The following is a 69,230-nucleotide window of genomic DNA, read 5'->3' on the forward strand; positions in this document are numbered from 1 at the left end:
ATTATTATCTTCTTCCCAATCTATATCCCCGAGCTCATCAACATTGATCTCGTCGCCGACCATACTCATCCCCGACTGCTGTTCAAACTCAACGTACAGCTCTATCATCGGCACGTGAGATCGGGTTTGTTGATAAATATACAACATCTGCTGCATACTGGCATTGTCAGTGATGGGCATTATTTGAAACTGTATTAACCCACCAAATACTTGCACAGGACTTCTGTATAAAAGATTGCCCACCCTTTTCAAAATGTGGCTTTGAATGTTATTACAAAGATCATTTTGCAACTCGACAAAACTCATAGTACATGGAATGACAAATGACAACGGACATTCACAAACAAAAGTCACTCTTTCATGTGTGTTTCTTATAACCTCACCATTATAATATACTTGCAAGTTTGCAACACCTTCCATAACTTCAGCCTTAACAAACTCTATTTTTTTGACACAGTTATCTGCCAAAAAAATACCCCACTAAGGACTTTATGCAAGAAAGAGCAAGAGGAGAAGTGAAGATGAACATGAATAAAATCGGACTTCGTATTTATAGGCAAACTTGTGGATTTAAATATTATTTTGTGTACAAAACGCAACTTGCGTTTTGGGGCTTCCGAGAAAAATTTTTTGACATTAACAAAACGTAAGTTACGTTTTGTGGCTTCAAAAAATTTTTCTTTTTCTGACTTGTTAAAACGCACCTTGCGTTTAGTCTTAAACTGAAATTAAAAAAAATAAAAAACCCAAAACGTAAGCTACGTTTGGTGTATTTCAAAAAAATAAAAAAATAAACAAACACAAAACGTAAATTGCGTTTTGTCTCTGACCCATAGCAGTGCAATATTAGGTGTTCCTTCCATTTCATGGTGTATCACTTTAGCTATTTCCATAAGCAAAAAAAATAGCCAATTAAATCTATATGATATTATAACCAAGTTGGGTTGGTCTAGTAGTTAGCTCACTAGTCCGCTTAAGTAAATGTCGGGGTTCGAATCCTGCCTTGTGCATGCAGCAACCCATTGGCCAGCGGCAAACCCTTAAATGGAGCTTAGAACCGCGACGGATTAGTCCTTAACCTGTCGGGCTGATAGATATCGTGGGAAACCGAAAAAAATCTATATGATATTATAATGGAATTTGTCGCATAAGATCAGCTTGAAAGTGAGAATCAGTGGCGCAATCAAGATATTGGCTAAGTTTGCTTATTGCAAAGCAAATATCGGATTTGGTATTGGTGAGATAAATTAAGTTACGTATTAGTCTTCGATATGGTATGAGATCAGTTAAGGAAGTTCCTGAAGATGTGACCAAATTCTTTAAGCAAGTACAAAATGTATTTGCGTTGGTAAAGGGAAATTTCAGCATTGCTTCTTGTAACACCACTAACTATTAAACTACTCTTCCACCTTATCTCATGACAACAATAAATAAGTCTCGTAGCCCACAAATTCAGCCCAATAGAATACATAAATTCAATTACAATTTTAGTCTTTATTATCTTATCTTATCTTTTCTTTATCTTATCTTTAGCTGTTTTTATCTTATATTTATTTGCTTTTATCTTTCGTAGGCAATGCTCTATATATATTTAGTTTTACATTCACAATACAATTCAATCAATCAACAATCAATTAAAGTTCTTTTTTTCTACAATACAATTCAATCAATCAACAATCAATTAAAGTTCTTTTTTTCTTTTCTTATTCTTTCACAAGTTTATCATGGTATCAGAGCCTTGGTATCCTCCTTGAAGAGGATATAAGCTATCATCTTTCCGGTGAAAAATCACCCTACTTCTTTTTCAACCTCCTCCCACAATGAATAATCAATCTTCTAATTTAGCTCAGAATTCAACCAATCTCTATTACATCCATCCTACTAAAAATCCAACATCAGTCTTGGTTATCCCTGTTCTAACAGGAAACAACTATCATTCATGGAATAGTCATTATGGCCTGTTTGCGCATTCTTCCGGCAGTTCCATCTGCGCCTTCTTTCGGCAGTTCCGTCTGTATTCTGTTTTAACAGTCATGTCTACATTCTGTTTTAGTAATTTAATCTGCATTCTATTTTAGCAGTTCTATCTGCACTCTTATTGCGCTATATGCGCCATCTGAAAACCACTCTTATTGCGCCATACGCGCCCTCTAAAGATCAATCTTATTGTGCTCTATGCGCTTATTTTTCCATTTTGAAAAAACTACCATTTGTACCCATGAACTTTGCGAACGCTGACAAAAGTACCCATAGAAGAAGAAAAGTGACTTTGTACCATAAAAGGCTGGATCCATCTGTCGATAGTACCCGAACGTCATTAAAATGTTAGCTCCGTCAACTTAAAGGCCAACATGGCACGTTAAGTGCTTACCTGGCTTTTGATTTTTAATTTTTATTTTTTTTAAGAACCTTCCAGGTGAATATAGAAGAGAGAGAGAAACGTTAAAGGCACTTCGCGCCATTCCATCTTCTTCCTCACCACCTTTCTGCATGCCCTAGCAGAAAGAGAGAGACGTGAACCACGTACTGAACCCTACGCCACCAACCAACCCGCCCAACCGCCTCCGTCCGCCCGAAACGACTACCGGCGACCAGCATCGCCCAATCCTTCTTCCCTTTTCTTCTTCATTTTCCCATTTCTTCCCTCTTTTGCGTGAAGTCATCCTGTCTCTGCGCGAACAGCCGCCCCTACTACGCATCTTCCAGTCCGGCGAGCAACCAACGACGACGAACTTTTGTGCCGCTGCGACCACCACTCCTCCGCCTTGCCCACTTTCTTCGTCCTTCCCTCTCGTCAACGCATGTTCCATTCCCTTCCCCTACTTCCCTGTCTTTCTTTTCTTTATTTTTATTGCTTTTTCATTATGTTTTAGTGATTTGGTTAGGTTAAGTTAGATGATTTATGTGTTTTGGATTGAATGTGTTTACTGTGGCTGAATTTTCTGGGTTGTTTGATGCCTACATCGAACTAAACATGCTGTCTGAATTTGCTGCACACCACATGCTCGATATATCGCCTGAATGGAGTCTTTGATTTAAACCTTATGTCTGATTAGCACAGGGCTTAAGTTTTGTTTTTATTAGGCATTTTAATTCACAAATATTCAATTTTCTAAACTTCTTGATGATGATTGTGATTAAACTTTGGTTATGCGCTAGTTGAATGTCCTTGTTAAACACCAAATTGGTGAATTTGTTTGGTTAATTTGTGCTTTTAGCTTTTAATCATATTTTTGGTGAAATTTGTAGCAGTGCATACCATGTTTTGTTTAGTGAATTGTTGAGTTTCTTACTCATGTGTTCTTGAACATAAATGAGCATATACAATAGTAGGTGTATTGATATGGACTGTTCATTTTTTGATATTTTATTCATGTCTTAATGTTGAAAAAAAATCAAGTGTTGGGTAATATTATAAACTGATTATGTTTATTGATGGTTCATTCATTTTTTTATGATTCATTCATTTGGGTGTTGGGTAATATTAGAAGATATGAATTTTTTTTGTTATTGACAGAAATGGCTACAATGACGCATATCACGTTAGTAATACACCATAGAGGTAGACTTGAAAGGGGGTCGAATGGCAAGTTGTGTTATGCAGAAGGTGAGATTACTGAAATGGAGAGAGTTAACGTGGATACTCTGAATGCCTTCTTCATTAGTGACCTACTAAAAGATATTGGGTATTCAATCATCTCTGATTTCTACTGGCGACAGCTTGGAATGGAAATTGAGGGTGGTTTGAGGCTTCTGCGACTTGACATGGATGTTGTTAAGATGTATGAAGCTGTTGTGGAGAATGGACATAAGATTGAGTTATACACAGAGCACCCCATTAGCCAAGCAGATGTTATAGGTATGAATGAAGAAGCTGGTGTAGAAGCACCTCGTGAGGTTAATGTTACTTCATCAAGGAGGAGGAGAAAAGTTTTTGTTAGGAGGACTCCAACTCCAAAGAAGGCAAAAGGTCCTAGAAGAATTCTTCAACTGAAAGGGGTACAAACTGAAGCCCAAATTACAGAGGAGACCCATGGTACAGAAAATGCCCAATCTGATACCAACCCAAATCCATCAGTTCTAGCTACACCAAACACAGTTCCTGTATCTGAAGAATTTGCTACACCAAACACAGTTCCAGTAACATCTATTCCTCTTGATCATGAAAACTTGGGAGACATATCTGTCCAGTTTAACATTGACAACAATGCCCAGCCAAAGTCATCAACATACACAGAGCCACCCTCTACCTCTGATGATCCACAAGACGAATTGCTTACCTAATATGTTCCTTTACCACAGAATCAATCCTCCTCCCAATCCATGCCTAAACCACATCTAACCCCCCCCCAACCAACACCCCTTCTACCAATCCATCAGCCACAGTAAATGCTCCAGAAACACAGAATAACAACACAGAGGAGGGTACTGGAGGTAGTAGGAGAAAACAGATAAGGAGATCTACTAAGAGACCCCTTCCAACTGGACAAACATTTATCCCTAATACAGATCCGAATCATCCTCCATCAGTATTTATTCCGGTGGATGGGAGAGAATATTCAGATGATGAACCTGGTGTTCATTACTATGAGTCAGAGGGCCTCCATAGCATTGGAAGTGATGAAGATGACCAGGGAAGGTCATCACCACAGGGCAATGCCGATGCACCTGTTAAGGAGGTGAGGCTGGAGCTTGAAATGGAGTTTGAGACTCTGCAAGAGTTCAAGAAAGCTGTAAGAAAGTTCAATATTAACCTTAGAAGAAATATTTTTTTCCTTAGGATTTATTCAACAAGATGCAAAGCTATTTGCTATAATGAAAACTGCCCGTGGCAAATTTACTGTGCCAAGAGGTCATATCCGGTGAGTTATCAAGTCAAAACCTTTGTGAATGAGCATACTTCCCAACGAAACTTGCATTGTAAATCTGCCAATAAAAAATAGATAGTTGATGAGTTGGAAGACAAAATAAAGAATCAACCTGATATGACAGTAAAGGATGCTGAGAACTACTTCAAAACTAAGTTTGATCTTCTTGTAAACGAAAGAAAAATTTATAGGTCAATGGCAACAGCAAGAGAAAGGATTGAGGGTTCCGAGGCTGCACAATATCTTAGGCTTCGTGACTACTCCAATGAGATACTGAAAACAAATCTAGGAAGTACAGTAAGGATACACACGTCTCCTATGCCTGGGTTGGAGAGTTTCTTATTTAAGAGAATTTATGCTTGTCTGAACGCATGCAAGAGAGGATTCGTTGAGGGTTGTCGACCTTTTATAGGACTAGGTGGCATATTTCTAAAAGGATACTATGGAGGCCAGTTACTTACTGCTATTGGAGCCGATGCAAATAATCATATCTTCCCAATAGCATATGCAATTGTTGAGTCAGAGAACAAGGACAATTGGAAATGGTTCTTGGAGCTCCTACAAGATGATGTCGGTGACCATGCAGCAAATGGCTTTAACCTGATGTCGGACATGCAAAAGGTAAATATATTGTATTTATTCGAAATTATTTTAAATTGAGTAATTGATTAAAGCTTAGTCAAGTTAATTGGTTGTTGTTATTCGCTAAACTCAGTCATATAACTCTATTTTAATTGATCTGATTTCAGTTTAGTTAGTTCAATTGATGGCATTTAATAGTCTTTGCCTGATTTGTATACATTTTAATTGATCTGATTTCAGTTTAGTTGGTTCAATTGATTGCACTTAGTAGTCTTTGTTTGATTTGTATACATTTTAATTGATCTGATTTCAGTTTAGTTGGTTCAATTGATGGCATTTAGTAGTCTTTGTCTGATTTGTATATATTTTAATTGATTGATTTCAGTACCAAATTTTAGTCTAAATCTCACTTAGTAAAGGGTTTTTTTTATATGTATTCAGTACTCTTACTCATTCATTTATTCCATGGATAGGGACTAATTCCAGCAGTAAAGGATATCATGCCAGGTGTACATCACAGATTTTGCGCCATATCAGTGGACAGTTGAACCTGTCCCAAGCCAGGAATACTGGGAGAAGGGAAATCACTATCCATTGTTGCCTCCTGTGTACAGGAAACCTATTGGGAGACCTACTAAAAAGATAGACAGTCGTAGAGATAGTCCTAGAGAGAATCCTGGTCCCCATAGAGCAAAGAGGAGATATGGCCCCATTAAATGTAAATATTATCTGAAGGTATAACTTAACATTCAATGTCTCCTTCGTTTACTTGTGCATATTGATTATCTTATAAAAAAAATTAAAATTGCAATTATTGCTACTGTGATCTCAGACTGGTCATAACAGCAGAGGATGTGACAAGAAGAAAGAAGCTATGGCTAGCGGAGGAGCTGCAGTAGGTAGTGGTAGTCAGCATCAGGGTGCAGCAGCAACAACTGAAGGTATGGCTGTTGATGATCTTGATGAGGATGCTGCCAGATAGCAAGAGATGTATTGGGAAGAGACTTTGGAGATAGCAGATGCTGAAGCATTAGCTTCAGATTCACCCAATGTAAGTTATTTATATGCACTCTCTTCTTTTACTTATTGGCATGAAGATAAATTTATCTTGCATTAAACATTTGACTTAATGCAATTACCCATTTATAGGTGAATGTTGATGATCTAAACTGTGTGAATCCTTCTGAAGAATCTATGGCAGTAAGACCTCCACCTTCTAACTCCTCAACTGCATATGTGCCACCTCGACCTATCATGAATCCAACCATGTCCAAGAGACCAATTAGGAGGAGAAACATTAAGAGGCCAACACCGTCACAACCTTCTCCCCTCAGAACTGCCCTACCACAACCTACTCCCATAATGCCTACCACACCACAACCTTCTGTTGTTAGGCCTACATCACCAACTAACCAACCTCTTCCAAAAGTTACCAGACAAACAATGCACGGTGCAAGTCGAGGGACGACTACAAGATTTATGCGATTCATGCCAACTCCACCATCCACAATTCAAACAGCAGCCATATGGCCAGCACCTGGGTTCTGTCCACCACCAGAAGCATCTTCAAGTAGCAACAACAACGGGGTTTCTAGTGGCATCAGCAACTCCACACCCAACAAATAGGAGTTTTTAGTGTGACTTTGTTTTTTGATCAAGGACTTAATGTAATGAGAGCTCTATCAACTTTGATACTATGATTTTTTTGTAACTTATGCCTAGAGCTTATATTTCACAACCTGATGCTTTCATGTTCATGAATTGTATTGGTACTATTAGGTACATTTGATTTGCTACTGCTACATCAGACTCACACACTTGTTTTGAGGCTCTTGTTGCTAAATGCTTGTGTTAACATTATGTCAAGGTTTATTATACCTTATGGAATGAATATTTAGTTGCATTTCCAAGTTACAACTTCACTATTTAGTATACAATACCAGGTTTTCGCCTAGATTTGTCAAATCACAACATTTATATGTCCTTTTTTGTCAAAATTGTGTTAACTCCAATATCACAGATATCAAATACATTAACAATCATGGACATTAATGTCATAACACAACTTGACTTTTTTCACAACAACTGAATATATTAACAGAGTTTTGAAGTTCATCATCATTAAAACCAAACAGCTTTGAAGTTCATCATCATTGAAACCAAATAGCTGCACAAAAAGACCCCAGGACAACATACACCATACGCACAGTTACATATTGGTTAACTGGAGTAGATTCAGGCCTACACAAATCAATAAACTCAAAAAAATTGTTATAATCCATGACCTAATAGTTCTAATTTCACCCTGGAGCTTCTCTATCTTTAACAAGATCTTCACACTATTCTCTTGAATCTCTCTTCTTTGCCTAGTAACATTGACCTCATGATTACCACAGGAGCTATCTTGATTTTTTCTAACAAGGGCTCTTGCCAGTCCCTCCCATCCTCCGCTAATCTCATCCACCCATACAAAATACTTGCAATACATCGTCTGTAGCGTGAAAGGGAGGAATAAGGAATCGTTCACAAATAAGTTAATCTGAACAGAACCACAAAAACAAAAAGACTTATCTTCCATAGAAGACACCTTACGAATCATCTTCCAGGATTTGTTAAGGTTCCAAATTGTAGCAACACCACACCCTGTCCACAAAAGCATCTCCCAGACAAAGTCTTCTCTTCACCCCTCTTGGAAGACGAAGTCCCTTCTTCGCTGATGCTTCCATTCGAACCTCTGCTTCTCCTATACATTCTAGGGTTTTCAAATTGAAATTGAGGAAACAGTTGACGATAAATTAGGGAATTGAGTGATGTTATAACTGTAACAACATGCTTGGACACATCTGACTGCTGATTCAAAGCCAGGTAAGCACTTAACGTGCCATGTTGGCTTTTAAGTTAACAGAGCTAGCGTTTTAATGACGTTCGGGTACTATCGACAGACGGATCCAGCCTTTCATGGTTAAAAAGTCACTTTTCTTCTTATATGGGTACTTTTGTCAGCGTTCGCAAAGTTCATGGGTACAAATGGTAGTTTTTCCTTTCATTTTTTTGAAGATCGCTGCACAAGCATATAATCTCCTTTTATATTTTTGCCGCCGGCAGCTCAAGCTCTGCCGCACGCATTTTTTGAAGATCGCTGCTCAAGTACAGCTTCTCCTTTTATATTTTTTGCCACCGGCAGCTCAAGCTCTGTCGCACGCATCTTCCTCCGCGTCACCACGTCAGACGCTCAACAATTTCATCGGAACTTATCTAAGATGTGGATTATTGACATCTTCCATCCACCAGCTTGCGGGGTCGTATTAAACTACTCTTCCACCTTAGCTCATGACAACAATAAAGAAGTCTCGTGACCCACAAATTCAGCCCAACAGAATACATAAATTCAATTACAATTTTAGTCTTTATTATCTTATCTTATCTTTTCTCTATCTTATTTATAGTTGTTCTTATCTTATTTTTATTTGCTCAATTAAAGTTCTTCTTTTCTTTTCTTATTCTTTCACAATTTTGGAAAAGTCTAGGGGGTCAGCAACTTTTGTGTTTTCTGACCAGTACCTAACCATCAAAACAAAAGTGAGTGATCTCTCACTATTAGATGTAATCTCACATCATTAAAAATACTATTGATAGTCAATTGATGGTTACAAAACACCAAAATTGCTGCTCCCTAACATTCCTCCACAATTTTATCATGGTAATTGAATTAATGTATTTTGTTGGATTGAATTTGTGGGCCACGAGACTTCTTTATTGTTGTCATGAGCTAAGGTGGAAGAATAGTTTAATACTAACAACCACTAACAAATTAAAAATGAAAAAATCAACCAATGGTGGAATATTTAGTATCCAAATCATTTGTCATCAACCTGGTGTGCATAAATGTTTGGTAGCAGGTGTAATGTAAGTGGAAGGTAAGCAATTTACTGTCCATATTATCCCAGTCAATTAATATGTGCATACATCTACTCCTAAATTGCTTCATGACATTCTGAGAAAAACAAAACAACAAAGAAAAATGAAGGCAAATATACAAGGTAACCAATAATGTTTATGCATGACATATTCCAATCACATAAATTGAAGTTCTTTCAATATGCCAAACACTTTCCAGTTTCTACATTTCCATGTGACTTCAATTTCAATACAAGAATCATGTCAAAACCCAAAAGATAGAATAAAGCATTTTATTTCAGAGCCTGTGGGGCTTAAGGACAATCCATAAACAATCTTTGGACCTTGTGAGCCCAACTTTTCTTTAATTTATTTTTGATATTATTCAATAATAGTATTCGAAGTCCAGCATACTAAGTTGTCGCTTTGGCCGAGTGGTTAAGGCGTGTGCCTGCTAAGTACATGGGGTTTCCCCGCGAGAGTTCGAATCTCTCAGGCGACGATCATTTTGTTTTGCTTTTTCAACTCTCGCATTATGCATTTTCTTTATAATAATGTCTTTTTATACACTGATAATGATAATAATAGACTCTTAAACACAATAAAAGATTCTGCATGCACGTGTATTAACTATTAACCATCATGGGATACACATATACAGTTACACATACAGAACTGGCAACTCACTATGACATATCAATATAATGTTATGTTCCCTGGACGCGTCTCTTATTATAATTTAACTGTTAGAGAGACAACAAAAATTATTTAAATTTATTTTTGGTTTTTTTTTTGTTATTATATTTTTTTGATAATTTAATTACCTTATTACAACTTACAAATATGGCAGAAACTCACCTGCAGTCGACTGCAGGTGAAGTTGCTTCTGGATGGCTGACACGTGTTACTATATGGTTTAAAAAAAATCGGTTTATTTTATATAAATGGTTTATTTTAGAAAATCGGTTTGAATTGGACCAAGCCGTTACTTTTATTCCCTTTTTCTTCGTTTCGCACGTAAAATTCGTTCTTTTTCAATCCCTTTTTCAGAACTAATATGAAACTTTTAATTAGGTATGTTCCTTTTATTTATATTTCTTAATCAAATTTATTATTTCAAATGTATTTCTTAATTTATGTTTTTATTCATTTCTCTGTGAATGATGAAAATTATTTAATAAATACGTACATATTTATGTCATCACACCATTTTGATGTTCAGGATCATAAATGCCAAGATAATTCATGACAATTTCATGTGATGGAAGACAAAAATGTAATTATAGTATAACGTAGACTAGTTGATAGCATGAGCATTGTTGAAATTTTGGCATGATCTCTTTCATATTTGTTATATGTCTCTTTAGTTGGTGATGTTATAGTTTATTGTGATGATATGATGGTAGTTTAATGGTATGAGTTAGGTCCTTTTTATTTGGTTGAATTTTTTCTATGACTATCCTATTCTTGATGTCCTATTCTTGATGGCAATGTCAAAATAAATATTTTCATTAGTTATTCTTTTTTTCTCTATTTTTTAATCAATTTTATTTTGAAAAAATTTATTAAAATTTTTTGTTGTAGACAAAATTAATAATATTATGTTCAATTATTTAAGGAGACCAAATTAATATTTTGATTAGATATTTTGTTTTATTGAAAATAAATTCTAATTAATAAGTAAAAACACAAAAACGTGGATGACAGTGAAATCATAATTTCTAGACAAGTAAATTATAGTCTTATTATCTTAAAAAAATAATTTATTTATAGAATAATATTGAAAAATCAACAATAATTTGCATGAAAATAGTTTATTAGTAAAATAAAAGTTAATTGATTGATTACCATAAAATTTAATTTAACGATAAATTTGCAATTGAACATATTTTTACAGCTTAATTTAAAATCTGTTTACAGCTTAATTTAAAAGCAACTGAAAATGTAAGTTACGGGAAATAAAACAAAACTCATCAAAAAAATAGAAACAGAGACACGAAAAAAAGGACAGATGATATCATTTATGTCATTCCTATAAAAAAATCGTGAATTTTATTTCTTTTTCAGAATACTAAATTTTACTTTTTCAAATAATTTGTATACATATATTTGACAAAAATTAAATAAAAAAATTTCAGATAAATTTAAAGAAAAATTGGTCAATATGAATGAAGGAAAAGAACATATTAAATTCATCTGTTAGGAATTTAGGAATAACACGCAGAAAAAATTTAAATTATTTTAAAAGTAGTTATTTGATCTATTCAAACCGGTTTTTTTAAATAAACCATTTGTATAAAATAAATCGATTCTTTTAAACCATACAGTAACACGTCTCAACGATCCAGAAGCAACTTCACCTGCAGTCGACTGCAGGTGAGTTTCCACCTACAAATATTCCATTAGTTTCTCATACTTTCTCATTAATTAATATCATGAATAATTTACCTTCACTAACTCCTCCTTAATTAGTAATTACTCTGCAGAATAGTAGTCTATGTAATGTTCTTTTTTAAATGAGACAAAATGACAAGTTTTAATTAAATATATATTCATAGTTAAAAATCATCCATTTTTAATATTAAATATCCAATCGAGAAGGCTTCAAACATTCAGTGAACTAAAATACAATTTCTTAAGTTGAATGTTTAAAAGAAAATACCAGTTCAAAGAACTTGTGGCAACTTACTAACTTATACTGTAATAATTGGACCGAAAAAATGTCAATGAATAAGGAAATAAAAGTAGATGACGTATGGAAGTTTTTTCCTAGTGAAATTTGACTCCTTAAAATTGACTCAGTTATTGGAAATTATTAGCTAGATTATTTATGATGTTCACGAATCATATATACTCTCTCCTATTCATTCTTTAATATAATTTCAACTTACACCAGCTGAAAGTGCTATAGTATTTTTAATAAGTTCCTAAGGATATACATACACAAGCAGGGCAGAACTAGAGTAATTCTTAAGAGGGGACCAACATAAAATTAAGGAGAGATTAATATAAAAATTAATGACTTTTATACATTAAAATTTTTTATTTAGGGTCATTGCCCCTTCTCTAATACTTGTCTTCGTCCCTGTACACAAGTTTATCAAATCTTCTTTTTACTAATACGTTAGAACTTAAAGGTAACTAATTTGATAATTAATTTTTAATGTGTATATAATATTTTTGTTATTTATATTGTATAAGCCTAAATTTAACACATTATATCTAAATATATTTAAAAAATTGTTACACTAAATCTGTAAATCAAGTAATAATAGTTAACAAAATTTTTTCTATTAGATATTAGAAGAGACAACATAAGAGTGGGAAGAACTTATTGTGATTGAAGAGACAAACAGCATAAGAGTGATGCCACGTGGAAGAAGGCAAGCAGAGCAATTAAGCAAACGGCCGTTGATGAAATCCAACCGTTTATCACAATGACAGTGAAAGGAAGAGTGAGTAGCATGAACACATCAAACAATTAAACATTATTAATCCATACTATAATGTTGTTGCCGGCTTTTACTTTTAGGCGGGCTCCATTCTCCAACGTCTCTCTCTTATTTCAGATCCGTCATCAACGCCCTCACTCCCTTTCTTTTATTTAATGGGTTTAATTAACGGCAGAAATTTAAGTATAGTTAATTTTATGTAAATTTGATAGATAAAAATTATTAAATAAATTAATAAATTTGATTTATTATTTTTATATAAAATTAACTGTATTAAATTTTTATTTTATTTAATATAAAATAATATAAAATTAAATTTTTAATTTATTTGTTGTACGGTTATTAAAATAAATTATTTAAAATTTTTTATTATTAACAATCTTAACTTACACCTTTAGGATAAGATTAGCTAACTCTTATTTAATTTTTCTTTCTATATCACCCAACGTTTTTTGTATTAATCATAAGAAATATACAAGTAAACCCTTCGTAAAACTAAAATCAACCACACTACGCCAGACACTATGGAGTTAATTAATTGTATAAACTAATAGTGTCTACCATAACCATATTACATTATTCGAGTGTTGGATTAGATCATTGGTTAGTTAATTAAACAATAAATATAATAAGGATTGGTCCAATTGAGACGAAAATGTTAATTAAAAGCATAACGCAAGATCGATCAATCAATTATTTAACATGAACGCGTCTTTGAACAACCAAGTCCTAACATATATATAGCAATAATAATGATATTGATTATTAATTAATAATTAACCATCCAAATACGCGTTTAAAGTTAAAGTAGTACGATGCCTTCAAAGTCACACAGCTTAAAAGCTTCACCAACCGCACTGCAATGAAACCAAACCAAACCAAGAAAAAGAAAAAGAAAACATAGTAAAAACCATACAAGAGAGTATCTAGCTACTTGTTACTTGACTTGAAACCTTTTTTCTTAACCTTTCAAACTTTTTTTCCTTATTTAGTTTCCTTCACAGCATAGCAAAACAGAAAGAAAAACAAAGCAATAAGAACCAGAGATATATAATGCCAGCTATTTTGCTTCTATACAACATTCTAAATTCATTCCTTATTTCTCTCATTCCAAAGAAGCTAAGACCCTTCTTTCCCTTCTCTTGGTTCCCCCACCAAACAAACAACACTTCTTCTTCTTCTTCTTCCTCCTCTTCATCACCAAGAAGGGCCAGCAGGGCCATTATCATCACCAAGACAAGAATAATGGACCCAAATGAGCTCAGGAGAGTCTTCCAGATGTTCGACCGGAATGGAGACGGGAGAATCTCCAGGAGCGAGTTGACAGTCTCCCTGGAGAATCTCGGGATCTTCATTCCGGACAAGGAACTAGCTCAGATGATCGACAAGATTGATGCCAATGGGGATGGATTCGTGGATGTCGAAGAGTTTGGGGAGCTGTACGAATCTATAATGGTGGAACGTGGTGACGAGGAGGAAGACATGAAGGAAGCTTTCAACGTGTTTGACCAGAATGGAGATGGGTTCATCAGCGTGGAGGAGCTGAGGGCGGTCTTGTCTTCCTTGGGGCTTAAGCAAGGTAGAACCGATGAAGATTGCAAGAAGATGATAATGAAGGTGGACGCTGATGGTGATGGCATGGTTAACTACGGAGAATTCAAGCAAATGATGAAGGGTGGTGGATTCAGTGCTCTCAGTTAATCATCTTTCATCAACATTATTGCACGTATACAAATATGTGAGAGTCATACAAAAGGAAGAAACAAAAAAGGGGTGGCGGTTTTTGATCGGTTTAAGGTTAATGTATGCTATGATTCCCACGTTGTAAATAAGTTAAGTGTTCGTGGATTATCATAGGAGGATGCAGATCATCACCACCACCAACATGAACTTGTTGAAGCTTCTTGTTGCTGTTGTTTTGTTGTTGGTGTTTCTTCTTTTTTGTTCTTTTTTTGCCAATCCCAGAATGTTGGGTGGTTAGCACTTAGAACTTGACATGGCCACATTGATGGACATACTAATGATTTCTTACTTTCTTTTTTTCTAAGGAGGGAAAGGGAACGGTGGGCTACTGCTATTGTGACAGTGTGTTTTCTTTCTTTATTTTTAGGGGCAGAAGGCCTGATTCTGTTTTAACTTGTAATACTCTTGTTTGGTGATTTCAGTTGAATTTGCTCATATTCCTACCCTGTTCCATTTATTTCTTTGCGTTTCTTAATCATTTATATAAGTGCCCCGCATATGTCAGTGAAAAGAAAAAGAGATTGATGCGATTGCGGGGTTACTTGGCTACGTTACCTAATTCAACAGCAAAAAATAACAATGGAATATTAGCACAACAATTTGCTATGTGAACCATGTTTTGTTATGAATATTGAAATTCCTGGATTTGGCCAGAGACTAGAGTCCCATGTGACTGTTCTTAGTTTTATGGGCTACTGTTCTAATTTCTAAAACTTTTCAGCATGAATAATAACAAGATAATTAAACCATGGTCAAGTAGTTAGCTTACTTGTTAGTGTCTTAGATTTTGAAAATCCTGCCATATGAATGCAACAACCTATTGGTCAGTGACCAACTTTTCAATAAAGTTCAGATCTAAGGCAAACTTAGCTTGTTAGGTTGGAAGATATCGTAAGAACAAAAAAATAAATAAATAAATAAATAAAAAATAAAAAATAACAAGATAATTGAAACAAGTGGCTACTGTTCTGATATGCTGCTTGAAGTTCAAATTGAATGTTACACAACCCCAAGCTAAATACCGTCTAGAATCTAAATGTTAACAGCATTATGTTAGAAACCTTCAAATGGCAAATAGGCTTACAAGCTTAACCTGCGTGTATGAGTATTGATGAACATGCTATAAATGACACAAATTATCAGATATCTGAATCTGTTTTTTCCTCCTCAATCTCTCTTATACTTCGGACTATATCTGCAACTTTTTCAGACATGTGTTCTGTGTGCTTTTCCAAATAGTTCAGGATATTATTTAACTGTTCTTCATATGCAGCGCAGCGTCGTTTGTATTTTTGCCTTTCGTTATACAACTCAAGCGACAGTTCACGGATCCTCTTATCTTTCTCATCCTGTGACAGATACATTGAATCCATCAATAAAAGTTTGAGATAGTAAAACAAAGCAGGCATGAGACTGTGACTTGTTTCCTACAAGGCAGGAACACAGATATCTACGGAGAGACATGCATACCTCACTCACCAAGTGCTTCCCAGATCCTCGCCATGGAACTTTACTAGGACTCATTAGCTTATGAGTATGCTCCTTAACAAATTTTGTGACAACCCACTTCCCTCCATCCCGCAAAGCCAACCTTATCATGGCCTGACAACCTTCTCGGGTGGCTGGTGGAGGAGGAAGCACTCTGTCTTTTCTGTGCACATACTTTTTTGCACGAAAGCCTTCTTTTGAGCAGACAAAATCTTGACCAATAACCTGGTTATTTACTCGTGAACGACGATTATGGTGTATTCGTACTGTAAATCCTATCCGCCTACCGTAGGCAATGTATAGTTCTCTGGCCTCTTCTCTTGAATTGAACTCCATGCCTATGAATGGTTCTAAAGCTTCTCCATCTGCTGAAATATCTGCTACAGATTGTTCAATAAACTTATCCTCTTCACCTGCACAAAGTTCCATATCTTTGGGGAATCCATCTTCCACTTTACCAAGTCTTCTGCTAATTTCTACTTGTATATCAAGGTCACTATCATCTGAATCAAATCCCTGGCCAGATTGGTGATCCATCACCCTCCTGTGGTAGAAATGATTGAGTTATCCTTCACAGTTCAGAACACATAAGGAAAATTTGATACATTGATAAAAGCAGTAATTATAAACAACTCAAACATGTGGCAATAAGCAGGAATTATAAATAATTCTTCCATTTCCAGTGAGTAATACATAGGCTGGACAGGGATATCAGCCATCATAGGAGTCCAACATTATTGGCTGAAAAAGGAAACAATGCATAAAAATGAGATAAAGTATCATTGTAGTACCAACTAAGATCACAATAATGCTGAACCAAGTAGCATGACTACCCCAAAACGAGAGCACACTAGCAGGTAAAATCAAAGCTCCAAAAACCTAGACAATAAAATAATTGAGAAGATGAAGCAACATGATACAGTGGCAACGAAATTTAAGAATATACTATTATTATTATTGATTGAACTTCAGACTTTTAAGCAATAGTTTAATTTTTGAAAAAAAGTTAGAAGAAGAAGAAGAAGAAAGAGAATGGTTAAGCTTAAGAACTATGCATCTGCACTTCAAATTCCAAAACCTAAGCAAAAGCAATGATGATCAACCCTGCAACAACAAAAATTGCAAGTAAACTCAATGTAATCCTCATCTAGTTATATCATATTGCATTACAAATTCAAAGTGAATGATTAACTCACCCACACGATGATGAAAATCGAGAAGTTGAATCGCGTCGGGTTTATAAGCTTTCGGATTCCCCCTTCTTTCTTTAGCTGAAATTCGAAACGAGGGTTCGTTCCTCCGACAGGAACACCTTTCACTTTGTTGTACGGACACACCCCCGGTGGGGCAAAGCTACGGTGCGATGCACTGCACTGCAGGTCCTTACGGTCAAACTTGTCTTTTCACTAAAATGTCCCAGTCAATTTGACCAATAGTTATTGGGCTTAAATTGGGCCGGCCCAATAAAGTTACCCAAAAAAATGCTAAGACATAATAAAGGAAATAGCATTATAGGAGGATCCATACGTGAGTGTGAGATGGCGAGTGCGTACGGTAACAACCACCGCCACCTGCTGCAGCTGGTGCTGTCGTGCCGGAACATCACGGCGCAGGTGAAAAACACCTCCACCTCTTCCATCATAGCCATGGCTTCTTCTTCCGAGCAGGAATTCGTGGCTCGTTACCGCGCGAACCTCAACCGCTACCCGAGATCGCATCGTTTCTGGGACGGCAAGGTGGCTTCCCGCGTTGGCGAGAAGCTAGGGCTCCGCCTCCGAGAAATCGGCGTCACTGGCGTCCAAATCGATCCCTGTGAGGAGTACTCACGCCCCGTTCATTATCGGATCATGGTTTCTCCTTTGTTCGATTCAATCAAACGCGCCGGCGTCGAGGTCTCCGGCGTTGACCAATTCAGCCAGGTGCCTCCTCCTCCTCCTTCCTCCTGCGTGGACCGGTGAGTTTCAATTTTCGAGCGTGATGATTGAGGAATTAATATTTTTTTCTTGTTCCCCAATATTTCTTCGAATTGAATTAAAATCTGAGTCCAAGTTGTTGTTGTTGTTATTATCATTTCAAATTGATTCCGAAAACATGCCTTGTGTTTAGTGAAAATAAAAGTTGTGCCCGTTCAAGTGGCGATATTTTTTTTTGGAACTATATGTTTATTATAGCTTCGTTGTAAAAGAGTTGATGAGTATTTAAACAGCATTGCATTTCAATTTTCAATGGTAACTTAATTTAAACAGTTCTCACAATTTTACCATGCAAGGGTGTTATTAATTACTAATTTGCAATGCTAATATGCCAAATTAGTTCGATTACATGTATAGTCTCCTTGCTAAATCATAGCAGTGGCGATTACGATCGGTTTGCTAGCCATGTTCTTATATCTTCTGTTATTGCGATGCATACAAGTATAATGCAATGGCAGCAATGCAATCATTAAAGTGAGTAACATGCCAATATAGTCTCACAAAATGTTTGACAATCTGGCTAAAAGAAAGAAAAACAGTGTGAACAATCTTTGACAAAATGTTCCATAATCTAGCTAATAACTTTTTTTTTTTTGAGCATTTTATCAAATATGAGGTTTTCTTCAATAATTAAAATTTCAACTTTAAATCTTTCACAAGAGTATATACACAGAATAATAGTAATCAGGCAGTAGAGGATAATACAGGTAAGTGTAGTGCAGTTACATAGAGTTCAAGTCACACGCATTCTGTTTTCCTAATTCTGTTATTCTGTTATAACAGAATCACTAGGCAGATTAGTTAGTTGCTTTCTTCTTCTTTATATAGCTAAATGTATACAATGACCTTCACTGTGTTAGTTCAATACACATACACATTAGTACATTACGGTTACTATTCTCTATAATACAAACCCTATTAATAAAGGAGTTTATGCAATTTACCTCCATGTTCAGTGTATCATTGAGCATTGGGGCTTAATTTGCCAATAACTTAACTAATCTGTGATTCTGCACGTGGGAACCAGAACCACTGCCTCCGATGTCGGTCATCCAAACATGTTCTAATAAAGTCATTAATCAGTATCCACCTCCTAACTCCCATCTAATTATATCTAAACAACTACCTAAGTGTTTTCATGATTAGTAATCACTCGTCCATTATCAATCACCCATCAATCTTATCATTATGGTATCACTTCGTCAACTCGAATTGATAACCAAATCGCTATTATTATTTCTTAAGAAGGGTCACCACCTAATAATTGTCACGAATAATATTACATGACTAATAAAATTTTTTATTTTCTGTTAATATTTAGTCAATTTTAAATACTAAAAATTAAATTTTAAATTAATTCTAAATTTTAAATATTAAATTTTAATGGTATAAAAATAAGGTGTTAACTCAATAATTAATATTGATAAAATGTGTTGGCCTCTTAACATTTTTTACCACCAATTGAGTATTTATTCATAGTATCATTGAAATATGAGATATCCAATCAAGTTTTTTTTTTTAAATTGTACTAAAAAATATTATTATTTATATTTTATAGAAAAATAAAAACATTTTTATTAGACACATTTACAAAGATACTTCCATTAAACACAATTATAAATAAGAGTTGGCAGATATTGGCAGAAATGTTGTTGGTAACGTAGCGGGATTATATATGTATATATCATCTTCATATAAAATATTCGTCTCTATATGAGTGTGTTTATTGGAGGCGCAATATCTCCTTTCAACTAGGTTTTTTTCTATTACTATTATTATTTTAAATGGTTGGTGATTCAATTTTGTTGGCAATTAACAGGTAGGGTTACCAAGTAATATAACAATGTCTAGTTGTCTATTGACAATGGGTCATACACAAACCAATCATGACAATGTACTATCACTGTTCTGAGGTGTTGATCTGAAACCGATAAGGTAAGAATGGGTCTAAATATCACAATCCAAAGTGCTTCCACATTCTCGCTTGGATGGTGGTGATGATGGTACGTGTAAGAAACTCCAAACTCAAGTTAGTAAGAGTTTTAACAGGTTATGTATAAGTTGAATGAAAAAAATACCTAGTGTGAGTATTTCTAGAGTATAGAGTAGGACTTAGTCATCTTTTGGAAATAATTTCAGATGATAATAGGAGGTTATTATCCTCGCAATGCGAAAAGTTACTCCATCTTGGTTGGGAGAATTGACTTGCTTTTCAAATCACGCCAGTTACCAAGTTAAGGGATCTGAATTTAGACGATCTAATTGGTTTAGATTCAGTTAAGGAGGGACGAGGCATCGTATAATCAAACAAAGTCACACAAAAAAAAGTCCAATTTACTCGAAGAATTGTGATCATCTAAAATGAAGAAGTTGGTAAAGTAAAAAATTTTGATCAATCTAAAGTTTAATTACTATTGATTTTGTAACTTATATGAAATATATGTCCCACTATTTTAATTTAAAGATAATTAATTTTTCACTTTATTATTTTACTAATTTTTTCACTTTAGAAAATCTTGATTCCTAAAAAATGCTTGTTGGATAAGTTAGATTAGGCTACTCTATGAACCTCATGAATAATTTGATCTAATCACTCGTTATTTTGGAAGTCAAAAATACAAATAAGTAACAATAATATATGCATACAAAGCTTTAGGGGTAAACCCAATGAGTAAATCACACGTGAAGCTAATTCAAAAAGATAAAATTCTATTTTTGGTGAAAAGCATATTCAATTATATGGCGTGCAAATGTATAAAAGCAATGGAAAAGAAAAGAAGGGAAGGGAGTGGCGGGACATTTTCTTCCTTTGGGAATAATCAAAAGGCAACAGCAACACCAATACCAAACCATATCATAAATTTCGGGACCGTTTTGCAACCTTGCAGCTTTAATTTGTTCCTTAATCCTTACCAGTTATTACTTATTATCATCACTGTTACTGTTTTTCCAATTGTACTGGACCATCCTACATTCATTTTTAGTAAATTCACCGATAACAGTTTCACCAGTTATAAAAACTAAATCAGAAAGAAAGAAAAGAAAAACGAAAAAACGATCTGAAACTCACGTGGCTTTGACAGTTACTGCCACGACAGCCCAATTTCCCACGTGCGACATGGTCATCAGTCAACTACTCCCCCATAAGGCACAAACCTTCCACCCTCTGCATTTTATTTTTTATTTTATTTAATATACCAAATTCTCAATATTTATTTTTTGTCCTAATTAGCAAAATATTTTTGAAGTATTTTCCATTTAATTCAATATGATACAGATTTCTTCGCCGAATTTGCAATTTCCAATTCCGTCGTATTAACGTCAATAGGCGGGGGCGAGTTGCACCCTCTGACTCTGACCCCCCATTGCCATCTTTCTAAGGTTCCTTCCTTTATTTTCTTATTTTTATTTTTAATTAAATAATTTTACTATTTTGTTCTGTTTTTTTTCATTCGCTGGATTTTTCTTTTTATGATTTGATTCCATCTGCAGTTAGTTATTAGCGTGGTTTTGTCATTGTTGTGCGTTTATTCTTCTTTCAGTTTTCTTTTCCGAGCGTAATTTGTATTTTTTCTTTTTGTTCGTGGAAATTTTGGTTTCAGTATATGGTTTGGATCGCGATCGGAGAAGGCTGATTTTGCAAAGGAGTTGGAATTTCGGTAATTGGAATTGATAGGTTCCTATTTCTCACTTTGAAGAATGATGATAAGTTGATATAGTAGTTTAGTTTTGATTCTGAAAACTTGATCCTGCAACATTTTTGTTTTTTGGGTTTTGGAATTCGTTAAGCTCTTTATGAGCTATACATTGAGCTGAATTTGGAACCCTTGATGAACACAATTATGCTGAATTGTGTGGAATTTTGACTTGTGAGTAGTGGAACATGACTGGTGGAGGCAAAGTTTGAGGCTTATTTGAATGTGTTTTGTTTTCAGAGGGGGTTTGTGAATTCCTAGGAAGATGGGGGTTATGTCCAGACGGGTTTTACCCGTCTGTGGTAACCTCTGTGTCTTTTGCCCTTCACTACGCCCAAGATCAAGACAACCGGTCAAGCGTTACAAGAAGTTGATTGCTGATATCTTCCCACGGAATCAGGTCAACATTTCAGCTTATGTTTCTATGTATATATTCTTATGTAGACACTATGCATGAGATGGTTTAGTTTCTGGGAGAATGGTGGTATGAATTGTTTAAAACATGCTTATCTAAGTTTCACTTCTGGGTTGGTGTATTTATTTTCCATAACAGGTATACTTTTCACATAGTTTTCTTAGCAAACTCTTCTTGGAGAATGTTATAAGTAATGAGATTTTTGGTTTTATGAAGAGAGGTAGTGCCTTTGGAGGGTGTTATATGATAAACTTACTAGAATAGTTGACAAAAGATTTAAAATGCTTTCAGACGCCCCTTTCACCTTTTCACCTCTCCCCTCCCCTGGCTGAACTTGAAGATAAGAAAGAATTATTCTCTCATGCACTCGGATTACTATATTTTGCAGGTTCCTGAACCGAATGATAGGAAAATTGGGAAGCTGTGTGATTATATTTCTAGGAACCCGTTGAGAATTCCCAAGGTATTAGTATTATTCTTCGAAGCCTTTCTTTTATTTTTTTTAGTCCATTTGTTTCATGTAACCAATAAAATCATGACGTGGTTGAGGACATTGTGATCACCACTTTCAGTTGGAAATAGAAGATTAATATTTTGAATGAGAACAAGGTAAAAGAAACATTTGTCGTTTAATATTTTAAACTCAGGAAAGAGTTGTTACTGATTGCATTTAGTGACCTTGCATAGCTGAAATATTCATGCACAGTCTCACCTAATTTCAGTCTTGGCATATCTTATATATAAACAAATACTGATGAATCAATTTAGGTTCTGATTTTTTTTAGTTATTATTTTTAATATTGAATTGTCATTACTAATTTTTTGTTGTATTTTCCTTGGCAGATTACTGATAACTTGGAGCAAAGATTTTACAAGGATTTACGTAATGAAAACTTGGCTTCAGTGAACGTTGTCTTGTGTATATATAAGAAATTGTTATCATCGTGTAAGGAGCAGACGTAAGTTTTTTATGTAATTTTAATTCATACGTTCCGTCGATTAATTGGTATGAGGGGTTCTTTTTATTTAGTTAGTTTTTCTTTTTTTGGAAGAGAGAGAGAGAGAGAGAGAAAAGATTTTTTTGGGGGGTTACTCCTGGATGTAGAATATGATGATAATCCCTTATCTAAATTATGATTCCAAGAAGAGTTAAAGAACCCTTTTTTTATGTTATTTTCTTTTCTATTAGGAAGTGGGTCGAGTAGTGTCGGTTTTGGTTCATTTAACTTTCTACTGTGCTACTTCATTTTATTAACTAATAATATTCAAACTATGGTTCTTAACATTGCAGGCCACTTTTTGCTAATAGTTTATTAGGGATCATTCGGACTCTTCTAGAGCAAACTCAGGCAGATGAACTGCGGATCTTAGGCTGCAATACTCTTGTTGGGTTTATAGATTGCCAGGTATTTGGCAACCTTTCTGACTTCTGAGCATTGAATTCAGTAAGGTTATGATGCAAGAGTTGTGCCGCCACTTTAAGGCATATTCACTGATTTCAACTTCTATTTCTAGCTTTATCAGTCCAACTTTCTGAGTCTTGCTACTTGATGCTGTTGCCTTTGTAGAAAATGTAGAGTAATCTTATATTCATATTCTTTGAATGGCTTTAGTGTAGAGGTACTGACACTTCTGAGTTAAAAGTAGACAGATGGTACATATATGTTCAACTTAGAAGGTTTTATCCCAAAACTATGTCAAATGGCTCAAGAAGTGGGAGATGATGATCGAGCTCTGCTTCTACGCTCTGCTGGATTGCAAGCTCTATCCTGCATGGTAATGCTTCTGGTCTGGTTCATTTGTTACCTCCTGCAGAATATGCTTATGCATTTCTGTGTTCATGTAAGAAAGGGTTTTACTTTACTTTATTGATGAATATACACAAGGATCTACGTGTCCTATTTTCTCTACAAAAAGGAGTGCCGTGGGTATACATAGACAATTGAAAACATGGTCATTAGAAGTTTCAATTTGTCTGCTTTATAGTTTTTAAATAGTGAAAAGGGTATGTGCTGGAGGAGATAGAGTACAACCTGGTAAAACCCAGTAATTAGAGCTGAAGAAGGCTAGAAGCTTTGTTCGCAAAAAGTTTTAAGAATAGTACTTTTAAATCATTTAAATGAGCTAGTGGCTTCCTTGTTCAGTTGTTCCTACCACACTATTCTTCTGTTAGTTTCCTTTAAAGGTCATTCTTTCCTTCTACTGATGCCTTTTGTTCTCACCCCTTTTTCTTTTCTTCACCAGGTGCAGTTCATGGGTGAGCACTCACATCTTTCCATGGATCTTGACAAAGTGAGTATTATTTTACACTATTTTTTCAATTATTGTTGATTCATGCAAGCAGTGACATATAGCTGGGTTGGATTATTTTAGTGTGTCTGTTTTTTTTTTTTATCCTCTAACTTTTGCACTGAAACTTGGGTGAATTTTGTGGTTAGTTTGCACTTGAACCAAAACTATTTTTTTGGTAATCTCATTGTTTTTCTTTTTTTTATTTCTTGTTCATTATTTGGATTCTGAGATAGATTATATCAGTGGTTTTGGAGAATTACATGGATCTCCAATCTACATCCAATGTTGCTGCGGTAGAGAAACTTGATTTACAATCTCAGAATCAGTTGGCTCAAGGATTTCCTAAAGAAGCAGATGGTGGACATTCTTTACCAGATATCTCTACAAAGAATTCTTCCTCGTTGACAAGAACTGAGATGGAGTCTAAGTTGTATGTCTTATTGTTATTTTTGTCCCCACTTTATTATGAAGCTGACACTGTTTACACCTGAGAGCCTCACCACTTTTACAGGGACACCACTAAGGATCCTACATATTGGTCAAAGCTTTGCTTGTATAATATGGCCAAATTGGCAAAGGAAGCTACAACTGTGCGGCGTGTCCTTGAACCACTTTTTCATAATTTTGATATTGAAAATCACTGGTCTTCCCAAAAGGGTGTTGCATCTTCTGTTTTGACGTATTTACAAACCCTTCTAGCAGAATCAGGTAGCCTTGGAACATTCAGTGCTATATATTGTCTCGACTTACTTAACAAAGCCTTTTCCCACTAGATGGGGTTGGCTAGATGGATCCAAAGACGTCATTGCGTCGTGGTCATGCATAGGGATGTGCAAAGTTTTACGCCGGCTGTTGCAAACCTAACACAACCCTCTCATGAACCGGCTATGTAAACATAGGCCGAGTTATACATGATGTTCTCTGATTTTGATACTTTCTTTTTTCATGTAATTAATTATTGCATTTTGAATATCAGGCGATAACTCTCATCTTTTGTTGTCCATCTTGGTCAAGCACTTGGATCATAAGAATGTTGCCAAGCAACCTATCCTACAAATTGATATAATTAACACCACCACTCACCTCGCACAAAATGTGAAGCCGCAGTCCTCAGTTGCAATCATTGGTGCAATATCTGACCTCATTAAACATTTAAGGAAATGCTTGCAAAGTTCAGCTGAGTCTTCGAGCGTTGGGAGTGATGCATATAAGTTAAATATTGAACTTCAATCTGTTATAGAAAGGTGTATATTACAACTTTCAAACAAGGTATGTATGAAATTTTGTTTTTCTTTTTATATTTGTTATATGACACCTGGCATTATTCTAGGGCTATGGTTTTATTGAGTGAAGTTTCTTGGACTCTAGATGTGTACAGATCCTTTCTGTTGTTTGTTAATGTAAACGTTAAAAAGCTACCAGTAACCTCTTTTTTAGAATGGGGATTGTTAGAATTGAGTGTTGATATAATTATTAGATTATTGAAATTGACTTTGTTGTAGCAGTCTTATCAGAATGCTTCTCCTTTTAACAGGTTGGGGATGTAGGACCCATTCTTGATTTGATGGCTGTGGTTTTAGAGAATATTTCTACTTCTACCCTCATAGCCAGAACAACAATCTCTGCTGTCTATCAAACCGCAAAATTAATCAGTTCTGTCCCTAATGTGTCATATCAGAAGAAGGCAAGCAGTCCTACTTAGACTGGAAATAACATTTCTACCTATTCAGCTTTATTCATTTATCTAAAGACATAGGGTGTTTTCTGGACTTATTCCAGGCTTTCCCTGATGCCTTGTTCCATCAATTGCTTGTGGCCATGGCTCATCCGGACCGTGAAACACAAATTGGAGCACATAGTGTCTTCTCTATGGTGCTTATGCCATCAATGGTTTCTCCTTGGTTGGACCAGAAAACAAAGATGGCTATGAAGGTACAGAGTAATAGCTTCCACATTCAGCATGATAGTTTCTCTGAAGCAGAACACTTAAATGGGAAACTGCTAGAAGGAAACACGGTTGCAGGAGTTACTGGGGATAAAAATGCTGTTCATCCATATCGTGGTTATAGCTTTACTCGTGCACTAACTGATGGAAAAGAGGTATGACATTTTCTACTTATCAGTATTAATTGTATTATCTTAATAGTGCCATAGTGGGAGCGCATGATATGATGGAGTTTGTGTCGATCATATTTAAATTTTAATGATTCTTCTTGGATTCAATTTTATTACATACATCTATCAGTTGGTTTGGTCATTTATTTTTTCTTGTCCAACAATGGAGACCCTTGGTTGTTCCTAACCATGGGTTATTCTTTTTAGGATTTAGGTTCTCTTAGATTGAGCAGTCACCAAGTGAGTCTGTTGCTTTCTTCTATCTGGGTTCAGGCAACCTCTGTAGAAAATGGCCCTGCAAATTTTGAGGCAATGGCACACACTTTTAGCATCTCTTTATTGTTTACTCGTTCTAAGGTGAGATTGATGTATATCAAGTGTCATGATTGGTTTTAAATATCTGTGATCTGTGAAAACATCAAAAAAATGACTTTGCTATTTTGTTCATCATTCATATATTGTCTAAATTTTGAATTATATGTTTTCTAGTAGCTGGGTTGCTTTTTTTTTTTTAAATTTATTTTGCAGATACATTGGTTACCATAAAAGCCTCCAAGTTCCAATTTATTATGAAATGCAATTAGCTATTTCAGCAACTTAAAAAGAATATTTCAAGTTGGTGTCAAAATGGAGCCTGCATTTAGTGGCAGTGGCAATAATTTTGACAGCAAACTTTATCTTTACAGAAATGAAAAAAAAAATGCTATTCATAGCCTTTTAACTAATCCCGTTAGCTTTAAAATCTGTTTATCCAAATCTGTTTTCATATTTTAATTAATTTTTATAATTTAATGGTGATATGAATTGCTTTGTCAGGCATCCAATTACAGGGTTTTGGCTAGATGTTTCCAATTAGCATTCTCCCTTCGAAGCATCTCTTTGGACCAAGAAGGTAAGTTGGATGTACGGGTGATTTTCTTATCTGTAGGAAGGAATGACATAAGAGTACTCCTGTCTCCATGGATTCAAGGCTGGGAACAGAGTCATCATTGAATGACTTATTTTTATACAAAAGAGATAAATGTTATTTCCTTTGGAACAGAGGCAATAATGGAATCACAATTTCAGTGTTTTCAAATGTTTACCTTTAGATGAATTGTCCTATTGAGGGTGAGTTTGGTATGAGAGTGAAAAAAGGAGGTAAAACTATAAGGATCAAATTTTCATGTAATTTAACCCATAAACCCCTGCATAAAATTTTATACTGTTTTTTCTCTCATTCCTAACTGACCCTGAGAATAATAATTTCTCTGGTGAAAATTCTGATTCCTTCCTTGCATGTCTGTTAAAGGAGGCTTGCAACCAACTCGCAGGAGGTCCCTTTTTACCTTGGCTTCATACATGCTTATGTTCTCTGCCAGGGCAGGCAATTTCCCTGATTTAATTCCGAAAGTTAAATCATCCCTGACAGAGGCTACAGTAAATTTCTTCTCCGAATCTCTTGACTTATCCTCATTCTATGGCCTTGTTCTTCAGCTTCCTTTCAATATATTTGTATTTTTTTTTAAATAATGAGGTTAACAAGTTAAGTCATAAATCAACAGGTAGATCCTTTTCTCAAATTGGTTGATGATATCAGACTGCAAGCTGTTTGTATAGAATCAGAAAAGACCATTTATGGGTCACAAGAAGATGAAATTGCCGCTATAAAGTCACTTTCAGCTGTAGAATCGGATGACGAGCAGTTGAAAGAGACTGTGATATCATACTTTATGATTAAATTCTCAAAATTGTCCAAGGTAATATGAGTAATATGCTTGGGCTGACATTATCTTAAAATTGATCAATTTCTTTTAGTTTTTACAAACACATTCGTAATAAGTGTTACTTAGGCCTAATTAACCCATTGGTATTATGCATTTATGCAAATCTTATGCAAGGTATGTTCACAATATGTGTTGATAAGCTAAAGTTGCAGTCTAGTGGCTTGTTGAGGATGTTTTATAAGCACATTTGCTGAAATATGATTTTTATTTTTGTTTAACAGGATGAGTTGTCCAACATAAAGACACAAATTCTACAGGGATTTTCCGTTGATGAGGCATATCCTTCAGGACCTTCACTGTTTATGGAGACACCAGGGCAATTTTCTCCACGTGATCAGATTGAGTTCCCCGATTTTGACGAGGTAAATTTAATAATTTATCCAAAACTACTTCTGTTTATTGGCTTTTGAAAAGTTGTGTGCCTAATATTGTGGTGGGTCATTTTCCAGATAGAGACTTCAAAGTTTTCGATTGGTGAAGAGTCTGGGCCTGAACCAAGCGGAAGTCAGTCTGATCGCAGAACATCACTCTCAACCAATACTGCTGATGTTCTAAGTGTTAACCAACTATTAGAATCGGTAAACATTCACACTATAGTTGATTGGGGACTGTGTTTCTTCTTCTTCTCTCAAACACGTGGATTATTTTGCATGGACAGGTTACTGAAACTGCACGGCAAGTTGCCAGTTTTTCCATTTCCTCAAATCCTTTACCCTATGACCAAATGAAGGACCAGTGCGAAGCGCTTGTAAATGGGAAACAAGAGAAGATGTCTGTTCTTCAGAGTTTCAAGCATCGATCAGATGTCAAGGCCATAGTTCTTCCAAGTGAACGGGGAGTAGAAGTTCCCCCTCTACCAACTAAGGTTAGTGTGTTTACAAAAAGGAGTTGATTTTTCTGTAAACAAAAGTTATGGATGAATTTTTTTCTACAGTATCTAGGTTCTAGATAGGATTTAAACTAATGAAGTTAATTACTTAGAAATGATATGTTTGTACCGTGCAATTCTGCAGGTGCAGAAACTTTTACAAGATGATTTGAAGTTAGTGAGCCAGGAGCAATCTATTTCGCAGGATCAAGTTCTAGTGCAGCAAAATTCTCTGAGACTACCACCTTCAAGCCCTTATGATAAATTCCTGAGAGCTGCGGGATGCTAATGCAAACTATGTTGCAAAACATAGAAGCCATTTTTTCATTATTTGCATCGATGATAAACTAAATGCTGATTATTGAGATGGTTTTTACCATTCTTGCCCAAAGTGTGGGAAATTTAAAAGATATACTGCCTTTTTTTTTATCTTTATGTTGAGATGGGTGGGGAGAGAGGGGAGGGGGGTGTTTCTTTCCAGCAAATGTATAATTATGTCGATAAATTTCATTATAATTGTCAATATTTAAAGAGATTTTTAGGAATAAAAATGGTTATGGTTATAGGTTGCCACTTTTATTACTGTTTAAGCTTTGTGTATTTCCCATTTATCTTTTACTATTATAAAGCCTTTGGTGGGTAAGAAAACTGAATTTTTAGTCAAACCGGAAGAATATCGTTTTCCTTCTCTTCTCTAGTGATTAGTGATCACAAGTGATATATATTTAAGAGTTTGGAATTATTTAAAACAAGATTTGAATTTTCTATAAGTGAATTTAACATCAATTCAAATTTTCACATGTTTTTATTTAGTTCTATAAAAGTAGAGTAAAAAATATACTTGATTTTTGCGAAATTAAAAAATACGATTTTGTTAGGTACACAATAATTTTTGTAAATAATGTGAATAATAGATTTTAAAATTAACTTAAATAAAAAAATATTCCATTTCAAATACCTCCTAAACCTTAACGTCAAGTCGAATCAAAGAAATAATCATCTTATTTATACTTTTCTTAAAAAATAAAATAAAGGGGACCCGTATTTATGAATGTGATTTGGGTTTGGATTCTTCTGTACTCTGCTTGGCCTAGAAACAGGGGCACGGATTCGGTACGCAGGAGACGTTTGAGTATCGAAACGCCAAAAATATGTTTGGCACACCGGTTAGTTAGAAAGTGTCAAATAAAAATATTTGTCTTTTGTGAGTCTTTTTTGCAATTCTTTATAAAATAAAGGGGTCAATTTTTTAATTTTTTAAGTGAATATATTTAACTTAATTATTAAAGTTAGTTATACTCAGTATTTAATTGACTATTAGTATTGCTTCTCTCTTCTTCTAGGTTTTCTTCCTCTCTTTTCACTGCCGTTGCAAGCACCGTCCCTATCATTATTTTTCCGTTCGTTGACAACTCCCCGTTCGCTGACAACTGACTGAAACCTCTCCACCGCCTCTCCTACTCGCTCTGTCATCGCTACTGTTCCAGCATCACAATGACCAAAATATATACAGATACGGTTTCAATTTCAAATCACGGTTTCAATTTCAAATCACTGTTAATCTCAGAGTTCAAAATTTTGAAGCAATCCCAGCGATAACCATGAAATGCGCTGCGTGATTCTACTGTGTTTCACTTTTTTGCACTTGACTTGTGGACAGTTGACAGGAAGATTTAAAGTTTAAGTGAAATTTATGTAATTCCATTTTGAAATGAAAGAATTATACCCAGCTTCAACTCTTCGGCGAACATTGCGGAATAGGGAAGAATGCGGTGGGCGCAACGGAACCAGCCAAAATGCCTCTCACCCTTCCTGTGGGCAAATTCTATTTGTTATATTAATTTTATTAACTATGGTCATATGCTTTGAAAAATTAGTTTTTTTAGATTAATTTTATTAATTATAGTTAAAGTGTGTTCGGATTAAAGTTTGTAGACCGGAATTTGTATAGAATTAATTTTGTAAAATTAATTTTAATCAAAACTTAGTTAGTATTAATGTAGTTTATTTTTGATAATTTTTATATTAAAATAGATTATAATAAACTAAATATTGTTTGAATTATACTATTCAAAATCATTTATAGATAAAAATTACTGAAAAGAGCATAAATTTAAATAATTATTTTATATTATCTTATAATTTTTTTTAGATATTAAAATAAATTTTAATAGTCTATTTTCTAGTATTTACAGTACTCTTTAGTACTCTAATAGAATTAATAAAATCATAATACAAATAAAAAAAATTTCATACAAAAGAAACAACAAATAAAAAATTCATATTAAACAAAAAATAATAAGAATTTTATAAAAAATAATAATATCCATGAGAGAGCATTAAAAAAAATATTATGAAAACAACAACAAAATTAATCATATAAATAATAAAAAACAAAATTGATAGATAGAAAATAAATTTTAATCTAACGTGAACAAATAAAATTTTTAAGAAAATTAAATGTAGGTGGCTCCAAGTGCTGAATCAAATATGATTCGAATTATTTTGACAGGGACTAATTCAAATTTAAGAGATTAAAATTACTCTTTTTTTAGCTAATTCGAACTAATCTCATTCGAATTACATTAAAATATATTTTTAGGTGATCCATGTTACTATTTTTTTGCTTTGATAGAATCACGTAATCTTCTCTTTCATTTGGTTTAATATGGCATTTTTATAACTTACAGTAATATAATCTAAGAAATTAATTATTATTTTAGATAATTTTATTGATGAGAAATTAATAATTATGTTAGATTAATTTATTAATTATAGTAATATGTTGTAAAAAATTAATATTTTTTATTAATTAAAAAGCTATAAAAAATTAATATTTTATTAATTAAACTTTAAAATTTACTAATATGTTCTGATTTTGTATAAAATTAGGGAGAGAGAGAAAGGGAATACGGTTAGAAAAATGGTGGAGAAGAAGAAAAAAGAATGGAATTGAAATCCATAGCTGCCGGCATCCTCAATCTCTCCCTCTCTCTCAACCATCTGATGGATCCGATCTTTGACGCGATCAACATCCGAGATCTCTTTCCAATGGCGCCGTTTCCAGTCACAGCTTTTTTCCGACGATTTTGCCGGAGTCTTCAAGCTCTTCTCTGACCATATGGTTGATGCTGGGGTGCTCGAGCTTGTGGTGAAGATTAGGAAGAAGAGGGAGGAGTTGATGGTGAAGAGGGAGCTGTTGAAGTTTGTGAGGATAATTTTTGCGGCGAATAAGATGTTGGAGAGTGTTAAAAAAGCGTTGAAGAATGGACGGTTTGGTTTCTCTGAAGAAAGGTTGAAGGAGCTGAAAGTGACATTAACATAACAGGAGATACTTAATTCTAATTAATTTAAGCTAATATATTTCTAATCTTTTGATATAAACCCACATATATTTTTGATATAACAACAATAACCATAAAAGAATAATATTTTTAAAGTAACCCCACTGACATAAAAGCTGCAAAAAAAACTAGCTAGCCAATCACATCAAACTACATTTAGAATGATCTTAACCGTTGGACTAAAAAAATATAAAAGATCTAATGACTCCTCAATAAAAAGGCACACCAATAAGCCAAACAAGCTTTTGGCATTTCGGTACCCAAAAGAAGGGCGGCTTACCGAATCCGTGCCCTAGAAACAGAAACAGAGGCAACTCAATTCTCTTTCTCTCTCTCTCTCTATTCATGCAGCATCGATCAGGTTCCTTCCTTTTTTTTTCTTTTGATTCTGCGGGATGCTATACTTCGCTTGTTTTGCACTCATGCACTTCCTATTTTTCTTTTTTTAAATAAAAAAATTATATTTCTTTTATGATCCATGTGAATAGTACTCATGCAACCTCTTTTTGCTCTGTTCGTTTTTAATTTTTCCTTTTTTTTTCTACGTTGCTCTTTGATTCCTCGCCTTCATTATAAGCATCAATAATGTGTTTTGATACATGCAAACGCTTTGTAATGTAAAATTAGAAAGAAAAACAAATTTCTTTCTATTTTTGGGTCGTAATTTGTTTTCATGCTGCATAGGTCTCTCTCTCTAGAATTTGTAAATCAGATAGAGGAATGCGTCATGCTGAATAGGGATTTGCAGGTGCAGCTTACTGAGATAGATGTATTCTGATCACAGATATTTGTAACCACTGGAGTTAGTGTTCTTCTGATGTATCCAACACGATCGAGACAAGGGAATGACCCGAACAAGCGATAGGATCAAGTCAAGGACTAAACTTTGTGTACGACCAAGATTGGATTGCAGCTCAAATCTTATGGGCAACAAGAAAAGCAAGAACAGGAGAAGGACGACAGCTTTGCGAATTACCAAAATCTTGTGTCCTGGGAATCGGCACCTGCAAGATTTGGATTCTAACGTATGTATCCGCAATCTAAATAGGGTTGAGAATCATCGATGTTATTGGGAAGGCTTTACAGTCATATAAGTTTCAAGGTTCTGTATCATAATCATTCTGATGAAAAGCGGGTGCCACATGAAATTTTTATTGTGTGTCAATTCTTGAATTATGTAAATTATATCATTGCAATGACTCATGGAAATCATTATTTGTCAAAACTTGGTTCTTGACTCCAAGTGAAGTTATGAAGTAAAAGATACCTGGCAGGTTAAGCCATTTATGATTAGAGTATAAATTAAGGTGTATTTATTGCTGATCTTTTCCTGTTTCTTTACTGTCTTTTTGTTTTGCAGTGACATTCAAAATCTGATTGTTATATTTTGTTAGGTCTGTGTATTGCTTACTACATTAGCTCTTTGGAACCCTAATGATAGAACTGCTGAAATCGCTTTATTATTTTGGACTGTTGGACTGAAAATTATTCTTCTTTTCCTGACACTGTATTTGATCCTTATGTCCATTTGGTTCTGATGTACATATATTTGTGAATCCTTCACCCAGGACCCAGCTCAACATTTGCAGCCCTCCGGTTGAACAAATTTTCTCTATCCTCTTGTTTTGGGAATTTGAAAGCTTCCCCACAACTCTATTGAGGGGTCTTTTGTTTGGAATGTGATACTTAATAGAATTAACCAAAATAGTCTGCTAGATTTGTCAACTCACAAGTTTCTTTCTTATGATGCTTTGATACAAATAACATATTTTCTTTCATTTGTGAGTTGTGGCATTGCTAGGAAATGCTGCGCCGAAATAGTATCCTTCTTTATACCTCTTTCCTTTCTTGTACTTTTTTTAATAGGTCAAATTACATCTAAAGAGAAATATCTTTCCTTTTTAGGCTTCATTGTTTAATTTTACTCTTTTTAAAGGAAACCATGGCATTGAATAATATTATTTAGTTGTTGTATAGTATTGTTGTGTTAGGGTGAGTATCGGCGCAATCGTAAATATTCTACATCGACTTGGAGACTCTTGGTTTAAAATTCTGGAAACGACCTCTCCGCGTGCAAGAGTAAGGCTGCGTATATCTGCTCTTTCCGAACACCAACACATGAAGCCATTGATTCTTGTGTATAAGAAGGCCTAAGTAGTCTGCTTGAAAGTATGGTTTGTATATAATAGTTATTTGTGTATATTGCACCTACTTTTATTGCTTTAGCTGTGAATGTTGTTTGATATATGCAGGACAATCATCAACATCTGATTCAGTGGATGTGCTTTTATGAAAACTTTTGTGTTCCCCTTTTGATTGAATCTTTGTCCTTGAATGACGTTTTCGCTGGAAGCAACTGATTGTCTTTGATGAATTGATGTAATAATTGAAAGGCAGCAGAGACCTAAATTAATATGTGCTTACACTGGAAAGAAGATATTATTTTGTAATCTTGTATACTTATTTCATTTAATCATTTATTATAACCTGCCATTTAATGTTGGTCGAATAATTGTATTCATTCCTCGATTATGAAACGAGATGTTTTAAATTCCGGCTCTGTGCCATCTTTTCTTTATTCACAGTCTGGCTTTGCCAGTCTTCGATGTTCAACAAGGGAGAGAAGGACTGTGAATTGTGTAGATTACACTGATAGTTCTGAGGCCAAGGTCAAAGGCATAGTGGTGAGGTTTTGTACTCTATCTAGTGTAAAATTCTGGGTGCTAAGCTGTGGTTCAATGTTATTGGAGCTGAAGATTTGTGGTTTTGTTTCAGAGACCTGCATATAAATCATAGAGAAACCAGATGAACAATAGTTTCAATCAGCACAAGATGATGTGTTATAAGCGCAAAAGAGCTCTGAAGACTACATCGACCCCTGGACGTGAAGGTCTAAGACCTAGCCATTTGACAAGGGCTACTGTAGGGCAACAATTGATTTCGGAATCAGATGATAAACAGGAACTTGCAGAAGAGAAGAAGGTTGGGAAAGATGAAACAGAAAATGGAAATGTTGATGGTGAGAATGAGATTGATGAAGATGTTGAGGATGTAGGAAATGAAGATGGTGATGATGAAGGTGGCAAAGAAGAGCAGGTTGGGAGAAGACGTTACGATCTTCGGAATCGTCCAGATGTCCGCAGGTCCTCCATGGCAGAATGTAAGATCCAACCGAGATCTCCACAAAGAGTGCTACATCAAGGCATGGGCACTAAGGTTAAAAAGGGTGTAAAGAAGGGTGGATCACGAGTGCAGAAGCGTTGTTGGTTAAGGCCTGCATATTCTGATGATTCCCGTATTGTGGATGAGCTGAACCAATATCCTGCTATTCCATGGGGTCATGGGGACAGCAGACCTTGCCAACCATGGCTTTTTGGAGGATTAGACATGCATGGGATAACAACTTGGGGATTAAATGTTGCTGCCTCAGGTTGGGTTCATGAAGGAGATGCTTTTTCCACCTCGGTAACTGGGGTTCAAACTGCTGGACCAAGCTCTAAGGGTGGGGCAGATATCCAACCTTTGCAGGTCGTCGATAGTGCCAGTTTTGATGATATAGGGGGGCTCTCTGAGTACATTGATGCTTTGAAGGAAATGATTTTCTTTCCCTTGTTGTATCCCGAATTCTTTGCAAGTTATCATATCACACCACCTAGGGGGGTGTTGTTATGTGGCCCCCCTGGCACAGGCAAAACTTTGATTGCAAGAGCTCTGGCTTGTGCTGCTTCAAAAGCTGGCCAGAAGGTCAGCTTTTACATGCGCAAAGGAGCAGATGTGCTAAGCAAATGGGTTGGTGAGGCTGAAAGACAACTGAAACTACTTTTTGAAGAAGCTCAAAAGAACCAACCTTCTATCATATTCTTTGATGAAATAGATGGACTTGCACCTGTGAGGTCTAGCAAGCAAGAGCAGATTCATAATTCCATTGTTTCCACCTTGCTAGCTTTGATGGACGGTCTTGATTCTCGTGGACAAGTTGTTCTGATTGGAGCCACCAACAGGATTGATGCCGTTGATGGAGCCTTGCGGCGCCCTGGTAGATTTGATCGGGAATTTAAGTTTCCATTGCCTGGTTGTAAGGCACGTTCTGAAATATTAGACATCCACACACGCAAGTGGAAACATGCTCCTTCAAATGAACTGAGAATGGAACTTGCATCTAGTTGTGTAGGATATTGTGGTGCCGACCTAAAGACCCTCTGTACTGAAGCTGCTATTTGTGCATTTCGTGAAAAATATCCACAAGTCTATACTAGTGATGACCAATTTCTCATAGATGTTGATTCAGTCAAGGTTGAAAAGTATCACTTTACTGAAGCTATGTCAACAATTACTCCTGCTGCTCATAGGGGTGCAATTGTGCACTCTAGGCCATTGTCTCTAGTTGTTCGACCATGTCTTCGCAGGCATCTAGAGGCAGCCATGGGTATTGTATCTGATATTTTCCTTCCAGTTTCAGTTGCATCAGAATTTATTAAACAATCAACGCATTCCTTTGGGCGCGCAATTCCACTTGTGTATCGACCTAGACTTCTACTTTGTGGAAGTGAAGGTACTGGGCTGGTAATTATCCTGTAACCTTTTAATGTTAATTAAAAGTTTGTTGTTGCAGTAGTCAAAGACTGAATATACGTACTATTTACTATAACAGGATCATCTTGGGCCTGCAGTTTTACATGAACTGGAAAAGTTTCCTGTTTTTTCATTAGGTATTTCAGTTCTTGTATCAGATTCAAGTGCAATAACACCAGAGGAGGCATTGATTCATATATTTAATGAAGCTAGACGAACAATACCGTCAATTCTCTATTTACCACAGTTTGATGTGTGGTGGGAAACTGTGAGTATATGTATCCTAGTTCTGTAATTATGTATGCTTAAGGAACAGAATCTGCATTTCCAAATTTAATCTCATTTGGACAGGTTTTCTAATTGTATAGCTGCTTTAGTGCTGCCTTAATTGACTGATTCAATAATCTTTCAGGCACATGAACAGCTCCGGGCTGTTCTCCGAACCTTACTAGAAGAATTGCCATCTGACTTGCCTATATTACTGTTTGGAACATCATCAGTCCAGCTTGCTGAAGTTAAAGAAGTGCCTATTTCAGTTTTCCCTCATGATTCAGTGTATGTTAAAAGTGAATTCTATTTTACAGCCAACATCAATTTGAGTTCTGAAGTGGGTGTTTTTTTCTTTTGATCAACACATTGGCTGTTTTAGTAATATTCCTCCTCGCTGGAATTTTATTTCTGGTATACTTATGGTATTTTACCCTTGTGAACAGTTATCAAGTGAACATACCATCAGCCGAAGATAGGATGCTGTTTTTTAATGATTTAGTGGAAGCTGTTTTGTCGGTCTTTTCTGGGATAATGAACAAGAAACCCCTGGACACAGGATGCTTTTCTGAACTTCCCAAGGCACCTAAACTAGCAAGTGGTCCAAAGGCATCCGAACTTAAAGCAAAGGTGGAAGCTGAGCAACATGCACTCCGCAGATTGCGAATGTGCCTTAGAGATGTTTGTAACAAGTATGTCAACAGCTTGGGAGATCTATTTAGTGTGATTTCTGCCGTTTGAAATGATGGTTGCATAATATGTTATTGCCAAACATTTATCCGGATGGATATGTAGAGCTTGTGTGATTCCTTGGCTAAACAAATTACATGACTCCTAAACGATTCTTAGGTTAACATACTTGTGGATGCTTCAGTATGCCAGATTTGTTACTAGGTCTATGCAATTCTCAAAACATTTTTTTCTTAACCTTTTGGCCTATTCTTGGTCTGATTGATGTCTGAAACTTCTAATGACATTGTTGCAGAATGATCCTAAAGTCCTTAATGGGTTTTGTTTTATTAACCAAGCTCTGAATGCTATCTAAAATACACCAACCAAAATATCTATAAATTGTTTTAAATTGATATAACTGATGTGAGTATGTGACAAATAAGCATTGCAAGTAAGACAAGTGCAACTAATATGTTCTAAATTCATGATTTCTTGGCTTCACTTGGGACATTGTCATCTTTAATTGAACACATAAAGCTTCTCTCTCTGGTTCTCTGATTTTGTCTCTTCTGTTCCTGTGGCAGGATATTATATGACAAGCGATATAATCTCTTCCATTATCCAGTCTCAGACGAAGATGCTCCTAATTATCACTCAATTATCCAGAACCCGATGGACATGGTAACCATGTTACAGCGTGTTGATAATGGCTGGTATATTACACGTTCTACATTCCTACAGGACATTGATCTTATTGTTTCCATTGCAAAGGTATGCATCCTGTGGCCTTTAACTTGGCTGGGTCCTATCCACTGTCCATTCTTGTGATGTGACATAGTTGAAAATGATTGAGAGTGCTTTATTATCTGAATTTGATCCTTTTTATTTTTCCCACAGGTTTACAATGGAGAGGATTACAACGGTGCTCGGATTGTGAGTAGAGCTTGTCAGCTCCGTGATGTGGTATAAATGAACTTCCTTTTATGATTAGTTTTGATCTGGAGCTTTTGTGCTGACGACTAGTGTCTATAAATGTTCAGTTGTGCACTCACCTTGCTTCTTTTTTTCTTCTCTTTACATTTGTCAGGTGCATGGGATGATCTCACAGATGGATCCAGCATTAGTTGCATACTGTGACAAGATTGCTGCCCAAGGTGGCCCGGTTCATTTGTCTAATGAATTAAGGGGGTCTACATTCCCTGCTACTCCCGTTGTACAACTGGGAACTGCCACTAGATTGAGTGCTCGACTTCGTAATGTCGAACCAGAGGTTAGTGTGGATCAGAGCTATGAAGCATTGAAGCACACTAAGAAGAGTTCTGATGTTGCACGTGGAGGTATGGATAGATTCATTTACAATATGCTTGTTATTTATGTTCCAATGTAAAATTAACAAATTATAATATTTGGAACTCATTCGAATTGTACCTAATATTAATGGTGTTTTAGCTATCATGAGTGGACCTGAGGCATGATAATCATGAATGTTACATCAGTGACGAATCTGTAGAACTTCTGGATTCCATTTACTCCCTTTTAGTATTTGGTTACCACTTCTGTATGCATGCGTATAAATACGCTGGGTTCCGTGTTGCTTGGTTGCAAATTATCAATTGATTGTTCACTGTTTTCCTTTAATCAAATACTGATTATATGAAGTTTTCAAAATTGGGTTTAAATAGCAAAAGATAAGTCAGGACAAGAGCCTTTACCATCCAAGAGTCAAACCCAATCAACTGATGAGAATTTGCATGGAACGGGTACAAATGAAAGTGTTCATGGTAGCAGTCTTGAAGACGCCACGATATCAGATACTGAACTTTCAACAAGATTGCAGTCTATTAAGCAGCTTTTTGTCGAGCGCAGCGACGGTTACAGCATTCCACAGCTCGAACAGCTCTACTCAAGAATCATGAAGAGGGTTTCCCAAACCAAACTTGATTGCAAGACCTCAGCTGTGAGTTTTTTATTAAACTTTGTTGAGGATGGTGCAAATTTTTAAATTACTGTGAAGAAGGGAAAGGTTCTAAGTCGAAGATCGTATACACAAATCAAACTAAATAAATTTATTTACAGGCATTCTTTTCCTCAAATCCAAAGTAGCATAGCTATAGGAAGAAGCCAGGATTAAATGTCTATGGTAATTACATACCAAACTCTGCTGGCATGGATAAATTTTACAAGTTGGCATTTTTTAAGATATTTTTGTTGTTTAGATATTGAAATTGATGTTTAGATATTTTTTGTTGAAAAGTAGTTTTAAGATAATTCTTTATTTGGATTGTGTTTCATTTACATGGTAAAATATTTTATATTTAGAGTCTAAAAATACTATTTGTATACCAAAATCAGCCATCAAAATTGGTCACTAATATATTTATATATAAATACATGTGTTGTTCAATTTATTTTTAATGTGTATTTGTATTTCAATATATATTTTATATTAGTGGCTAATTTTGATGTACATCTAGCATGATTGAAATTTAAAAAAAAAATATAATGATTAAGTACTCCTTTATTTGATAATTTGGTAGATACCAAACAGCTTTTTCTAAAAAAAGAAAAATAAAAACATTTTGAAAATGATTAAGCTGTTTTGGAATTTATATCACAAAAACCTATATATATCTTTACAACTAATTTTAAATTCTAAGTTTTTCAAGAACAGGCAAAAACAACGAAGAAAACCTCATATATGTTCATGGCCGTTTCACAAAAACAATATTATCCATCCATGCAACAGTTATTGGAAATTCACTTTCAAAAAGAAAACATTTCTGTTCACCAAAACATTAATGATCATAACTAAAGATAAAAGTAAACCGAGATAACAGATGAACTGGGGACTAAGCAACAAACTCAGCTGCTATACTTAATATAACACACATCGATTGTCAAATCAGTAAAATAAAAACTTTTGTTTTCCTTACACTAAACAGAAATTAAAGGTAGAGAAAAATCTAGAAAGTTTGTTAATTCTATGCCTTGGAGTCAAAATCACTAGCCGATTTTTGCTTGCTTCTTAAGTTAGCCAACACCCTTGCAGCAACCGACTCTCTTGCTTCGCGAGGATTGGAACAAGTGTCACCCCCCAATGAACACTCAAAGTCGGGTCCTTTAAAGGTCACCAAAGCTCGGAATCCACCTTCATTAAGCAATGTATATATATAGTGCATGTCAAATACATGATAATTCTTCAACATAGGTATACAAGCAACAGAACTGTGTATCACAAGAATCTTGGCTTCTAAACCTAAATTGGACAACTTACCGTCTGATGGAGATACTCGATACATCGGTATGGTCCAAATATTTTCATTACATATACTGTCTAGTTCCTGCAAGATTAAACAGAGATCTGAGTACTTGTATGGAGATCAAAGGAACAGTTGCCATTGACTGCTAACTAACAGGTCATGAACATAAGCATTATTATCAGTATTATCTAACAGTCTCCCACAGACAAAGCAACATTCATGGATCATGGGACCCTCTGCAGAAACAGATTTAACAAGGCATCATAGATTCGTTAAACCGGTTCCTCTTGTTTTACTCAAACTCATAACTTAAGCATGTGAATGCACCACAAACACCAATGACAACATGCATATTTTAGTATTAGGTTGGTAATTGTCTTGCCTGGCAAGGACTTTGTGCAATGAGTACAGACTCTCTCCAACTTTTCGTCTCATTGGATGGAGCAAAGCATGGATCCTCGAGATTTTTTCTTATCCCTCCATGATTTCCTTCCCATGAATAATTACAACCCTCTATAATGGCGTCTATCTTTGTTTCCAAACTATCTTCCACATCTGTCAAGCAAGCAAAACCAATTAACATCTTTTCAACCCACACATTGACAAAGTTTAAATGATAGGTGAAAATATCAGTTTGCTTAAGTCAATTATGCTCTCAAATACCATGCCTCTAATGCAAACAAAATTTGATGTGGTCATGAAATAGGGAAAATGCCAATAAGGAAATAACAGGCATCTTTTTTGAGAATTTGCTTGATATTTGAGAAAATTAATTATAAAAGGGTAGTAACTGAAAGAATGTTTTTCCTTTAAAATAAATACTGAGAGAAGCAGACACAAAAAAAAAAAAAAGGGACAAGCAACATTATAGGAACATACCAGCTAAAATTCTCTTAATTTTTTCATCACATAGAGCAATATCCTCTTCTATCATTCGACGCTGAAGAGTCTGCAAACAAAAACCAAGTATAAGATGAGTGCAAATGCAGGGCTTTTCACCATTCGAATTATATGAAAGTTGATCTCAAGTAAGCCAATAAATGGCAGTAACAAGCAAAAAAGTTTCTTTCACTATTTTATCAGGTTAATGATAAATAACCATGTGTAGGTGTCCATAGCCAGCTACTTAGAGTGAATTAAACATTAATGTCACTAAGGAAAGCAGTAAAAAGGTTTTTACCAGCTCATTCTTCTCTCGATTAAGAACAGCGAGAGATGTTTGTGACAGTGTCTCCCCCTTTGAATCTAATAAAAGATTTTGGAGCTTCTCAATATTTGAATGAGAATTATTTGCAACTGGAGCAGATTCTTCATGGATGCCTTTTTCAGAATCTTTAGAGCCCCAAATCTTATTACAAGCAGGTTGATTGTTAGTCCCGCCCTCAGTAATAGGACTCATTGTTGGATCAACCTTCACAACCTGCCAGACACCATTACCATGCAGATGGATGAGAGAAATAACAAATATTGAAATACATCTTTGAAAAATCTTCTTATGGAGGAAAACTACTAAGTAGGGGAACAAAAATACTTCTTTGTAATTTGGAGAATATAGGTGTAAAATTGGTTAACTTACTAACCTCAAACACCAAGGCACATTACAAACTTTCAATAGAAAAATATTATCTTAAAACAAAACTTAAAAAGTGAACACAGACTGGTGAACTAATAATCATTCATTGTGGATGCCAATATCTGCACATTCTGTCATTACTAAACAGACAAGGGGTAACAAAACTAAACTACATAAAAGAATTGAATTTAATCCCTGCTAGCTCAATTCTTAGTTCCAAGGTAGTACACCAACTGAGTCAAAATGATAATTAAAAAAAGAGTTAGTGAGAAAGTAACATTTGAAACCTTAATAGGGTGTGTAAATCCATTGGAGTCGTGTTGCGTGGACTTATTTTCCATATTCTGATCTTCACTAACATGTAAAGTATTGACATTAAGCTGGCATTCCTTATTTTGAGATGGAACAACAGAAGAGTTGTTCAAATCCATATCCTGGGCCTCCTTGACAGAACCACACTCTGCAATGGTACATCTTTTGTTGTTCTCTTTTTGCTGCAGTGATTCTATATTATCACTGCTTGGCTTGCTAGCAAGGCCAACATTCATGCCCTTGCTTATATGTGATTCTGTCCCCTCGGCACCATCTGCATTTGCATTTTTCTCTCCTAGGGTTGGTTCTTGCAAACTGTTGGAGTCGGTTTCTCTACAAACACAAATATATTGCACCAAAAAATATGTCAAAAGGAAACATAAATGGCAATGATTGATGATCAGAGGAACATCAAGGCTCTGGGACTTCTGATGATGTGCACAGAATCTATTTCTGCGATATTCTAATCATCCAAACTATATTGGTTGTAAATGTCATAAGCGTGAAGAACTTTTACTGCCTGACATATTCACACAAGTTCAAGAGGTAAACTCGATAAAGCATGAACTGGCATCAAATACAGAAAGAGGATGTAAAAAGTTGAAAATATTGTAAAATCAACCTAAATCATGAGCTACAAAATGGGAAAGGAGAACTTCACCAACCTAGAAAACCATTCTGATATTACTTCAGAATAAGGAAGCAAATGGAAGAACTCAACAACTGGAGTGATACTCCAACTGCTAGAACTCATTTTGACCAGAGGACCCTGCAACCTATACCCAAGAGAAGACAAATCATTATGCAGAAAAATAAAGAAAGTTTGTCTCAAGTCACAATTCTTTATCAAAACGAAGTCTGCAACAAATATTCAAGCATTATAAATCCTGAACACAAGTACCACTTCAAGTACAATGAGAAGATTCAGGTCAGCCTGTTGCAGACACCAGTACACTATCAATGGAAAAGCTGGTGAAAGTGATGTCATTCACCCTTAGGACTAATTCATTAGCCAACAGCCAAAAAAGGGCAAGTGAAGCAAACCTTTGAATTAAATCTCGGATATGAACTCGGTTAGCCTCTTGATTGATCAACTGGGAGCACTTCATTATAAAAAAGCGTGAAGCTTCTTTCTCTTTGCTCTCAGAATAAACAGTGTAGCTTCCCAAAACTGTAATATCAGTCTCATTGACACCTGTATTGCATACAAAAATCATATTCAACTTTCCATTAAAAGTAAAAGAGAGAACAATATATGATTCAATAACAGCCTCAGAATAGATGGAAAGCATAAACAAAAACATGCCGCAAAATGTTGTAACCAGCTGCATCGAGAACTTTACTACGTTATATAGATTGGATATGGAAAAATAGTATGCTAATTTACAACTAAGTGCAACGGCGGCTCACAATAGACATGGCAATCATTTTTGTACAAGGATAATTACCTGCAGCTTCCTTTACAGCAGAGTACCCAATTTGCATAAACTTTGTATTTTGAAGTTCATCAATGACTTTTCGCTTTTTGTAGCACCTATTTCCACTTTCGCTTGAAACAATAGAGCTTAAGCTGGAGGCATCCACATCTTTTTCAATCAGTGACCACACCCCCTTAGTGATGGAACTAGACAACAAGAAGCAATTTTCCATCTTACAGTCAACTAAAAGAACAGCAACTTTTGAAATAGGCCATCCCTCTACATTAGGAACACTTTTCGATGGATCAAGAGATCTACTTATATTACAAGCCTCCATGATCTTTACTTCTGTTAATGATAGCTGATTCACCGCATCGACAAGCTCAGTTTCATCAGACTTACGTGTCCATTTCATATGTGCTAACAGACTTGGCCTCAGAGACACGGCCAACTTGCAAAATTCATCAAATGGTAGAAAATCTAGCTCCGGGTGCTGCTTTCTGTAGTAATAGTTATACAGCAGCACAACAGAATGCACCTAATGCCAACAACCAGAGTCATTAATAAATAACTAGGAAGACAATCATTTCTGCATACATTTCAATAAAAAGCATACTTGTGAACCTTTGATGCTTGCATTTCCTAATTGTAATTGACTAAACTGGAAAAGTATTATTGAGAAACCCTGTTTCAAAAGAAGACTATTATACCTTGTTCTATGTCACACACTTCAACGATGGTCAAAACAAGTCACATAGGTTAATCTTTGGATTGCTATGATTATTGTGCATAGATTATAGAGATGAAAAAAAGAATACCTGTTTTGCTATTGATTGCTGTTGAGATAGTGGAGGACTATCTCGGCTAGAAGCATTTGCAGCAAGAACTGGGTCAACCAATAATTCAAGCAACACCGAAACTACATTTGATGGTTCCATCTTCAATCCACTGATATATCCTTCCAATCACCCAAAGATTTCAGCTGTCACAAAAATAAGTATGACTGCAAAGAGAACAAAACAAATTGTCACCATTTCTAAAAGGCAACATTTTTAATCTCAACAAACTAAAAGAAAAATCACATTTTTGCAACAACTCGGGATAACAGAGAATATTTGGCTGGACATGCATGCTATACACTCTCAAAATCCCAAGTTCACCACACATAAAGTATTTGAATATTCCGAATAGAAACTTGACCCCTTTACCTATCCCATGAAAAAAAGTACCCAAACAAACCGTTTAGAAATTAAGATTACGCCTTTTTACCCGGAATACACAAATAAAGATTTAATAGAAGAAGAGTTAGAGAAAGGAGAGAACTTGAAAATTGAAATGCAGACAGTAGAAGCATTACTCACTATTACTCACAGACTCACTGTTTAAGGTTCTCAGTTATCAGTTCTCAAATCTCAATTCTGAATTCTGTTTGTGAAATGTGCAAGAGAAACTCTGAAATGTTGTGTGAAGAGTGTGACAGCAAAACACTTGAAATAGCAATTGACACACTCTCACTCTGTCAGCTTTTTCCGGAACAGTTATTTTGGCTCAAAAAAAGAAAAGATAACACAACTACACAAGTGAAGGTTTTTTATATATGTTTTTTAAATCTGTTTTTTTTTTTAATTTACGATTTTCTTAAATGAATTAATAAGACTACTACTTAAAAAAAATATTAATATTTCTATATATACTGCAGATTAAAAATTATTCTTTTTCTATGTTAAATCATTAATTAATTATTATAAAATAATTTAGTCATTTTATTATTTTAATTTTTTATTATATTTAAATAAAATTTATTCAAAAAAGGCGAGTAAGATTCAAAGGAAGTTTTGTAACTATTTTCCGACATACCTATAATAATCTTAACACAAAGGTCGTCAATGGAACAAAACAATCTGGAGATCTGATACTCTTTTTTCTTTTCAACACTAGAAAATCTCATGAATCTGATCAATTTTATTTCTGATAGGCATGATCTTCAGATAAGAGGCAAGTCTAGAGCATACATGAAACTAAAAAGAAAAGATAGACATATTAAAGAATCAAGTTTTTAGAGAGGGAGAGAATTTTGACAAGTATTTATGATGAATATTTCACCATGAAATTTTTATTGAAAACTGAGTTGATCTATTACAAGAATGGATGCCTCTATATATAAAAGCTTACAGATAAGTCTGAAATCTACACAATCAATAAAAACAGAATATGCAACAGATAAAAAGGAATTTTATCTCCTATTACATCATTACATAGAATCTAGTCATTTTATTATTTTAATTTTTTATTATATTTAAATAAAATTTGAACCAAAATGTTTATGCGCATTATTTTCGGGAAACATTAATTTGGCTTTTTTTTCTAAAAATGAAAAAGATGGTGTATTTTTGTTTAAAATTAACTAATAATGTGTAATTGCACATGAGTAGACACTCCAAAGAAGCCTGTCCACCGGTATGGAGGACACGTATTTTAGCAAATAAGAGGCGTGTTGTAACATGCAGGTTGCATGTTGGCCCCATGTCACGTGGAGTTGGATGCTAATGCAACACATAATCTGCGTATTGAATACTTTTTATGTTATTTGAAAATTCTATTTATAAATATGAAATTTGTTATCATTTTATTTCCTTGCGAGGGAGCTATTTTAGTGTATTAATAGTTTAATAGAGAGTAGTGTAAATACACCAATATATTACAATGGTGAAATTATACGAAATATATGTGAAGGTGTGTATGCTTTACATGTGAGAATCTGTTTTTTTATTATTATTATTCCATGCATTGTGACATTTGCATAACTAAAGTATAATTTATGTCAAAGTATAGAAAGTGATATCTTAAAGAGAATGAGCAAGTACAAGACTCCCGTTATCATATTTGGCGGACTAATACAATTTGATACTATGCTCATTATTGACGAAACAAGTATGTAGCATATGTTTCATATTCATAAGCAAACTCATGTGCAAGAGTCAAAGATTGAGTTGCATGTTAAGTTTGAACATATAGTTGCGGAGAAGATTCAACATGACTTAGATATGAAAAATTATAGAGTTGAAATGTACGAAAGAATGAATAGTAAGAGTGAAGAGGATTTCGAAGCTAACTACTGATGAGTTTGGAAAACTCAGATTTATTTTGATGATGAACAAACATTATTGAAATGATTGATTGCAAAATTATTAATTATGATTTTCATATAACATGTGTTGATTAATAATTTTGCTATGCAGGTGTTTTTTACTAGGCCGAAAATAAAAAGGAAAGTTGATGCAAGCCCAAACTAAAGTTGACATTCAGCATTAATATATCCTTTTATCCATATGGCTGAATTGATTGATATGTCACTTGGGCCAGTTTACTCTATCATTGCTACAAGCCCAATTTAAAATTATTGCTAAAGATCCCATGCTTGGTCTGAAAACCATTTGAAAAATGAAGCAAAATTGCTGCATGCCTCCAACAGATTCCATTTCTCACTTTGGGATGGATTTCAAATTTTAATTTGCTAAGCATTGGAAACATAAGTGAGAGAGAGAAATTGATTTGATTGCTTTAATAATCCTACACGCCACTCAGTAAAGGGAAGTAGGAAACTTGAGTATACTTTTATTCTTTCACTTTGCTACATTAATTATTAATCAAATCCATTGAATATCTTCTTTCTTCTCTCTCATTTCTTTCTTTCCTTCGGTCAATATCCAGGAAGCCATGGAAGCTACTTTAAGCTACCAAAAGGAAAGAAAAGCACGTCTCAAGACCATCATGATGATGGCAAGAAAACATAACAAAATAAAAGTATGCTGTGGCTGAGATTTTCACAAAAAAATGGTAAGATTTGGTGAGGTAATCTCGAGCTCTTCATACCCAAAAAGAAAGAAGAAGATTCGGCCAGCAAGGAAGAGATCCTTGGAGGCATGGCTTGTCTCTGATTCTGCTCAATCACCACAGGAAGTAGCTAGAGTGGCGAAGTGATGGAAGAGGCAGAGATTGGAGCAGATGAAGTCATCATCATCATGAAGCATCAAGGGCCAGAAATCTATCTTGGAGAGCAAGCCAAGGATGGAGAGCTCGGATTGATGAAGAGTGATGACCAAGGAAGAACTAGAGGTATTTGCATGTTGGATTTTGCATGGGTTACCTCCTCTCTCTCTTTGGCCGAACCAGTTTTGTGTGAAGAAAAAGAAGTTAAGCTTGGTTTTTGTTTCAACTGTGAAGGCTTCTCCTCTTCTATAAAAAGGGTGAACAGTCACGGTTTGATTCAAGGAGTTAGAAGTAAGTAGTGAGAGTAAGCACAGAAGTCTCATAGCTACCTAACCTTACATATTTTCTTCTCCTTCAATATATTCTGTTTTGTATTTTCTGTTTAATTTTGTCATGTCTTGAGTCTCATGGAAAAAGGCAAACAGTGAGGTTTGTATGAAAAAGCCATAGAGCAAAAAAAGGCAGAGAGTGCAAAATTAAAAGAAAAAGACATAGATGTCCTTAAAGTTCCTTTGTTCATCTATGTTGTGTTTCATGATTCTGTAGGAATCCCCTTGTAAGTTGGGTTAGCACTTTACATTTTGTAATCTGGATGATTATAGTGAAATTCCATCATTGTTGTGATAGAGACTGGATGTAGGTGGCATTGCACTTAGTAGCTAAACCAGGATATATCTGAGTGTAATTTTCTCTCTCTACTACTCCATTTCTATTTCTACTGCACAGGAGCTAAAACCAAAAATATCTCATGCCAAGTGACGAGACAAAAATAAAAGTCTCGTGGCTAGGGACGAGACAAAAACAGAAAAGTCTCCTCAAAGACCAGAAAGTGTAATCAAGCGAAAAAGGGGCTAAGATTCAACCCCCCTTCTTTTAGCCACTGAAACCATCAATTACAAAATCAGTGACGACAACGAAGATGATCACGAGGTAGGTGAGGCAGTCGTGTAAAATATAGTGGTTTCACGTACAGTCAGTCAACCCATCGATGTTCCATCTTTTATGCATAGTTTGGATATTGACGTCATACATGCACCGAAATTCCCTAAATATGTGAACACGAGTGAGTAATGTATTTTCTTAGTTTATAGTTTGGATGGATTGATGAGTGACCATTTGTTTTTTCTGTAGATGTTGCTTTTTAGGACAGTGAATTCATGATTGGGATGGAATACAGTTCTAGACAGTTAGTGGTCACGACAATTAGGAGTTATAATATCTCTAGAGGAGTAGATTACATTGTGTATGAGTCCGAGACATAGACGTTCTATGCAAAATGCAAGACGTATGGTCGTGGGTATGATTGCTTTATTCGAATTAGCTTGATTTAGAAAAAGGTTGTTGGGAGATAAAAAAGATATATATAATAGGAGGCACACGTGCACCATGGGAACGATTTCACAAGATCATTTCAAGTTGGACTAAATATAGTTGTGGAGGCTATAAAGTCATTGTTTGAATCTGACACATCTCTAAAGATGAAATTTATAATTGCAAAGTTCAATTTAGGTTCAACTACACTATTATTTATCATAAGAGTTGGTAAGCTAAGAAAAAGTCCATTGAAAAAAATTTCAATGATTGAGACAAATCTTACCAAACTCTGCCAATGTGGTGCACTGTAATGTTTAGTAGATGTTGGACTCAGTTGTCCAAATAAAAATACGACCCCTATATAACGGGACCGAAGAGGTGAAGAATGTAAGGATATTGCATTGGATATTCTGAAATTTTAATCCATGTATTAGAGCGTTTCGACATTATAAGTCTTTAGTTAAGATTGACGATACAACACGAGAAAATAAAAGTACCTTTTTAGTTGTAATTACACAAGATAAAAACTAAAATATTGTGTCGATTTTGCCATCCTAAAAAATGAAATCGCTAATGCGTGACACTCTTTTCTCTAGTGACGACACCAAACAAGAAGAAACAATTCTCTGTATCATTGTCAATTAGAAGAACACCAACTTTTGAAATTGGCCATCCTCCCTCGGAACATAATAAGGATGTGCATATGTGACAAGCATCCATGATGTTTTAAGGTTGTAGAAGGCTTAGAGAAGGGGGTTGAATATATGACCTTTTACTATAATGAAATAACTCTTTTAAAACACACTTTCTGTCTGAATCTGTTTGAACTCAGCAGCGGATAATTTATGAGACCATTTTATTTTGTCTATCAGAAAACAGAACAGAGAAGGAAAGAGAGAAACTGACACCATCATGTATCCTGGTTCAGTTGCCTTGTGCAATGCAACCTATATCCAGTCTCCACCACAACAGTGGTGGAATTTTCACTATAGTTAAAGTATTACATACACCAATTCCACAAGATTGACCCAATCCTTTCACTCTCAAGTTCTAACCTAATTTGACTTGGCTATGCTAATACTTCACTCTTAGTGCTAACCCTACTAAGAAAGGGGTACCTCACAGGTACAAGATACAAAACACAAAATCAACCTAAAGAAAATTGAAATCACTCTAGCCTTTTTACTCAAGTGTATCACCTAGCCTCTGTTCACTCTTAGGCTTTTACTTAAGCTCTTTCATTCTGTCTTTTACCTCAAAAAATTACAGAGAGATAAACATTAAAAAGAAAATTACAATCTGTAAAACATGAAGAAGATTGATACTTCAACAGCCTCTTTGCTATGTGATGAACCAGATTTGCTTGCCTCTGATTTAGTTTCTCATTCTGACGGAATGCTCCTTTGACTAGGAAGCATTGTCCAAGTTGATAAACTTTTTCAGAGAACTCTTCTCAGAACATAAACCTCAATACGTTGTTCTCTCTCCTTGTCTCCTGAAGTTGAAGAACTTTGTTTTGTATATCTTTGCATGTTACTGAGTTGCTCCTCTTCCAAGTCAACTTCTCGAGTTGTGTACTACCATCTTAGCCATTCACTTTCTTCCATTAATCCTCAAATTGGAATACTGAAACAAATCCCTTTTTCTTGACCGAACAGAGCAGCAAGAAAAAATTATTTCCAATGGTAAACCCAAATCTAAACCCTTGAGATACTACTTGGTCCCCAAGACACAAATTTGACCATGGATTTACAGCAAAGCTTAATAGAGATCACTTTCTTCATTTATCCCAATTTGGAGTGGCAGAGAGTTAGAAAAGAGGAGAAGAAAGCAATATGCATGCAAGAGGAAATAAGTTACTTTTAACCTCTGTCTTAGCCTAAGATGGGTTAATTTTGGTGATTAGACCTCAACCTTTTGCTTAACTTTTCCCTTTCTTTTCTTCTTTGATGAAAGACTTAGGAACGAAACTCTCTCTCACTTTTCTGAATTCTGATCGAAGAAGAAAAGGGTGAATGTTGCTTTACTGGAAGCAATTTGGAGGTATTGGCTTGAGAGATGAATTCGAGTTTGGATTGGTTCTTTTCTAGTTCAGCTCATTTGATTTCTTTACTCAATCAATTTTGGGCTTTAAGTGATATAGCCCATTTTTGTTTTTGGTTTGATCTCCATTCTATTGGACTGTAATTTCTTAACTTAATAATGTTTTCTTTGGCTATAGTGGGTTTGAATTCCATGTGTTAAGAGACTTGGCCTTAGGACTACAAGAACCTTACAGAATTTATCATAGTCCAAAAATTCAACATCTTTATTATCTCTTCTGTAATAGTAGTTATATAGCAACACTGCAGAATGTATCAGATAATCATATATTTTATTATTAATTAGGAATACCATCAAATATATTTTCTTATATGATATGATATATAGTTTTTTGTCCGTCTCTTATAGTTCAAACTAACATTTAAAAATAAGTTATAACATGGTTATTATTTTCTAGATCGGTTACTCGACAAAACATTATATGCTCCTTAAAGTCAAGTTATAATGTAATAATTACATAGTAGAAATAAACATTCATACAAATTGTTATAAGATCACATGAAAAAGACAACGAAAGGAGAATCTCTTACAAAACTCGTAACCAATATTCGAATAAACAATGACTTGAACATTGAAGTATATTTGACAAGTACCCACGCTATATTGTGTTGAAGGAAATCCGAGGAATTGCATAGCACTCAAGCAAATTGACAAGCTATACCTCGGTTGAAGCTTAGGCATACTAGAAAAGTTCTGATACTTGCAATTCATAGATTACATAATAAAAGTTTTAACAACATGTACCATAATTCTTTAATTCAGCTGACATCTCTTAATCTTCTAAGCACAGGGTAAAACAAAGTAATTAAAAATAACTACCATGTTATTGTTTATAATGTAAATATAAAATTGTTTTAGAGCAAAGGTAAAATTGTTGGCAGCAATGGATCAACCAATTATTCAAGGAATGCTGTTATTACATCTGATGGAGATGGACCCATCTTTTATAGTGTATACATGATTCAATACTAAACGAAATCTAATAATATATCAGATACTCTACCATATATGACAAATGTTTACTAATTTTCTGACAAATATCATGATCCATTTAAATAATTGTTTACCAATTTTGTGTTAAAATTTAATTTTTAATATCATATTTTAGATATTATGTCTTAATTAGATATACTGTTCACGTAACAAATCAGCTACTAAATCACACGTTATGTATTTATATTATAATATATACTAAATACGAATGTTAAATTTAATAACTAATTTTAATATATATGTTAATTTTTAAAATTAGAAAAGTAAAATCTCTCCCCGATTCCTAACCATTTATAAAAAAGATTTGGTATTCTCTGACCATTAAAAAATAACAATGCGACCCTTATCCATTCTCTCCGTGTGACCGAAAAGATCCTATAACAATTCTTTCGTGAAATGTAACCGAAAAATGCTATGTGTAATGGTAACTCTCTGACGTGGATTCAAACGATTTGATGAGACAACTAGGTCCTTGCACAATCATAAAAAACGTTGCCGTTTTGATGCACGATGGAATCAGATTCTAACATACATTCCTCATTCTCTTCCTGACATATCACACACTCTCACTCTTTGCCCTCATCTCACACATAGAATTATCGTAAACCCTAGAGACTAGCAAACTTTCCGCCAGAAACGACATGAAGAAGAGCCGGCGAGGGCGAGGTAACTACGCAGTAACGTGGCGTTTGTTGACGGAGGTGGTGACGTGTTGTTGACGGAGCCGCACTTCCGTTTTTGGAGGTTAGTTTCTTCAACCGTTTGTAAACCACATCATTGTGGTCCTTCATTTGTATATTTGAAGCAAGTATTCTTCCCATAGACCACCATAAAGTATGATATGTGTATTGTTTTACATTTGTGAAGAAGAGTCACTTTCACTAGGGTTGGATTATTACTTTAAGTAAAACTTTTTTGTCTATTTTAGGTATATTAATGTCTGTTAATTATAATTTATTTGTGGCTTACTGAGTAAAGTTTATATATTACAGATGTCTGTTGAGATTATACCAGTATTTCACCATGGGGGTGGTTTGAAAGAGACAAAAATGGAATGATCTACTACCTTGATGGTAAGGTGGAGAGATTTCCCAAGTTAGACATTGACTTTGTTAATTTTAAGGATTTAGAGGAGATGTTCAAAGGTTTAGGGTATGCCGAGTACAAGACTATGTATTGACAAGACCCCACTGTCCCTTACCTAGAGGCTAGCCTTCACATTTTGAAAGGTGCCAAAGAAATTAACCAGATGTGTGATAACAAGATGCCAAATTTGAAACTGATGAGTTGCATGTGTATTTTGATCATCCTGTGAGCCAGCCAGTTGTGAATGAAGCAGGAGATGTTCCTGTAAAGTTGAATGATTCTTCCACTGATGGCTATGAGAACATTGAAGATGAGGCTTATAAGCCTTTTCCACCTGGTTATGAGACACTAAGTAGCAGTAGTAGTAAGGAGTTAAGGTCAAGGAACATGCCTAGAAATAAGAGTAAGAATGACACACCTAAAAAGAAGACAATGATACTTAAGAAGAAGAGAGCAACACCTAAGAAGAAAATGGTGACACCTGTGAAGGAAAAAGTTAATGATGATGATGGCCTATCTCCTAAAACCAAGAAGAAAAATAAGAGATATGTGGGGAGGACAAGAAGGCATATCTTGGATAGGGATGAGGCTGTAAATGGGCCAAGGCAAGGACAACATGCTGGAGACAAGGGTCCGAATTGTAACACTATGGGTGAGAATGAAAACCCAAATGAAGTGCCTAGAGCAGGGGCCAATGATGAGCCCATTGTAGAGGAGGTAGATTCTGATATTGCTAAGCCATATCAGTATGAGTCAAAAGCATTCAACTTTCCAATTTCTTCTGATGATGAGGGTAGAAAGTCTAAATTTCATGAATTTGATGATGGCACTACTTATGGTGAGGTGGATTTCTAAATTAGAGAAATGTTTGACACTATGGTACAATTCAAGCAAGCATTGAAGGGCATGTTAGGACATGTTTGATTTTTAAGGGAAAGAGTTAGAGTATATAAAAAATGAAAAGCATAGAGTGAGAGCAAAGTGTACGGAAGAGGGCTGTCCTTGACTAATCCTAACTTGCTGGAACATCCAAGAACTGTGTTTTCAAGTCAAAACATATGTTAAGGAGCACACTTGTGGTAGAAATCTTACAAGTAACATGGCAAGTAGATCATGGGTTACAAGCAAGCTAGTGAAGAGGTTGGTCACGCAGCTGCAACTATCACCTAAGAAAGCCTTAAAGCACGTGAAAGAGGACTATAATGTGCATATCCACTATAAAATAATCAGCAGAGCTTTGAAGGCAGCTAGAGAGGAGGTTATAGGAAATAAAAAGGAGCAATTTGGGAAGGTTAGAGATTACTTGTCTGAGTTTCATAGGAGTAATCCAGGCTCAACAGCTATAATGGATGTGATCCCTCAATTTGAATTACCACCTGTATTTGACAAGTTATACATATGATACGTGAGCATCTTATCTATCTTTTCCTAGTGAATTTGCATCTAAATTGTTGAGTTTAATTTAGAATTAATTATATTTTAGCCACTATGGATGCTATTTTGAGTTTTGTGCAATTTTATTTATTTTAGGTAGCATTCGGAGGGATTTGATGAAGTTTCTGCAGAGAAAAAGAAGAAACCAAAGGGATGACCAACAAAAGACCGACACGGACGCATGGCTCACGTGACCGCGTGAAATGGAGAAATCGCAATGACGCAAACGTGTGGACTGAAATCTGCACGACGCGGACGCGTCACATACGCGATCTGCAATAATTCAAAAAACGCTGGTTACGATTTCTGGGCTGTTTTTGACCCAGTTTCCAACCCAGAAAACACAGATTAGAAGCTGCAGAATGGACAAAGCAAGTGGTCCCCACCCATCAACTGAAAATCTGTTAATTAATTCGAATTTAAATTCAAATATTAACTTTTGGGAAAAGATATTATTAGATAATTAGATTTTAAATTAATTAGGATTAGTTATAAAAGGGGAGACTTCTCTTCTATTAGAGACATCAGATTGCATTAGGGGGATTCCATTAGGGAATTCTATAAAAAATTTACATCTCACATTCCATGAGCAACTAATCCTCCATTGTTAAGGTTAGGAGCTCTGTCTATTTGTATGGATTGATTTTATTACTTTTTCTATTTTAATTTATGTTTTGGATTTATATTTAAGAATTGTTTTCGCTCTTTATCTTATGAATTTGGGTGGAACGGAAGTATGACCCTCTTTCTATTTGAGTTCTTGTAAAACTTGGAAAAGCTCTTTACTTGAACAACAGCTTGAAAACATATTCTCCTAAATTTTAATTATTTGGATTTAATGGGATATGTGACATATAATCCCCTTATTTTTGGGTAATTAGAATTTTTGTGGTATATAAACTGAAAATTGATTTTTACCTTCTAATTGGAATTAATTGACCAAGGAATTGGCAGTTGATGAATTTTAGAGGAGACTAAAAAGGTCTAAGGAATTAAGGTCTAGTCACATATATTTTGCCATAAATTAAATCCTACATAACTAAAATAGTTAATAAGAAAAGTTAATCTGGAAAAATAAATAACTCTGAAACTTTAACTGTTTTCCCATATTTTATTCCCAATTTATTAATTGTCTATACTTTTGATATTTTGAATTCGAACTTAAACCTTTTGAATATCTCAAAACCAATTTCTGTTTGCCTAACTAAGCCAATCAATCAATCATTGTTGCTTGATCTATCAATCCCCATGGGATCGACCCTTACTCACGTAAGGTATTACTTGGTACGACCCGATGCACTTGCCGGTAAGTAGTGTGAGTTGTAAAATACCGCACCAACATATCATTGGATGCATGCAAGCGTGGATTCAAGGTAGGATGTCGTCCTTTAATCGAGCTAGATGGCTGTCGCCTGAAGGGTTATTTTGGTGGAGGTGGCTGAAGACACTAACAACCACTTCTTCGTTATTGCTTACGTTGTGGTTGATAGTGAATGTACTGAAACATAGAGGTGGTTCCTAACTTTCCACCAGGAGGACCTAGGCTCACGCATTGAATTTGGCTGGAATTTTATTTCTGATCAGCAGAAGGTATGTTAATTATTAATGTGTTAATTAATTTTGTGTTGATACTTAATTTTGTGTTAATTATTGAGTTGATGCCCATCTGAATTATTAATCCAATGATTGTGTGCCTATTGTGAGAAAGGGATTGGAGGTTACTCTTCAAGAAGTTATGCCATGGGTGTACCACAGAAACTGTGTCCTCCACATCTGAAAATTTTTTATTAAGCAATGGAAAGACAAACAATCTAAGGGTTTAGTATGGCAATGTGCAAGGAGTACAATAATTCTAGAGTTTTGTGCAAATATGGACAAGTTGAAATTAGTGAACCAACCTGCTTGGGAGTATCTCTCCAGATTTTGTGAATTTGTATGGACTAAAAGTCAATTCTCTCACTATCCGAAGATTGGTAACATCACCAACAATATATGTGAGGTTTGGAATACGAAGATTATGGAGTATAGGAGTAAGCTAATTTTGACAATGTGTGAGAATTTGAGGTGTTATATAATGAGAAAAATGGCTGGACATAAGAAGAGGTTAAGTAATTATCATAAAAAATTAGCTCTTGTGCAACAGCAAAGATTAGGTGAATTCATTAAGCATGAAAGCACTAAGTGGACAGTTTAGTGGACTGGAGACAATGAAAGAGTTATCTTTGAGGTTCAAAGACACTAAAGCAAGCTTGGGGTGAATCTAAAGAAAAAGACATGCACTTATAATCTATGACAGCTTACTGGTAATTCTCTAGTAATAATAATTTGTAGTTTCTATTATGTACATGTAATAATGTAATTTTTTGCAGGCATGTCATATAAACATGCAGTTGCTGCAATCTCAAGGCTGGGGAAGCTTAACTTGAAGCTTGAAGATTTTGTGGATGAGTGGCTTACCATGGATGCTATGCATGCCACTTATGGTATAACAATTCAACCTGTAAATAGTGAGAAATTTTGGGAGACATCAGATGCTCTTAGGCCAGTGGCACCTTCCATTAAGAGACCCCTTAGTCGTCCTAGGAAGAAAAGAACTACTGATTCTATGTCTGAGAGCCAACTAACAGGGAACAAGGTAAAGAAGGCATTCGAGGTGACATATAGCAAATGCGGGAAAAAGGGTCACTATTATAGGACATGTAAGGGAACTCCAAGGGATCCCAATTGACAACCAAAGAAGAAGGCAAGACAACCAAAGGTACAATATTTAGACTAGTATTAGGAGTTACATGGATTTAATTGTCTCATAATGTGAGTATCGAAGGGATTTATGTGTCTTACAAATGGTTTAATGAGAAGTTTATGTGTCTTAGAAATGATTTAATAATGAGAGGTTTATGTGTCTTATAAATGTCTTACTATTGATTATAGGGTGATAACCAAGCTAATGTTGCACCTAAATCTGGTGCTGCTCCCTCTGCGGTTCTAGATCCTGTGGTAAGTTTATGACTAATTTATGTTATCAAATTATGGTGTGACTTAAAATAGGATACCTAACATTGTGCAAAAATTATAGGCCAAAGCAAAGAAGCATAAGAAGAAGTTACCAAGAAATATTACTCCAGCGACACTTCCACAAATAGGAGAAGAAATTCCAGTGTCACAATTTGCTCTAACGAATGAGGTAATAGTAGTGAAAAATATAACATTGTGACCGAAATTTTAGTGTCATGTTCAGATTCTGATTTACATTATCTTTGGTCAAAAAAGCAGGCTCAAGACATCAATGGACAAAGTGGTGAAAATGGTAATGAATGATTTGCACCAAACCCAGTCGTACCTAGTCCAACTGCTCCAGGCCCAACCACAACTGTAACTAACTATGTCTTGTAAAATATGATCAACGGTCCACAGATTCCTGCACCATTAAGGAAGAAGCAGCCAATTCGTAAGCCATTGATATCTCGAGTTCATAGACCGTTACTTCCACCCACTGTGCCCACAAACCAAGTCCCATTAACCCAACTAAGGATGGCTACAAGATCAACTAAGTCTATTGGCATTTCTCTCGAGACACAGGTAACAACTAGTGCTGGCACAGCAGCTAGGATGTTCCAATTCATCCCAACACCAGGACTCAAACAAGGAATCAAGGCACAAGCTTCGGCGCACTACCAAACTTTAAAGAATTTGGCTCTACTGCACTACCTTTTAAAGCTCTACGAAAAATATGAGGACTAGATAGTTATGACTAGTATTTTGGGTAGTATTTTGTAACTTATATTTAGATGCAAACTATTTCTAGCATTAGTTTAGTATTTTGGAACTTCTAGTACTTGAACACTTTAGATTATTTGTTTTGTTTAGTTACTAAGGCATGGTATGTAATGGCATATAGGTGTTTTGTAACTTTTTATATATTATAATATTTTGTGTTTCTGGCTAAAGATTTTCATTGTTTACTGGATTTGGTTTATTTTTGATTCAATGAAATTGTATGAAAACATACTTCAAATGACAAAACACTGAAAAATTGTCATTTCAACTCAAAACAATAAAAAATGCTACAAGACCATATATCACAAAGTTACTTACAATTTAACTCACAACAATCTTTTCATTATTAAAATCTAACAATTTTATATTTCACTCACCATCCTTAATATGCATCTAGTTCATAACATTAACATCCAAAATAAGTTACAATTTTTTACATCCTATTAGGTAAGTGCAGTAAAGAAAAATTCAACAACACCGGCAATGAAAAATGCCATGATAATACATCTATTTTGTCTTGTGTAACTTCTTTCTTGGACTTCATCATATAGCTTAATCTCCATTTCTTTAATTTTGTCCTCCAACTCCTTCAATCTACTATGAACTTTCATCTTCTTGACTTCCACCACCGTATAGCCAGACTCAGTTATGAGCTCATTTAGCCACTTAAAATATTTGCAATGTGTTAAAGGAGTCTACAATTATGAACAATTATTTTTTAATCAACCTAATTATAGAGAAGATTGTAAGACAGAGTAAACCTTAATGTACCTTGAAAGAACTGCAACCAAAGAACAATTTATTTGGGTTATTTGATATAGTGGATTTAAAAAGAATTGCATAAGCTCCACAATAGCAGCTTGGATGTGTGAACGTCTTCCTTGTCATGCCAATATTGCCAGAGTTGTTGTTTGAAGAGCCCATTGACTTCTCTTTCTATAAACGACGAATTGAACCTGATGAATGTTCTTATGTGTTCATCACTAAAGATAAGGTGAGATTTGATATCTAGGGTTCACATTAATATTTGGGATTGTTCTTATTAAGAACTGGAATTAAAACTGCAATGTTTTTTATGACTGTGTACAGAATTTTTGTTCTATTAATAATAGTCAGTCCACGTATAATAGTGACCGATATAGATAGGCTCTTTCGGTTACTTTTTACTCGAAAATCGACAAGAAAATCTTTTCGATCACATAGAGAGAATGAATAAGAATTACGTTGTTATTTTTTAATAGTCAGCAAATACTAGACCATTTTCATAAATAGTTAGAAACGAGAGAAAAATTTTACTCACATAAAAATTATCCTATTCCTTGATAAAAGTTGGTAACAACTTAAAATTTCATGTGCTTATCAAAATTAATCTAGTATACTTTGGACGGATTAGTGAAATAAAATCAAATCAACTAATAAAATATAATTTGGAGTTAGGTACAGTAGTTGGTTCCTCCCTCCAAATTGAAACTCCCACAAACATGTCGGTGATTTCATGCTTCTCTTTTGGCCGAACCAAAATCTTCAACTTTACGGCTTCAACAACTTCAAGATCCCTCTTTTCCTCAAAAACCAGCATACCTACCTCATCAACAGCCAAAAAAACTGTGCAACGTTCAGTTAAAATTGAACAACGCACGGTGAGAACTTCAGATTTTTTTTTTTTTGTTAACGTTGCTATTTTCCACTTTGAGACAAAAATTAGTGAACAATTGTTGTAAGAATCTTTTAATTCACTATACAGAAGTTTGGAATAACTGATATTGATGGATATCCGTACAAAGGAGCAAATAAATTGGTTCAACGCAGTAAGTTTCTATTTTTGCTTCATTGTGCTGATTTCAGCTGATACCATTGCAACGTGATTATCTTAGGAAGCTCAAATTGTGAAGTTCATATATGATATAGGTGAACCACCACCCCATTGGGAAAAGGTGCTTGAAGGGATTCGCAAAATGATGAGTTTTTCTAAAGATGGACCAGTTGACTCAATGGAATCTGAAGAAGCTGCTGATACTGTACCTCCTAAGGTGTAGTGACTAGTGCTGACTTAACTATTTGTTTGTATCGTCAAAAAATTGGACTAATATGATTCTGTTCTCAAGACAAAAATACAAAGATTTTTAGAGATGTAACTTTTATATCTTTTGCTTCGAACCTTGAATTGATTGGATGTTATAGCAACTTTTCGGTTCGACATTATGTGAAGCATGATATGGATGAATGTAACCCTTATCTTAATCTTACATATACAACTAGGAAAGAAGATTTGCTGTCTTGGCATCTACTGTTTTATCAAGCCAAACTAAGGGGCATGTTTCTCAAGGTAAGCACATAAAAAGTTAAATATTTTTACTTGTAGACTCATTCAACTTTGGTCCACAAGTTTGCTCATAATTTCTCTTGGTTTATGTGAACACTACTTAAAAATGTGTTTTTTCTCAAGAATAGGAGCAACTAAACGTCTTCGGCTAAATGGTCTGCTTACTGCTGATACAATCAACAAAGCTGATGAAGAAACCATCAGAAAGTTGATTTACCCTGTATGCTACTTTCCTACTTGGTAGTTTTTGAGATTCAAAAGATTTGGATTTGGTTGTAAATTACGGATGCTACTTCTGAAGTTCATAGTTTTGCTTTTATCATTCTCATTATTCATTGAGCATATATACACTTTTTGTTTGCCCAGGTTGGATTTTATAAGAGAAAAGCCAGCAACTTGAAAAAGATTGCAGATATTTGTCTCATGAAATATGATGGAGACATACCTAATTCAGTTGAGGAACTGCTCTTACTTCCAGGTGTAGGTCCTAAGATAGCTTATTTGGTATGTGCAATAATAGCTTTTCTAATTCAAACCGTGGTTTGTTAGTATTTTAGTTCATTTTGTTAGTGATAATCCAGGTTATGATTCTTGGATGGAACAACGTTCAAGGGATATGTGTCGATACTCATGTCCACCGCATTTGCAATCGCCTTGGATGGGTTTCCAGAGCAGGCACAAAGCAGGTTTCTTTTGAGTTTGGTCGCATCATATCCTATGTATCCAACTAATGTCACAATTGGAAGTTGCTAAATTCTCTTCCCACTGCAGAAAACATCAACACCGGAAGAAACAAGAAAGGCGTTGCAGCGTTGGCTCCCAAGAGAAGAATGGGTTCCAATAAATCCCCTTATGGTATGCCCAGCACATTTCCTTTTGAATGAGTAACAAGAAATATGCAGGTGTTATTGCTGCACTACTAAAGGCTCTTTAGGTATCAGATTTAACTAGTGTTTGCTATGTATGGCTTGAATATGAACAGGTAGATTTTGGTCGAACAATTTGCACTCCTTTACGACCTCTTTGTGGAAAGTGTTGCATAAGTAGTCTGTGCCCATCAGCATTCACAGAGACTTCAAAGCCATCTTCCAAATCCAATAAGTCCGAACTGAAAAAGAGGCTTTAATCAAAAACTGATTCTTGCATTTCAAGTTTGAAAGGTGATCACTCAAACGAAGTAGACTTCATATGAAGACGACAAGTGAAAACAGACAAGTGAAAACAGTTAGATGATTTGATATGATTTGACTAAATTAGTGTCTTAACGGTTTTCAATTATTATCTTCACATGAACATGTGAAAGCTCACCAATTTGAAATGTTGAATCAATATCTTGAATATCATACATGGTCGTTGAGAATAAGGTTTGATAAAATCATTTCAAGGTTCACATAACCAACACAATATATATGTATCTAGAGATATATGCTTTTAAAAAGCAGATAAGCAATCAAATTGGTATTTGTTTAGTCGCCTTAAGTAGGTTTTGCCATGTCACTAACAGTTGTTTAGGAATTGCTTTGCAAGAGTTAAGCTAGTTCTGTGCTGGCAATACTTTGATTGGACTCGAATGCCTGTAATTTTGTTGGGAAAAAATGCAGTTTCATGCACACAGAAATATAAACACCACATTGAAGCAATGACCAAATATCTAATTTCTACGGTTTATGGGAAAATTACACAGAAGGCATATAAGCTGTCCCTTCTCCTTGCGAGTTTTCTATTCACTGGGCTACATGAGGAAGCCTACTCTTACGCCAGATCCAATAGTTAACTCTAATCGGATCAATCTTTTCCAGAATCGAACAAATCATGCTTGCTATATCTAGATCTTGTATATCTAAATCTGGAATCTTCAAAGCTTCAATGGCATCTCTGAAGTCTTGATTTGGTTGATAACCATGACAGATAAGATCCAAAAGAGTGCTAAGAGCAAACAAATAGTTACTCTTGGAACTCAAAATCTTTAAACAAATCGATGAAACTTGAGGGTCGTTTACCCATGATGTGGTTTCACCTTTGTAAAGTCCTCGAAGATATTTCCATGAGCTTTCGTTTTCAGGGTAAGCTTCGATGGCTTGGATAGTGTAGAGCACTTCAGACTCTCTCATGGCCTTAAGGCCACCCAGGAAGGGAGACCTTGTTATGACAAAATATCTCTGTTAAAAAATGCATGTTAATAATACCATCTAAATTTGCAAAGAGAAGAAATGAAGTATTAAGAAAAGAAACATATAAAATTATTCCAAACAAAGTAAACTTCTATAAGAAAATGCGAATCAAGCCATATCTAGTGGATTCCAACACCACCCCGTTTTCTCTCTCATGTCACAATATTTGGAAGCAAGTAAGTTCGCAAAAATTCAAGCTGATTCAGCTCATCAAACTACACTGAATGAACTACAAATCAATCTAATTACCATAGAACTCAAAACATAAGAAGCATACCTGTAAAGATATCAAATTATTTAATATCTAAGTAAGACACAACCTATATTCATTTCAAAATGTGTCAATGCAAGGGACATACCTGATTCCAGGCAGAGTTGTTGAAAATGTCTTGTTCAAGAAGTTCGCTACAATAATCGAGTTCATCTTCCCATCCTCCTAGTGCCTGGAGAGCCCACTGTCCACACAAAACAAACATAAGCTAAATTTTCATTTCACATTTGAGTAATGAATTACAGTAAATATAGTTCTCAACTTAACACATTTGACAGAGTGAGGGAGAGAGATGCAAAACCTGGCGATGAGACCATGCGTGATAGTGCTTGGCGTCAACAGAGAGTACCTTCTTGGTGAATTGAAGTTCAGCGTTTCTAGCATCAGGCCCTAGTTTCTCAGCAACCCTTCGTCTATGATGCCTACAAACATCTGCCATCAACATCAATTCTTGTATATCCTTGGAGCAATGAGAGATCCAGACACATTCAAACCATTCTTATATTATCAACCTAGAATCTAGAAGCTATATATATAAAATCAAGAATACGTAGTTGTTCATGCTCATGGAGCACACACACATTTATGCAAGCATCTCGAGTGCAAATGGAAAATTGGAGAGTAGAAGCTGAAGCTCACCATATCTGATAGTTTTTGGAGTTTTTGGCGGCTATACGCTCAATGAATTCCAGTTCTTTATGCAAGTCAACCTTCAGCGACTCCAGCAACAACCGCCGAAAATGCCACACCTGCAAAAATATTAACAAAAATTAAGTTACTCCGTTCCGTAGAAATCAAAATTAGAAATTAAAGAAATAATGCAGCGAGAATGATTTAAATACGGTGTAGTTTCCGGCGTTGAAGTGGATGGCTTCGGCGGTGAGGGAAAGGGCGCGTGGTGAGCGCTCGTCGGCAAGGTAAACGGCGCGGAAGTAGTCCATGACTTCGGCGAACTCCTCCGTGTAATTGATCGGAACCACCGGGCAGGGACCGTCGTCCTGCGGCACCGGAGTGACGTCAGCCCACTCCGGCCTGTCCCTCAGCATCACGCGCTCCTGCTCCTCCTCTTCCACTTCGCTCGATCCAGAAGCCATTACCCTCGAATCTTCTTCACTTGCCTTAGCTCGCTTTTTCTGCTAAATGCTAATCAAGTAATCATGTTCACTTTTTTTTTCGTTTTTGCGTTTGGGCTCTATTTGGGCTTCAAACTATTTGGACTCGATACACATTTTCGGATGGGTCTGATTCGGCCCAGTTGAGCTCTCAGCAATGTCACAAAATGAATAATAGAGAATTTGTGATTGATTGGTTAGGCTGCCTAATCATAACCATTGGCAACAATTAGGTTGCGTTTGTTTCTAAAAACAGGACAAGACAAGACACTGAGAACAGGATAGGACAAGACACTGAAGAACAAAGACACAAAATTTTGTGTTTTTGTATTCTGTTTGGTGATAAACTAGAATAAATTATGAAAATTTAATTTTTTCTCATTTTTTTCCATTCAAAAAATATGAGATAAAAATATAATAATAAAAAGTTATAATTCTAAAAAATTAACAAGAGTAATGAAAAAAGAAATGAAAAATAAGTTGTGTCCATTGTTAGTGTTCTTGTGTCCTTCCTGTCAGGATGGACATAAAATACACTAATCCAGTGTCTCTGGACACATTGTCTCTGTCCATGTCTTCTCTATCAAACACAATTTCATGTCTTTGTGTCTCTGTCTCAATGTCCTGTCTCGATAAACAAACGCAGTCTTAGTGATTCGGTTTTGGTACTATTAGTATTAGCTTTACCAGGTTCGGCCATTTTCTGATTATTCATCAAGTATATTCCAAACTTCATTTCTCATTTTTATAAAGAGAAGTTCTATGGTGTGGATGGTAATAAGCATTTACACTTATGGATATTATGTGAATATTTTGTTCGATGAATATATTTTGGTTGTTCATGCTTACAAGTTCAGCTGATGGGACATGTCAGGGAGAAACAGTAATTTTGCAGATGTAGTGCACAATGTAAAAAAATTAATAAGTATAATGAGATGTTAATTATTTTTGACAAGTTGGGACTATTGGACAAGTATTTTTGTGTATGTAATCATGATTGGATTTTAGACTTGAGTCACAATTTTTTATGCAACTGTGCAAAAATAAATTTTCTTGTGGATAAAAACAAGTCAAAGATAGCATTAAAAACGAAACGAGCTAATGTGTTTTCGGATTTGTTTGGATATCTGATTTTTTAATTTTTAAGGAATGTGACTAAGCTTTTTTTGTGATGGTGTTCTCATAAAATGAAAGGGGTTATATATTGTTAAACGGATAAAGAAAATAAAAGGATGCTGGATTGTTTGATATTTAACCTAAAAAATTAAATAAATAAATAAATATGTGATGTATGTTACTAATAAGACAGAAAAATAATATTTAAGATAGAAAAATAATATTTTTATGATTTTTTAAATGTTATCCTTTATGGTGTTATTAATAATTATTTATATAGCATAAATTTGCATAAGAAGAGATTAAAACTAAGGTTGCGAGAACTGAATCGGTCAATAAACCGGTGAGGTCACTAGTTTAATAGTTTACTGGTTCGACCGGAGTTCAACCGGAGTTCAACCAGTTTAATTAAATATTAAATAAAATTATTAAAAAACCTAAAATAATCTTAAGTATATAAATTCAATAATTTCTAAGTTAATAAAATTTAAAATTTCACATAAATTATCCATTACTTAATATTAGAGGTTCACAAACAACTTCAAACATCAAAAGAATATAAATGACCAAATGTACCCATGAAAGATGAAAACGCTGACAATTGTACCCATAGAAGACCGAAACTAACTTTGTACCCATTGAAGATGTGGTACGTGTGACAGAAATACCCTGCCTTGGTTTGACACCAGCTTCGTGCTTATACGAACCTACGTGGCACTCCAAACCCCCCAAACCCCTATCTACGTGGATTAAACCTTTTTTTGTTGCTAACTGTTTGGTTTTTGAGGAACATTGCACGGGAGAGGAAAGGTGTGCCCTAGCAGAGGAATTTTGGTCGCGATCGAATGCTTTCCCAATCGGAGACGTGTTGTGAATAACTCCCACGCGAAGAAGGTGAATCAAGGGGTTTCGTCATCGTCGTTCCCAAGTCGAAGAAGCTAGTACGAAGCCAATACGTAGCCTAAGGGTGTCGTGGTGGACGGCACAGAGGTCACTACCTTTGCTGCTCAGCAAACAGAGGTATCTCATAGCCATTTTTGATTAATTTCATGTCATTCCCATTAGTTAGAAATCATGTGATTGCTGAGGATTGGTAGAAAAGTTGGGTTAGGGTTTGTGTTACCTGTGGTTAGATACAATATTTTCTTAGCTTGTGTTGGGTATTTTCATTTCCAGGAATGGCCACCATCCATATAACACTGTGTATTAATCATAGAGGACGGTTTAAGAGAGGGCCTGGTGGGACAATTAGTTATACTGGTGGTGAAGTCACAGAAATCAATAGGGTGAACGTTGATACACTGAACGGTTTTTTTATAACTGATTTGTTGAAGGACATTGGATATACGTTCGTTTCTAATTTTTACTGGCAAGAACCGGAGAAGGAGGTTGATGATGGGTTGAGGGACCTAAGGGTTGATATGGATGTAGTTAGAATGTATGAGGCAGCCGTGAAGAATGGGAACAAAATCAATGTGTATACAGAGCATCCGGTGGACCAGGCTGTGATTGTTGAGGAGAACAATATGACTCCATCAAAGAGGAGAGTAAAGACATGTGCCAAAAGAACGCCAACACCAAAGAAGATTCCAAAGAGAAGATTGGTAGTAGTGGAAGATCATGATGATGCTGAAATTGTAGGTAATGTGCAAGTTGTGAAAGAGGACCAAAGAAGGGGTGAGGCCCAGAACATGGTAGAGGCCCATGAAGAAAATAAACAGGCTGAAGTTGTGGCCCAAAAAGAGGACAGTCACAGTATGTCCCAGGAGACAGCAAATCCACCACCAGCATCATCCCATGAAGCAGGACATTTTTCTCAGCCTCCTCCAACCCCTGTCCTACCAGATCAGCCACCATCAAGTCAGTCACAACCCTCCCAGCAGCCTGAAGCCAATGTTTCTGAACCTGTTGAACCTGAACAACTTACCCAATACACCCCACAGCCGTGCAGGAATCCACTTTCCCAATCGATCCCTGATTCAGGCCGATCCTCTGATTCCAATAGGATCCCCCAAACTAATCAAAGCAATCCTTCATTCGAGGTTGATGGAGGGCAAAAGGGGAACAAGAGGAGATCAACCAGGAGGCCCCCCTACAGGACAATCCTTTATCCCGAACCCTGATTCGGAGAAGCCACCAACCTTTTATGTGCCAGTTGAGGAGGATGAATTTTCTGATGAAAACCCTGGACATCATTGCTATTCTTCAGAGGACTTGTATAGCATAGCAAGTGATGATGATACTGAGACTCCAGTTTTTTCTCAGAGCAATGCTGATGCCCCGGTTAGCCAGGTGAGGTTGGAATTGGGGATGGAGTTTGAGACTCTCAACCAGTTCAGGAAGGCTGTTCGAAAGTTTAATATCCACATTGGCAGGAGCATATTCTTTGCTCGTTGTGACTCAACAAGATCCAAGGCTATATGCTACGATGAGGACTGTCCTTGGCAAATCTACTGTGCCAAGAGAACGTTTCCCGCAAGTTATCAGGTAAAGACATTTGTCAATGAACACACTTGTAGCAGAGATAATCACTATAAGTCAGCAGATGGGAAATGGGTAATAGATGAGCTAGAGGAGAGGATTAGAGTTCAACCAAACTTGACAGTGAGGGAGGCTGACCAATACTTCAGGTCTGAATATGATGTACTCATCAATGAGAGGAAAATTTACAGATCTATGAAGAAGGCGAAGGAGAGGATTGAGGGTTCAGAGATTGCACAGTATGCAAGACTTCGTGATTATGGTAATGAAATACTAAAGACAAACCCTGGCTCGACAGTAAGGATACATACGAATCCTATGCCTGATTCGAATCCTTTGTTTCTGAGGATATATGTATGCTTTAATGCGTGCAAGAAGGGATTTGTGGGAGGTTGTAGACCTTTAATAGGTTTGGATGGAACCTTTCTTAGAGGGTACTACGGGGGGCAGTTATTGACAGCAATAGGACAGGATGCAAATAATCATA

General features: G+C 35.4%; 8 protein-coding genes and 1 non-coding gene across 22 annotated transcripts; 6 read left to right on the forward strand and 3 right to left on the reverse strand.

Annotated features, from left to right (window-relative positions):
• Positions 1-9,767: 9,767 nt before the first annotated feature.
• On the forward strand, positions 9,768-9,849 carry TRNAS-GCU (transfer RNA serine (anticodon GCU)). Its single transcript has one exon. It is a non-coding gene; the product is annotated as a tRNA-Ser (tRNA).
• Positions 9,850-13,666: 3,817 nt separating this feature from the next.
• On the forward strand, positions 13,667-14,977 carry LOC107461517 (calmodulin-like protein 3). Its single transcript, XM_016080038.3, has one exon. The coding sequence runs from the start codon at positions 13,853-13,855 to the stop codon at positions 14,498-14,500; it is 648 nt and encodes a 215-aa protein (XP_015935524.1). The 5' UTR covers positions 13,667-13,852; the 3' UTR covers positions 14,501-14,977.
• Positions 14,978-15,495: 518 nt separating this feature from the next.
• LOC107461491 (protein FAR1-RELATED SEQUENCE 12) lies at positions 15,496-17,416 on the reverse strand. Of its 6 annotated transcripts, XM_052253129.1 has the most exons (6): positions 17,227-17,416; positions 17,081-17,134; positions 16,864-16,909; positions 16,724-16,771; positions 16,013-16,574; positions 15,496-15,891 (listed from the first exon to the last, which is right to left on the reverse strand). In XM_052253129.1, exons 4-6 carry the CDS (start codon positions 16,750-16,752, stop codon positions 15,682-15,684), a joined length of 801 nt encoding a protein of 266 aa, XP_052109089.1. In that variant the 5' UTR covers positions 16,753-16,771; positions 16,864-16,909; positions 17,081-17,134; positions 17,227-17,416; the 3' UTR covers positions 15,496-15,681. The 6 variants fall into 6 exon arrangements, with proteins under 6 accessions (XP_052109089.1, XP_052109090.1, XP_020984758.1 ...); XM_052253130.1 differs by lacking the exon at positions 16,724-16,771 and having other exon boundaries at positions 16,822-16,909; positions 17,109-17,134; XM_021129099.2 differs by lacking the exon at positions 16,724-16,771 and having other exon boundaries at positions 16,822-16,909.
• A 122-nt stretch (positions 17,417-17,538) lies between these two features.
• On the forward strand, positions 17,539-18,273 carry LOC107461492 (uncharacterized). Its single transcript, XM_016080005.3, has one exon. The coding sequence runs from the start codon at positions 17,569-17,571 to the stop codon at positions 17,986-17,988; it is 420 nt and encodes a 139-aa protein (XP_015935491.1). The 5' UTR covers positions 17,539-17,568; the 3' UTR covers positions 17,989-18,273.
• A 2,937-nt stretch (positions 18,274-21,210) lies between these two features.
• LOC107461429 (protein SEMI-ROLLED LEAF 2) lies at positions 21,211-29,736 on the forward strand. 3 transcript variants are annotated; one of them, XM_016079915.3, is made up of 21 exons: positions 21,211-21,384; positions 21,606-21,679; positions 21,939-22,098; positions 22,502-22,576; positions 22,957-23,072; positions 23,405-23,519; positions 23,761-23,889; positions 24,358-24,405; positions 24,639-24,835; positions 24,917-25,113; positions 25,382-25,674; positions 25,940-26,089; positions 26,185-26,505; positions 26,728-26,877; positions 27,337-27,412; positions 27,812-27,939; positions 28,065-28,259; positions 28,508-28,648; positions 28,736-28,864; positions 28,945-29,151; positions 29,300-29,736. In XM_016079915.3, exons 3-21 carry the CDS (start codon positions 21,964-21,966, stop codon positions 29,441-29,443), a joined length of 2,946 nt encoding a protein of 981 aa, XP_015935401.1. In that variant the 5' UTR covers positions 21,211-21,384; positions 21,606-21,679; positions 21,939-21,963; the 3' UTR covers positions 29,444-29,736. The 3 variants fall into 3 exon arrangements, with proteins under 3 accessions (XP_015935401.1, XP_015935400.1, XP_020984754.1); XM_016079914.3 differs by having other exon boundaries at positions 21,606-21,662; XM_021129095.2 differs by lacking the exon at positions 21,606-21,679.
• A 3,012-nt stretch (positions 29,737-32,748) lies between these two features.
• On the forward strand, positions 32,749-40,283 carry LOC107461428 (ATPase family AAA domain-containing protein At1g05910). 2 transcript variants are annotated; one of them, XM_021129093.2, is made up of 11 exons: positions 32,749-32,859; positions 33,183-34,667; positions 35,084-35,182; positions 35,274-37,061; positions 37,150-37,338; positions 37,483-37,625; positions 37,784-38,029; positions 38,594-38,780; positions 38,907-38,972; positions 39,097-39,346; positions 39,692-40,283. In XM_021129093.2, exons 4-11 carry the CDS (start codon positions 35,304-35,306, stop codon positions 40,009-40,011), a joined length of 3,159 nt encoding a protein of 1,052 aa, XP_020984752.1. In that variant the 5' UTR covers positions 32,749-32,859; positions 33,183-34,667; positions 35,084-35,182; positions 35,274-35,303; the 3' UTR covers positions 40,012-40,283. The 2 variants fall into 2 exon arrangements, with proteins under 2 accessions (XP_020984752.1, XP_052108972.1); XM_052253012.1 differs by having other exon boundaries at positions 33,183-37,061.
• Positions 40,284-40,720: 437 nt separating this feature from the next.
• Positions 40,721-46,672, reverse strand: LOC107461430 (uncharacterized). 6 transcript variants are annotated; one of them, XM_016079919.3, is made up of 11 exons: positions 46,430-46,672; positions 45,391-45,575; positions 44,603-45,110; positions 44,199-44,349; positions 43,820-43,930; positions 43,130-43,487; positions 42,450-42,689; positions 42,149-42,218; positions 41,652-41,824; positions 41,284-41,350; positions 40,721-41,157 (listed from the first exon to the last, which is right to left on the reverse strand). In XM_016079919.3, exons 2-11 carry the CDS (start codon positions 45,508-45,510, stop codon positions 40,991-40,993), a joined length of 1,965 nt encoding a protein of 654 aa, XP_015935405.1. In that variant the 5' UTR covers positions 45,511-45,575; positions 46,430-46,672; the 3' UTR covers positions 40,721-40,990. The 6 variants fall into 6 exon arrangements, with proteins under 6 accessions (XP_015935405.1, XP_015935403.1, XP_015935402.1 ...); XM_016079917.3 differs by lacking the exon at positions 46,430-46,672 and adding an exon at positions 45,944-46,050; XM_016079916.3 differs by lacking the exon at positions 46,430-46,672 and adding an exon at positions 45,934-46,046.
• Positions 46,673-60,716: 14,044 nt separating this feature from the next.
• Positions 60,717-63,223, forward strand: LOC107461490 (endonuclease III homolog 2, chloroplastic). The gene is made up of 9 exons (XM_016079994.3): positions 60,717-60,909; positions 61,014-61,077; positions 61,178-61,299; positions 61,529-61,595; positions 61,721-61,812; positions 61,959-62,096; positions 62,174-62,278; positions 62,364-62,447; positions 62,575-63,223. The coding sequence occupies exons 1-9, from the start codon at positions 60,751-60,753 to the stop codon at positions 62,716-62,718; spliced, it is 975 nt and encodes a 324-aa protein (XP_015935480.1). The 5' UTR covers positions 60,717-60,750; the 3' UTR covers positions 62,719-63,223.
• LOC107461489 (protein farnesyltransferase/geranylgeranyltransferase type-1 subunit alpha) lies at positions 63,224-65,162 on the reverse strand. Its single transcript, XM_016079993.3, has 5 exons — positions 64,877-65,162; positions 64,674-64,783; positions 64,336-64,456; positions 64,123-64,218; positions 63,224-63,751 (listed from the first exon to the last, which is right to left on the reverse strand). The coding sequence occupies exons 1-5, from the start codon at positions 65,126-65,128 to the stop codon at positions 63,317-63,319; spliced, it is 1,014 nt and encodes a 337-aa protein (XP_015935479.1). The 5' UTR covers positions 65,129-65,162; the 3' UTR covers positions 63,224-63,316.
• Between the last annotated feature and the right edge of the window lie 4,068 nt (positions 65,163-69,230).

This window comes from Arachis duranensis, chromosome 8 (assembly GCF_000817695.3).
Source record: "Arachis duranensis cultivar V14167 chromosome 8, aradu.V14167.gnm2.J7QH, whole genome shotgun sequence".
NCBI lineage: Eukaryota > Viridiplantae > Streptophyta > Magnoliopsida > Fabales > Fabaceae > Arachis > Arachis duranensis.

What these genes read in the sequence shown, in the direction of transcription:
- LOC107461517 (XM_016080038.3), top strand. Translation starts at nt 13,853, where the DNA reads ATGCCAGCTATTTTGCTTCTATACAACATTCTAAATTCATTCCTTATT.
- LOC107461491 (XM_021129096.2), bottom strand. Translation starts at nt 16,752, where the DNA reads ATGATGGCTGATATCCCTGTCCAGCCTAT. An exon ending in GATATCCCTGTCCAGCCTAT is followed by an intron (nt 16,575 to 16,723) that starts GTATTACTCACT and finishes TTTCTACCACAG; the next exon opens with GAGGGTGATGGATCACCAAT. An exon ending in GGAAGCACTTGGTGAGTGAG is followed by an intron (nt 15,892 to 16,012) that starts GTATGCATGTCT and finishes TATCTGTCACAG; the next exon opens with GATGAGAAAGATAAGAGGAT.
- LOC107461492 (XM_016080005.3), top strand. Translation starts at nt 17,569, where the DNA reads ATGGCGAGTGCGTACGGTAACAACCACCGCCACCTGCTGCAGCTGGTG.
- LOC107461429 (XM_016079915.3), top strand. Translation starts at nt 21,964, where the DNA reads ATGGGGGTTATGTCCAGACGGGTTTTACCCGTCTGTGGTAACCTCTGT. An exon ending in TTGGGTTTATAGATTGCCAG is followed by an intron (nt 23,520 to 23,760) that starts GTATTTGGCAAC and finishes AGTTAAAAGTAG; the next exon opens with ACAGATGGTACATATATGTT. An exon ending in ACTGAGATGGAGTCTAAGTT is followed by an intron (nt 24,836 to 24,916) that starts GTATGTCTTATT and finishes CCACTTTTACAG; the next exon opens with GGACACCACTAAGGATCCTA.
- LOC107461428 (XM_052253012.1), top strand. Translation starts at nt 35,304, where the DNA reads ATGAACAATAGTTTCAATCAGCACAAGATGATGTGTTATAAGCGCAAA. An exon ending in GTTTTCCCTCATGATTCAGT is followed by an intron (nt 37,626 to 37,783) that starts GTATGTTAAAAG and finishes CCTTGTGAACAG; the next exon opens with TTATCAAGTGAACATACCAT. An exon ending in TTATTGTTTCCATTGCAAAG is followed by an intron (nt 38,781 to 38,906) that starts GTATGCATCCTG and finishes TTTTTCCCACAG; the next exon opens with GTTTACAATGGAGAGGATTA.
- LOC107461430 (XM_016079919.3), bottom strand. Translation starts at nt 45,510, where the DNA reads ATGGAACCATCAAATGTAGTTTCGGTGTTGCTTGAATTATTGGTTGAC. An exon ending in AATTAAGAGAATTTTAGCTG is followed by an intron (nt 41,825 to 42,148) that starts GTATGTTCCTAT and finishes CTTGCTTGACAG; the next exon opens with ATGTGGAAGATAGTTTGGAA. An exon ending in TTGCACAAAGTCCTTGCCAG is followed by an intron (nt 41,351 to 41,651) that starts GCAAGACAATTA and finishes TTAATCTTGCAG; the next exon opens with GAACTAGACAGTATATGTAA.
- LOC107461490 (XM_016079994.3), top strand. Translation starts at nt 60,751, where the DNA reads ATGTCGGTGATTTCATGCTTCTCTTTTGGCCGAACCAAAATCTTCAAC. An exon ending in CTGATACTGTACCTCCTAAG is followed by an intron (nt 61,300 to 61,528) that starts GTGTAGTGACTA and finishes ATATACAACTAG; the next exon opens with GAAAGAAGATTTGCTGTCTT. An exon ending in GTCCTAAGATAGCTTATTTG is followed by an intron (nt 62,097 to 62,173) that starts GTATGTGCAATA and finishes GTGATAATCCAG; the next exon opens with GTTATGATTCTTGGATGGAA.
- LOC107461489 (XM_016079993.3), bottom strand. Translation starts at nt 65,128, where the DNA reads ATGGCTTCTGGATCGAGCGAAGTGGAAGAGGAGGAGCAGGAGCGCGTG. An exon ending in TCAACGCCGGAAACTACACC is followed by an intron (nt 64,784 to 64,876) that starts GTATTTAAATCA and finishes ATATTTTTGCAG; the next exon opens with GTGTGGCATTTTCGGCGGTT. An exon ending in ACAACTCTGCCTGGAATCAG is followed by an intron (nt 63,752 to 64,122) that starts GTATGTCCCTTG and finishes ATTTTTTAACAG; the next exon opens with AGATATTTTGTCATAACAAG.